General features: G+C 50.1%; 5 protein-coding genes across 6 annotated transcripts; 1 reads left to right on the forward strand and 4 right to left on the reverse strand.

The window, feature by feature from the left end:
* Window positions 1-10,473: 10,473 nt before the first annotated feature.
* On the reverse strand, window positions 10,474-16,429 carry LOC134550607 (prospero homeobox protein 2-like). The gene is made up of 3 exons (XM_063397346.1): window positions 16,056-16,429; window positions 15,447-15,641; window positions 10,474-15,347 (listed from the first exon to the last, which is right to left on the reverse strand). The coding sequence occupies exons 1-3, from the start codon at window positions 16,242-16,244 to the stop codon at window positions 15,162-15,164; spliced, it is 570 nt and encodes a 189-aa protein (XP_063253416.1). The 5' UTR covers window positions 16,245-16,429; the 3' UTR covers window positions 10,474-15,161.
* A 54-nt stretch (window positions 16,430-16,483) lies between these two features.
* LOC134551482 (prospero homeobox protein 2-like) lies at window positions 16,484-18,361 on the reverse strand. The gene is made up of 2 exons (XM_063399143.1): window positions 16,638-18,361; window positions 16,484-16,555 (listed from the first exon to the last, which is right to left on the reverse strand). The coding sequence occupies exons 1-2, from the start codon at window positions 18,339-18,341 to the stop codon at window positions 16,484-16,486; spliced, it is 1,776 nt and encodes a 591-aa protein (XP_063255213.1). The 5' UTR covers window positions 18,342-18,361.
* Window positions 18,362-22,173: 3,812 nt separating this feature from the next.
* DLST (dihydrolipoamide S-succinyltransferase) lies at window positions 22,174-38,556 on the forward strand. The gene is made up of 15 exons (XM_063399000.1): window positions 22,174-22,330; window positions 26,728-26,761; window positions 28,081-28,129; window positions 29,173-29,228; window positions 29,576-29,650; window positions 30,044-30,099; window positions 30,785-30,896; window positions 31,391-31,549; window positions 31,830-31,915; window positions 32,585-32,682; window positions 34,542-34,672; window positions 35,230-35,303; window positions 36,151-36,234; window positions 36,743-36,910; window positions 37,373-38,556. Exons 1-15 carry the CDS (start codon window positions 22,262-22,264, stop codon window positions 37,505-37,507), a joined length of 1,386 nt encoding a protein of 461 aa, XP_063255070.1. The 5' UTR covers window positions 22,174-22,261; the 3' UTR covers window positions 37,508-38,556.
* A 2,132-nt stretch (window positions 38,557-40,688) lies between these two features.
* On the reverse strand, window positions 40,689-48,745 carry RPS6KL1 (ribosomal protein S6 kinase like 1). Its single transcript, XM_063398999.1, has 10 exons — window positions 48,361-48,745; window positions 47,941-48,065; window positions 47,004-47,096; window positions 46,163-46,210; window positions 45,286-45,418; window positions 43,000-43,908; window positions 42,103-42,192; window positions 41,868-41,950; window positions 41,491-41,586; window positions 40,689-41,364 (listed from the first exon to the last, which is right to left on the reverse strand). The coding sequence occupies exons 1-10, from the start codon at window positions 48,596-48,598 to the stop codon at window positions 41,254-41,256; spliced, it is 1,926 nt and encodes a 641-aa protein (XP_063255069.1). The 5' UTR covers window positions 48,599-48,745; the 3' UTR covers window positions 40,689-41,253.
* A 3,627-nt stretch (window positions 48,746-52,372) lies between these two features.
* Window positions 52,373-59,943, reverse strand: PGF (placental growth factor). 2 transcript variants are annotated; one of them, XM_063399002.1, is made up of 7 exons: window positions 59,716-59,943; window positions 59,507-59,546; window positions 58,671-58,867; window positions 57,158-57,234; window positions 55,465-55,494; window positions 55,356-55,375; window positions 52,373-54,610 (listed from the first exon to the last, which is right to left on the reverse strand). In XM_063399002.1, exons 1-7 carry the CDS (start codon window positions 59,779-59,781, stop codon window positions 54,546-54,548), a joined length of 495 nt encoding a protein of 164 aa, XP_063255072.1. In that variant the 5' UTR covers window positions 59,782-59,943; the 3' UTR covers window positions 52,373-54,545. The 2 variants fall into 2 exon arrangements, with proteins under 2 accessions (XP_063255072.1, XP_063255071.1); XM_063399001.1 differs by having other exon boundaries at window positions 52,374-54,610; window positions 55,313-55,375; window positions 59,716-59,939.
* Between the last annotated feature and the right edge of the window lie 275 nt (window positions 59,944-60,218).

Raw genomic sequence — 60,218 nt, forward strand, 5'->3', positions numbered from 1 at the left:
CATAGAACTGTAAGTTGCAAGTCATATTAGAAAGTGTGATTCCTGCAGAAGAGTAGTCTGTAGGTAGTGTGCTTTTAAATGAAGAGGAGCATGACTTCAACAGCCAAAATCAGTTTGTCCCGATTTGAGATTTCAACATCATCAGAACACTTTGAAAACCCTTTTCAAAGGAATAAAGTAATTCTGCCTCTAGGACACCTCGCTGTCACCTAAACAAATTTATTGTTACCAGAAGAAAAAAAACCTTTGTTCATTTATATAAATGCGGCTGTCATGGTTAATCATTTTGCGCCCTTAGGACACAATCTCCCTTAGCGGGTTGTGCCATTTTATTATTCGTGTTGCTGCCACCCACACAATTCTGGACAGACCTTGGGACTTGAAGAAACATGACTGAGCTGGGTTTGGAAGCAAGATGTGCTTTTTTGCTATGAAGTTCATGCTGTCTCTGGCAGCATGCAGCAAGGTAACTGAGCTGACTGAACTGAAAGCCTGGAACTGTCCTGGGGTACTGTAATTCAGTATACAAGGACTGGAAAGGAGAAGTACTGCATTTTCTTTGATTGTGGAATGTTCACATGGCATGCATCCTCCAGAAGCTAAATAATGATGGATACACTGGTTCCTTTCTGTTATGTCTTTCTTCACTATTCAGTGTTTCTCAGATTACTTCTGGAAAATGAGTTCTAAATTCTGAGCTTGTGTCCACTGACAGCTTGGGATCAAACTGCAGCAGGACAATTTCCATACTATGAGATAAAATATTTGAGGAGCAGAGGTGGCCATCACAGGTGAGATCTGTACGCTTGCAAGATCAACTATTCCTAAACTGTGGTTATACTTGGTTTTCTTGTCATAGTAGAAATGAGAAGAGAAAGAACAAAAGTTTCATAGAATATAAAATATGAATGGCACATTTCGGGTTTCTGTAGGGCAATCATCTTTATTCTCTCATAAAACTTGAATCAAAATTGTTTTCTGCTCATCTGTTTCTACATGTGTGAGACGAATCAGAATCCTTCAGCCAACTAAGGAACTGTTTACTCCAAGGAACATTTTTAATTTCTGCTGAAGATTAATCACTTCTTCATGGTGAAACTGTTTTGTTTTATTCTTACCTATGTAGTGTTCAGCAATTGCGATGTCTCTTCCAAATTTGCATGGTACCAAATATACAACCTGGAGCCCTAAGTCTTCCTCATGCATGTAGATTAGAAAATAAATAATGACAATATTCCATTCAGGTGAATTACCACCTTCCATATGTTTAATACTCCTTGGAAGAAGAATGAATTTTTATTCATGATTTTGCTTAAATCAGGTAAGCTCAAGTACTGTCATCAAATAGAGGCACAGTAAGTTACTGCAAACGGAGAGGCAAAAGTGTTTCAAAGTTGCTTCTATTTTCTATTCTGTGTTAGGTTTCTAGACTGGAGTCTCTCGTCTCTTTGAATTGTAGGATTTAGTATTTCAATATGCAAAATCAAAGAACTAAGGCTGTCTTGGTGGAAATGGCACAGTTTCATTTTTCCTAAGAGTCTTCTGCCTCGTGGAACTCTCAGATTGAATCTTTTTGGGAGGGGAGACCTCTCCCTCTGGCTAGTGCTCTGGAGTGTCAGTCAAGTGTTTCTCCATACTGTTTATCTTGTTCATGTGTACAGGGGCAACTTTTGTTTCCATAACTGCTCAAGATACACCTGTATGAATGGATGTTCAGCTTTACTCAAGAAATGCCTAATGCTTTGCATTAGGATGGCATCTGAACTGTCTGCTGTGACCAGTATCTTCCTATATGAAGTTACTGCTTGAACAGTAACTGTTCAAACAGTGCCAGTACTCAGTACTCTCAGGAATATGTGAAGACTGCAAGGTTGTCATCATTTCACCAATTCCTGTGATGTTGCTGTCTTTGGAGAGAAATTGTAACTGCAGTGGTCCTTGGGGGGGAAAAAACAAACCCAAAAAAGGAGAAGGAGTTCAGTTACTTTTACTCTAACTATCAGAGCTGGAATCTGTCCTGTGTGGGTAGAATGTGCCAGCAGCTCCACTGTCTGAGATGTCTGATTTAGCTACTGGCTGCATATATGTTTATGGAGGAGAATCTTAAATTAATCCCTGCCATTTTTTGCCTGCAGTCAAGAGTATAGTTGAGCAAGTTGTTTAGAAAGCAGTTTTTCTGGAAGAAGTTTTTTAAGGGTTACATGTGAACTGAAACGTTACCAAAGGGGGGAAAAGTCTTTCAAATCTGAATTTTTTTTCTGTTTAAGTCTTGTAGGATGTTAACTCTCTGGGATTAGCACAGAAAGGGAACAGAGCTGCAAGTCTTCCTAGTGTCAGAGTGTAAATAGCCTTTAACTGCAGAAAATCTAAATAGTTGTATTGAAAATTACTTTAGTGGTGACATACACTGTATGTGGATGACAAGATATCTATCTTAAGCAGCAGTTAAAAATTTTTTCATTCTGTTTTGGTAAGTTTGATGCAAATAGTAAAAAAAGTTTTATTTGACTGCTGTTGCTGACCCAGATACAAGCCTTTGCAGATATATGTGGCTTCTGGTTTTTTTTTGAGAAGACCATATTACAGTTTGAAGGACAGAAAACCTTGCTGACAAACACCTGCATTGTTTCAATGTATTCATCTAGGAATGCTCAAAACTCTTGTGCAAGTGATGAGTCTTTACTGCTATGCTTTGAAGTGTTTGTTTCTCCATTTCCATTGAACTACAGTTGCCAAATTCTTTTCTTTGAGAGCATGGACAGAACAACTAGTCTGGTAGCACATCTCATTGTACTCCTCAATTAGCCACACAGAAATCAGGATTTTTCAAGTAATGACAACCAGATGGCACTAAAGCATTGAATTCATGTTAGGATTAAACTGGGGTAAAAAAATGTGATATTGATTCCACAGTAATTTGATTTTTGTGGTTTCATGTTGCCTGATATTGTTATAAACCAGTAGCTTCTACTTTGTGGAGGAAAGTGGCCACTTTTCTATGAAAAAAAATCAGTGATTAACATTGTGCTGTTGTGTGGAGTATCACTTGCAGTCCACAGTCAATATTTTGTGATCCATTGAACCTACAGGCTGTTTAAACATGGAACAAGATATTTCTTCTGCTTTAATGAGAGGCTTCAAAATTAAATGGTCATATACATCCTCCTAAAAACCTTGACAACTTCTGACTTATAATGGAAAATGGGATTTTCTAATGGGAAAACTTGCTAATAATTGCTGGTTTTGCAGTGTAAAGTCTTTAAATATATTGTAGTAAGAATTAATACTTCTGAAGCCTTCCAGAGTTTTTTGTTGCATCTTTTGTGAGGTTTGTTTTTTTTTCTTCTGTGAAGAAAAATCAGGATAAATACCCAAGCCAAAACACTAAGGATACTTCCTGTAGAAAAACCTGGTAACTTTACTGTGGCTAAGAAGTCTCAGAACTTCAGCTTGATACAGAGGCACTACCGAGGTCTGTCATAATGAAACAAACTTGCAGCTCTAATGAACTGTTCAAACAGGTTTCCACAATGTACAATATGATTGCTGCACAGTTTGCAGGGGCTACTTTATAGTTAGAGAGGAATGTGAATATTCTTTTCCAATAAGTTTACAACCTACATGTTGCTATATTAAGAACATAACTATTTGTCTCTCCTTTCCCTTTTCCCAATAGCCAGAGAAAGTCTGCTGTAAGGCTGAAGGGATGGCCCTGAGGTTAACTTGGGTATAAACTTCCTAATTTTTACTTCAAAGCCTGCTTATTATAGTCTCATTGCAGTGTATATGGTTCAGATGTAGCTTGAGAAGAATATTCAGGTGCCTTTTAAGCAATTCTTTTATGAATCTTTTGGAAGAGACACTAAATTGGTGAGTATGCTCCATTGCTAGCAGTATGCTAACTGTGCATGCCTGTTATATTCTTTTTGAAGACAGACTTGTAGCAAAATAAAAATCTAACTCAAAAGCTAGATTTCCCTGAGTAAAACCAGAAATGACTGTTTGACTTTGGTTCAGTTTTGGGGACCTGTTGACACCTGTGACCTTCAGTGATAAATCTTTCTTCATCACCTTCCTTTTTAGTTGTATCCAGTGCTGGCTCGTAGAGGTTATCTGAGTCCTGCAGACTTCCATCTTTCTCTTGTTCCTTGGCTAGACTTAACAATATGCTATGTTGAAGGAAAGGACTTTCTAGAAGTTAGAACTGGCACAATTTATGTTTTGCTTATGCAAAATTGCTGGCCCTATTATGTATCATGTCATATTGCACTCTGCTGGGATAGTTTTTTGCATTATACATATAAATAATTTCATTTAAAAAGCTGCAGTTGTCCAGAGAATTTCTCTCTCAAAGGCTGTTCTTTACTACATCCTCTGATGCAGTAGCAGCCATTGCAGAGTTTTGGAGACAAGTTCCTCAACAGTGTTTGTTACTGCTGAACAATCTCCTACAGATTGTCTTTCTCAAGGAATATTGCATCATTTCTCTCTTCATTCAGAAGTTTCTTCTTAGCATATGAAGTTCGTGGTGTTAAGTTTTGTGAACAGAAACTGTGGGTGCTATGTTCTTGTGCATGGGCAGCTGTTTATCATTCCTAGTGAAACTAAACTTCAGAAATACACACTACTTACAAATCTGCATGAGGTCCAGGGTTAATAATGAGATGACTACAATCTTGCAGGAGTGTAATATACATTGGTTTTTCTTTTCTGGATTGTTGTGACATTTCCTTTTATCTTAACTTGTCCTTGGCTATGTGCATCAAGATGAGGGACATCTTTTGTCAAGAGTGAAAGCCACTTGCTAGTCTTGAGGTACAGGAGAGACAAATAAAGAACTGTCTTGTGATAATTAACTTGGGCATAATTTTAGTGTATTTTCTAGCACAGGTCATGAACAAATATGTAATGCACCTGATATGTATATTATATAAAACTTAAATGTGTGATGATGAAATTGGTTTCCTTTACATTCAGTTCTCCAGCTGGATTACTCCTGTACAACAGATATTTAAGACCTGTACATGGCCTTCAGAGTCTTCTGCACTGCTATTTTTCAAGTTTCAGACTTTGCTGTATTTTTTTTTTCTCAGTGTCAAGTTGCATACACCTGCCAAGTAGAGTTCAGTGTAGCTGAATGTACATATGGCGTCTATATGTAGTAGAGACATTACTAACTTTCTGCAATATGCAGGTGCTTTTTTTTTTGTTTCATTGTTCCAAATCTTTGATACAACAAGCAATAATGGAAATAATGAGTTTAATATCATTAAAATATTTTACAGATATGCATATGGTTGGCATATTCCCTGGCAAAAAGAGTATAATTGGCAGCAAAATCAAGACTGGACAAAATTCTAGAGAATTTTGAAAAGTGTAAAAGTATAGGAATACGTTGTGAAAAAATAAGAATTGGAGTTCAGCATTCAGTGTCAGATTCCTCTTTTTGGTTTTTTTTGTGGTGTTTTGTTTGTTTGTTTGTGTTTTGGGGTGTTTTTTGTTTGGTTTTGGTTTGTTTGGTTTGTTGTTGTTTGTTTCGGGTGGGTTTTTTTGTGGGTTTTTGTGGGTTGGTGGGTTTTTTTGTTTTGTTTTTGTTTTTTGGTTTTTTGGGGGTTTTTTCTGATTTTCTAACTGTGATAAAAGCTGAAGGTTCTGGAGATAGGATAATATGTAAAATACCACTTTTGCAACTAGGCACCACATTTTTTTGACTTACACTGTTACCAACTGGGGTTGGTTTGTTTGGCTGTGGTTTTTTGCTGATGTAATTGTCACAGAGTTTGGTTTATTTTAAGAGCAGTTTTGCTTTTGGAAGCAGCAGCCTGTCTCTGGCAGTCACTGACATGTTGCCCTTGAACCCTGTGCACACAGAGATTCTCTCCTGTGCCCAGGATGTGCCTGAGCCAAGCTCTGAACAGGTAATGTGGAGCAGATAAGCCCCATTACCTGAACAGGAATGGCACAACGATGCATGTCTTCAGGGGTGCTTCTCAGAAATCACCTTGTAACTCCTCATAGACTAATTAAGTTGATTTTTATCCAGGAGTTTATCCTAATGAGTCTACCCTCTTCCATTTTGCATTTGGAGGGATGCTACATCTTCATGTGGGATAGTGGATGAATGGCCTGTAATTTGGAACTGTGTATGATGTGGATTCGTGTGCTGAGGCACACAGAATGTCTGAAGCCATCCTGGGGTGATACGTATTGATAACATAACTGTGTGCTCAATCTTATCAGTGCAGAAATGAGTTGTCATGGCAGGACACTTTCCCAGTGCTACAGTTCTGTTTAAATGTCCTACAGAGGAAAACAGACACTGGAGAGGCATCTGCATAAACCCTTCCTCCCTGTTAATTCTCAGTGCTCCTTTATTTGTACCAGGATTTAGAGCTATCATATGTAGATCTTTCCCATGTAGGACCTGATTTTTTGGAATGCCATATTTACCTTCTCATTACTCCATTACTTCTACAGGTTTCTGTTTTACACCTGCATGATATCTGAGTTACATCTACAGTACTTGCATTTCTCTATCCTCTCTACCTCCTCCGCAAGCATTCTTAGTTATTATTTTGTATGTCTGAGAATCCTTTCTCGACTTTGGCTTCCAGTGTGCTACAGATGTTGTGTTTTGGGTGTGGACTTTTAATTCTATGGTTTATTTCCTGTGGAAAAAGCCACTGGATGCTTGCAAATATATGACCATTCAATAACAGACTGAATAAAGACACTTGAACTGGCGTCAAAAGGCTTATAGGAGCAGCTTTGTGAGATGGTGAACTGAGTTTTGCAAACTGCTGAAGCAGCAACATCCTTGGATCATGACTGTGTCTCAGGGATGATGCAAGGGACAGTAAACTTTTCTGAAAAGGCCTTTGGGGCACTACACACTGCTTTCAGGTGATGTCAGTGCAGTGCTCCCAAGGAACACCTCCCACCCTGGTTCCAGCATCGTTTACAATGAGAAGCTGGTCTGCAAAGGACTGCCACTGCCACTGTTTGCAAGAGAACAGCCTCTGCAGAAAAAACAGTTGGATGGCCCTGAGGCTGGTGGTTGGTTGTGACTGACATAACAGGCCACACAGTAATATTAAGAGAGGTAAGATCTTGTGGTGGTCACTGTGGATATGCTGACTGACTGAGGCCTTCATATTCATTATTCGTCAAGTTAGAGTATTCACACATAAATGTTGACCTGTGATTCATGATACAGTGAAGAGCAAAACTTGCTTTTCATTGCCAATAAATTTGGAGGCAAATGGTCACAGATGGTGGTGTGGTGTTCAGATTATATCAATACCACCATACTTGTTACCAGGGAATGGGATAGTCATTGGTGGTGGTGAAGGGTGTAAAGGAAAGAAATTGCTTTTTTTTCACTTGAAATACCCAAAGCAGTTTTATAGGAACAGCCTTACAACAGCTCAGGAGAAAGATGATTCTGTAGTTTTGTCTTAGCTACTCAAGAGTTCACACAACAGCAGTCTATTCTGCACCAAACAAATGCTCTGTGCTGCTGCAATCCTCTCCACTGTAGCTTGTCAAGAAACACCGAAGGTCCAAACATAATTCCTCCTAGCATGACGTGGCCCCATCTAAAAAATGATGTGCAGTCATCTTTATGCGTAAGCCCAGGATCTGCAAGGATTTTGTTTCCCTGGTCAGCATGACACTTCAAATGCAGAAAACATTGCCAGCAGCATCCTGGTTACATTGCAGGTTGGAAAATGCTTACACAGGCAAGTCATACAGTGTTAATGGACATGTCCCCAGTTAAGTGCTGACATACAGGTGAGTATAGCATTGTCACTTCTTTACATTTCAATTAATAATCAAAGCTCCATGGATTTCTTGAAGTAGAACCTTCGTCACCAGATCAAACACTTCCACCTTGGCCTGGTCTGTTACAACTTTGTTACAGGCAAGAACCTGTGCCATGAATGCTTTCACTGGCAAGACTGTTACTGAGATGGTGTTTCTTACTTCCTGATGCTTCCAGTTCCTGCAAAAATTGCCCTGCTCGTTTGGATAACATTGCTTATTAAAAGTTTAATCAGAAATCAGTTTTGAAGCTGAGGGGTTAGCTGCAGAGTAAATGGTTTGTTTAAAGCCACAGAAAAAATGGATTGTTTGAAGTCACAGAGCAGTGAAGCTCTGACAGCAGTGGTGACTCCACGTGCTGCACTGGAGCTTGTGCTTTCCCAAGAGGTTACTTGAAGAGCACTGCCAACTAAAAAGCACCTGGTGTTCTGTGCTCAGAAGGAAATGCCATTGTATGGGCACAGCCTTCCTCAAAAGAAACAACAAACTGAAAAATCTATGGGCTCACAGCTGCAGCCGGGGACATTGCGAAACATGAACAGGTGATAGTTCTGCTTTATAGTGATTGTGCAAGAGAGGCCAGCACTCTGCCTTTTGAAAGCACCATTTTACAGCATTACCTTTCTGCAACTGTAGGTACTATTCCAAAAGTGTTTTATCTAAAACCAGCCTTTGTAATTGTTTTCATTTCAACACAGGTTGCATTGCCTGTCATAGGGACTCAGTACATGCAGAGATGGCCTCACTTTTCCCTTGAGCATGAATTCTTGGTGGCTTTTATTGTTCTTCTTATAGTTACTTTTTCAAAAAGACTGGAAACTAGAAATGAAAATCAATTGCTTAACTGTTGAACATTCTGTGCTTGCTCTCTGAGAACCAAATGAGCAGAGGTTTTATATTGAGATGTATAGATATGTTTATATGGGTGCATGTTAGGTATTTAGCTTATTTTTTTAAAAAGTGAAGTATTTTTTTATCATTGTTTTGTGTAAAGCTGTGGATGACACAAATGTGCCTTGGGAAATCCAGTAAAATATCTTCCTTGAAGTGTCACATTTTTTCCTCTATTTGTATTTTTCATATTCTCACCTTATCACTTCACTACTTAGTTCTAGCTGCTTATTTTCCATGATAGCAGTAAGACAAAAAGATTGATGCTGTTTGGTACAGACTAGCACTTTTAAAAATGATCCTTTTAAATCTAGTAGAACAATTAGTGAGAAAGCAATAAACACCAGGAGGGAAGCTGCCACTTCAGCTTACACCAGTTGGACTTTATGCTGTGTCATTAAGAGTTGCTTAGTAGGTAATCTGTAGTGCCTGTTTTATTGGATTAGCAAAAACAAGAACAGTGTTTAACCCTTGTACCTAAAGTGAAAATTACCCTATAAAGCTTTAATCAAAAGCCTAGTGCTAAATAACATTACTAAATTTGGAAAACCTGTAGAAATACTGCAGAAGATGATGACAGGTGGGATTGCTTGCTGTAAAAATGTTAAAAGCCATCTAAAAAGGAGAAAATTGGAAAATTTCTCAAATTTTAGATCTCTCTAATGTTTGCATGTTACCAGAAAAAAAAGGGAAACTCATGGGACTTAGTGACATGGGACTTCATCTGCCACTCAGCAGCTTGTACAGTTAGATGAGAAGGAATCAGTACAGGAACTGTATCCTCAGAAGTGTTGAGTGCTGACCTAAATCTGCTTTTTCTTGAGATCTGTGCACAGCCCTCCCTGGTTTTACTTGAATAGCTATTCTCAAGCCTTCTCTGTCAGGCTTGCTTTTGAAAATGGATTTATTGGTTTGGTGTTTATGTATGCATGGACATGTGTGCTGTTTCTCTAGCAGCCTGTCTGTTCCCTTCTCCCACCCCAGTCACCCCCCCTCCAAGACAAGCACCACCCTGTGAGGTTTGGGTGGTGGAGACAGCTTCCAGCAGAGGCTGATTGTGCTCTCACTCCTTTGTGTGCCCTTGATCAGAGTATCTCCCTCAAAAGCCCCTGGGCTGCATGATGGCCTCCCTGACATGGTGCACCATCCTGTGGTGTCTGGTCTGGGCAAAGCTCCCAATCTCCCTGTTCCACCATACTCATCTCTGCACCTGAGCTTTTGTGCTTGCACCTGAGCTGCTGCAGCAGGGTGGGGAGCCAGGGCAGCCCTGGCTGTGTGGCTCCTTTCCCAGTGTCCCATCAAAACAGGGCTTTTTATTGAGTAAGTCAAGCGAGACCAGCTCACCTGGCTGCTGCTGTGAAGCTGGCAGCTGGCAGAGCCCCAGTTCCCATCTCCTGGTTCATGGTTCAACTAATACATTATTCCTTGGTGTGCAAAAGGAACAAGCTTTTGCTATCAGCTAGACATACCAGTCTGTCCTGAGTGACCCCAGGGCCTGTTTCATCCTTAAGGCTGCTCTCCACAGTCTCTCTGTGCATCGCTTCACCTTCTCCCCAGGTGGTGCTGGGTCTGCAGCACAGCGCAGCTCTGTGCACAAGGGACAGAGGAAGGGCTGCCTTCTCCAGATGAAAGTCAGTTCTCTCAAAAGTGGTAATTGTACTGTAACCTGGATTAATCTGTCCTCCAATGCATATAGTGGGACAGCAAATACTGAGTTTTCATGAACAGGGGCCACTGCCTCACCAAGAGATACTTATGTGGAGAGCTGCCCTGATGTCAAATAAGCATCTGAGATGTGTATTTTAGGGAAGGACCCTTTCACGAACATTCGTGTGAGCTGGGAACTTCTAAGCTGGTTCAATTGCAGTAGACAGGTGCAAGTCATTAAATGGGAGAAAAGAAAAACCAGATATGTTTTATTGTCGGTTTCCCCCAAGCTATTTTGGCACACAGGGCAAACATTCACTAGGAACTTCTTCAAGCTCTAATTAGCTACACATGAGTAATAAGAGCTCTTACAGTAAGTATTAACATAGAGGAGTACATGACGGTTCTCAGGCCTTGCCAGCTTAGTCAGTGGGGTCACATCTCCCTCTTTCGGCAGCTGCAGCCTGGAGGCAGGAATCAGTCATTTTAAATATTTAGCAGCCTCTGCTGCTGTATAGCTGTGTGGATTTGGTGTGTTGTTGTGGATGGGCTAGCAGTGCATCTGGAAATGTAAAAGGATAGCCCCAAGGATTTGTTCCCAGAAGAAATAGTTACAGGTGCCTGTGGGCTTTTTGCATATACCACAATAATTTGGATAGAGGGAAGGAAAGAATTTTTATTTAAAGAGGAAGCTCAGCAGTAGTGACTGCACTACTCAAATTGCTTCCTTGGCTAATTAGTGGGAAATGGTGAAGCAAGAGCCCAGCCAAGCCAGGGAGTCATGATCATAGTCTCTCTGTGGGCAGCAGCTCTCCCTTCTCCCCTCAGCCCTCCAAGCAGATCCACTTTTCCAGTAGGAATTTGTCTGTGATGGGCACCCATTAGGCTTTATCTGAAAACTAGCTTCTATGTCGTGGGTACGACTAGAATGTAAATGACATTACACACCATACCCTGCACAGCACAAGTACTGAAACCTTAATTTCATAGAAGCATAGAATATGCTGAGTTGAAAAGGACTCATCAGGATCATCAACATTCAACTCCCCTCTCTGCACAGGCCTCAAGAGTTACACCATGTGCGTGAGAGCATTGTTCAAATAATTCTTAAACACTGTCAAGTTTAGTGCTGTGACCACTTCCCTGCGGAGCCTGTGTCTGTGCCCAACCACCCTCTGGGTGTAATCTTTTCTTCATATCTAAACTAAACCTCCTCTGACTCAACTTCAGGCCATTTCCTCAAGTCCTGTCACTGGTCACCAGAGAGAAGAGATCAGTGCCTGCCCTTCTTCTTCACCTTCTGAGGGTGTTGGAGACACACAACCAGGGTTGCCCCATCCCAGGTGCGGGGTCTGGCACTTGCCCTTGTTCAGCTTCATACAATTGGTGACTGCCCATCTGTCTGATTTGTTGGGGTCTCTCTGCAGGACCTCTCTGCCCTCACGGGAGTTGACACTGACAGACAGTATTCTTAGTATTCTTTTGAGTCCTGAGTCCAAGTCATTAATGAAGATGTTGAAGAGAACTGGAGACCTGCAGAACCCCACTGGTGACTGGACAGTGTGGAATTCACACCCTGTTTCCCTCTCACTTCAGGCTCCATTGCCCCTAGAGTAACTCCAGCTTTCCCTACCTCCCAGCAGATGTACTGCCTTCTCCATATCAGTACTTCTGTGACCTAGATAGGAGGGGAGGCAGTGTGAGCTCCTTTCCAAGGCTCTCACAGGAGCATAAGGCTTTTAGATTCAGCTCACTTCAGCAGCAGAGCTGTGCCTGTCTGAGTGCAACCCCCTTGCTTCCAAACAGACAAGTGGCCTTGGAGGAGGCAGCTGCACCCCAGGCTCCCCAGACAGGATCTCTGCTTGCAGGAGGACCATAGGGTGACAAAAAGGTGGGTAGATTCTACCTCTGTTGACACTTTGGTAGTCTCTGTCACATTTGGCTAAAGGTAGACAGGTGTTAAAAAGCTGCCAAAGATCACAAGTGACCTGTGATCTTGAGTCCTTTGTAGAGTCTCTCTAGCCATGCTGTGGGGATCTCTTTGCTTGTTTTGTTTTGTTTTCAAGGTTTTGTTTTGTTGTTGTTTGTTGAGGGAGGGGGGCTTTTTTGGGGGGGGGATGTTTTTGGGTTTGTTTTTTTGGGGGGGCTTTTTTTGTTTGTTGGTTTGGTTTTTTGTTTGATTGTTTTGGGGGTTTTTTTGGTGGTTTTTTTTTTTTGTCTATTTTGGGGTTTCTTTAGTTTGTATTTTTTTACTTCTTTGTTAGGTGGAAAATCTACATGGGCAAATTGAAACCATGGATACTAGTAGTGAGACATCATAACAGGTACAGGATAACTGATGCCAGATGCTGTTTGTTGTGGCCATACTGGCCCACATTTCACAAAAAACAGTGTAATACACAACTCTCTAGTTCCCACTTGTAATTATATGGCAACCACTGGTGCAAAAATACTGCTGCAAATAGTCCAGTCCTGTTAAATGTCTTTACTAATGATCAGGTTGTGGAGTCCCTCCTCACTTGGAGATACTTAAAACCCCTCTGACATGGTCCTGGGCAGCCATCTCTCAGTGGCCCTGCTAGACCAGGGGGTTTGACAAGATGACCTCCAGACATCTCCTACAGCCTCAGCCACTGCATGACTGTGATTTGGGGCACTATCTCGATCCCCCACCTGCTGTTTTACTGACATGCATGGACTTGCATGTTACCACAGGAAGCAAGAAACTGCTACCCCCACCAGGAACTCTGTGTAAAAAGGCTTTGTGTCAGCAGGATGCCTCCAGTAAACCTGTGCCATATGCTCCCTTACTATTTAGCCATGGACAGATGAATTTGCTGACTCTTCCCTGAGCCAGACTATTATATCCCTTTCCAGCAGCTTTGGTTTTGCCTGTCCAAAGCATTACTTAAGCTCTGAGGTCATTTTTGTCTGCAGAAATGGCACAGTCATGGTACCACCAGCAGCATCCATCCAATGTTGTACATTTGGGTCCAGCACCCTGAAGCTTTGGCATGTGTCTGCCTCTAGCCCCTCCCACTCCTGATTCTCACAAGTTGCACTTCAGAGCAGACTAACTGTGAGGCATTGGGGTGAGGGGCAGGTTTAAAGGAGCTGATGTTGGTTAGTGGGGCCTGCTTGACCACATAGAGATGCTGGCAGAAGGGCTGCCCTTTTGCTGCAGTGTTATTTTTCCCAATAAAAAGCAAGAAACTCCTAGGATAACTCTTTAGAACAGACATTATCAAATAGGTCATAAGGATGTAAAGGGGTAACTTAAACAATTTGTTTATTTAAAAAGGAATACAGTAAATTTGTTGTTGGAGTTGTAAAATATACAAACTTGGAGAAATAAACTTAAAAAAAGAAGCAGGAAATCTGGCCACAGTTGTGATGGGGGGAACCACTGTCAAACTTCCCCTATTTCAGAGCTCCCCATTGTGTCCTGATGTTACCACCTCTTTACTCCTATGGCTGCATTGCCTGTGGATCACCCCATGTGCTCCTCTGATGCTGGAGCTGTGATTCTCCTCTCAAGAGTCACCTGCTGCACTCTAGTATCAGCTGACACCTTACAGGACAACCAAAATTACCTTGGCCTTTTCCCAGTCATCTTCTCCCTGAGGGTTTTGTGTGGGTATTTTGTTGCTCAGCACTGCCCTCCCAGTGCCCTCATGCCGTGCCTCTGTCAGGACTCCCTCCTCCTCACAGCCTTTTCCTCTCCACTGCCACCTCTGTCAGGATTAGAGAGCCCTTAACACAAAACGTTTCACCGTGCTCCATCAGGTAGAAAAGCAATCACTAAATCTTGGCCACAGGGTAAAGATATCTCCTGGAGTTTACAACCCTTACAGCTATGGGGTTGTAGATGTCAAGGCCCAGCTCTTCCCCAGTTTGTGTTAAAGCCACAAATCCCAAATTTGGATGCCAAATAAAATTCTCTTCTTCCACCAAGGGCAGCGTGCAGAACAGAGATGCTTGGGGCAATTTTGCCAGCAGCAACACGGTGTGAGGGAACGTGTGGGTGTTTAACGTGGAGCTGTCCTCCCAGGTGATGGGCTGGTGGAGGCTCTTTGGAGTGCCAAGCTGTGCTGGCTGTGCACCCTGCTCTCCCCCAGCATCCCAAAGAACAGTGCTGGGGAGCACACCCCTGCTTGGCCACAGCACACAGCTGCATGGTGGGGGGTCTTGTCTAACAGCACAGGGGAGGTGGAGGAGTGTGTTATTCTTGCTGGCTACAACAAACATAGTCTTTACATATTCCAGACAGGAACAACTATCCCCATGGAGTGCTTGAAATGCTGGAATTCACCAGCTGTTTTCTTTGGACACTGGTGTGCTGTATCTGGACAGAAACTGAGTCATGCTTTTGGACTCACTACATCCGCTAGTCTGCTGTGCCAAGGAAACTTTGCCCACTACTAGGACCTCTTCCTGTTTTATAAACAGCAAGGCTGTTTGCCCTTGTTTGTGACCCTCTGGAAGAGAGAATGAAGGCGGCTCAGCCAGGGTCATGGGGAGAGCTGGGGCAGGGCAACTTCTCAGGCTCCAGCCTGATGGCCTCATCTCTGTCCCTCCCTTCTGGTAGTCCTCACCAGTTCTGAGCAGCAAAATAAAATACACAGCATAAAATCCCAGCACATGAGGCAAGTGATAAGCCTCACCAAAGGAGCTGTCTTACAGGGAGCCCATGGCCCTCAGAGAGAGAATACCCCAAAAAACTCATGCAGTACGGAGTGCCCATGAGGACATAGCACATGATGGCTCCACACGTGACCCAGGGCTGCTTTCACAGAGACTCAGCTGTGGAGCAGTTCCTGGGAGCAGCCGGCAGCTTTGAACCCTTCTGGGATGTCACTGTCCAGTTTGGAAATGATTTTGTAAATAGGTTTCTTCCAGGAGGGGTCGGCATCCTTGCCTGCCCTGACGGCACTGAAGAACTCCTGCAGTGTCAGGCTGGCCACCTCCAGGAAGCGCCCTGGCACCTGCAGCAAGACAGGCATCAGCCAGTGACAGTACCGTGTCACGGTTCCTCCTTACCCCTGCAAATGCCACCACCCCCTCCCCCAGATCCCACGGCTCACCTCAAAGTCATTCCCCTTGTTATAGTGCATGTTGAGGGCACGGAAGAGCTCTGAGTCCCGGGAGACCTGGAGAGTGCAAGCATCCACAACACCCTCCAGCAGGGCCTGCCGGGCAAACTTCTCCACCTGGATGTAGTAAAACTCACGGAAGTTGCTGAACCACTTGATGAGCTGGGAGGTGATGCAGCGGCTGAACTGGTGGGGACAGAGCCAGAGGATGGTGTTATACCAGCTTGGATCCTCCCTACCCTTGAGGCCCTGCAAATCCAGCCATGCACTGCTGGAGTGGCCCAAACCCAGCCCCGCCCCACGGCAATGACATCAGAGTGTCCAAGGCATTCTCCACACTGAGATTCGGATCCCAGCTGCCCTGCAGTGGGAAAGCACATTCATGGTGTGCTTTAATCTGAATACCTCAGTTGCACAGAGTGAAGAGCTGACAGCCCAGGTCTGCCACAGCCCTGTGCACCTGCTCCTGGGCAGCCCATGCTGAAACAGGTGCTGTCCCCCATCTCCTGCCAGCAAGGCAGGGGGACACAAGAGAAGCCCTTTCCTCGTGGTTCTCCATGGAGTCCTGCCCAGCACCAGCTCTGGCTGCTGCTCTTTTACCTGCACATCGAGGAAGTAGGTCTTCAGCAGAGTGGAGCTGGGGTAGCGGGTGAAGAAAAACATCAGCTTGGCCTTCTTCAGGTGCCCGGGGGTCAGCGCCTCCTGCATCTGCCTTGGGGTCAAGGAAAGCCTACACATAGCACACCCCAAGCTCAGCATGTCCCTGAGCACCCCCCCTGACACACACATGCCCCGTGCCCACGATAGCCCCTCATGGCCTGTCAGTGGGGCAGAGGGAGTTCATCCTTGGCTGGACAGCCACTGGATTTTCCCTTGAGAATTGCTGAGGATTCCCTAATGCTCTCCACAGCACTTCATGGTTTTGTGAGAACCAGAATTTCCATGAGACATCTGTTCATTGTTTAGGATGACAGGACCCCCAGTATGGCCCAAGAGCAGGCTTGGTAACTCCTGGCTTATACTCACGGCTATGCTACAGCATCTGACCAACCCTGAGGAGTGGCAGTGGCCCTCTTTTCCTGCCCACACCTTTTTAGCCCCTGTGGAGCAGCAGGGTCCTTGGACTTGCGGAGACCGACAGGGGCAGTGCCAAGCTGTGGCTCCAGAGGACAATGGGAGCACATTCCGCAGGGACCTCTGGCTGCCCCCAAAGGATATATGGGTCGAGGCAAAGGGTGCTCCGTCATTTGCAGCTGGCAGCTCACTGTGGCCATCCCTGCCAGCTGGCAGTAGTGCCAGGCTGTCCATGTTGGCAGGGCTCAGGGGCAGGGGGTGGTGCTGCTGCTGTCTCACGATCGATGATCTCAGTTTAACAGTTCCCCAGTGCAAGTTGAGGGGCTCTGGACAACCCCTCTCCAGAGCAGATGGGCTCTCATGAGAGTCACTGCCCCAGAGGCTGTGCTGCCTGTAGCCCAACAGCTGGCTCAGCAGCTGGCTGTGCTGGACAGGGGTGGCTGAGCCCAGTGAATAACCCATGCTGGGTACCCGAGAGGATTTTCTGACCCCCTTTGAACTGAAGGAGCCAGCATAAGAGCCCGGGCTCTTCCCTGGAGCTCCTGGCAGTGTCTCAGCCTGGGGTGAGCCCAGGGAGCCTGGTGCATTCATGGGAGATGGCTTAACAAGTAGCTTTCTGCATTTCCCACCAGCAGAATTCTCTCTCCTGGCATCTGGCCCCAGCATTGGAAGGCTGTGGTGCTGCTTCTGGATGTAGCTGTCTGCCTTTGGCCAGACAGTCTTCAGGACAGAGTCCACTACCTGGGATGTCACCACAGCCAGCTCATGCTTCAGTGCCTGTGAGAGCACCCTCACTGCCGAGGGCAGGCCACCCGCATCACCTCTGTCCTCAGCCTCCTCCAGCCCACACACCTCCAGGATGCTCCCCCTGAGAGGAACTTTGTGTGGGTTGGTGGTGTCAGTGGCACTGTCCTTGTTCAGTCTGTCTTCAGGCTTTCCAGGCAGTGGCTGCACTTTCTCAGAATCTTCCTGGGTTTGGGCAGCATCCTCAGAGTCACAGACTTGATAGAACTTCTCCTGAAGCCACCTCAACTGCTGCTGTAAAAAGCAAAGCTGCTCTTTCATCTGCTGGCAGCCCTTGGCATGGGAACTGCCCCCGGTGGGAGCCACTCGTCCAGCTGCCCCCACACCCTGCTGGGGCACCCTTGTCTTCCTCTTGTTCTCCTGGGTCATCTCACCAGTTCTCTCCCTCTCATGCCTGACAGCCACCTCTGGGCTCATGTCAAATGCTTGAGGGGTTGGTGGGAGGCTCATGCCCTGGATGATGCTCTCCACCCTGGCCCGCTTGGCCCGTAAGTGCTGGTCACAGAGCTGCTCCCGTGGGTGCTGGCTGGAGAGCTGGTCCCCATCACCAGCACGGGGCACAGGAGCCGGGGCACAGGTCCTGGGAGAAGCCAGGGCTTGCACTTCTCCAGGACATGCACCACATTTGTAGTCATGAGGCAAGGCCACTGCCTGAGAGGAAGCAAAAAGGATGGTGGGATCCAGGTTCCTGCCAACCACTGTGTGGCTGAGGAGCTGTGGTATCAGGGATGCACTGGGGGAAGGCAAGTGAGAGTCACTCTGGAAACAGGGCTCCAATTTCAGCCCCTGGCCATGCCCTGAAGTGACACAGTCTCTGTCCTGCTCAAAGCCAGTCCTGCTGTCCATTGTATCTTCTTCCTGCCTGGACAGACTGGCAGGCTTCCCAGATGTTTGATGTTTCAGCCTGCTAATGGTGTGGAACTGGAGAAAGAGCAAGAAACAGGATCTCATACAGCAGTTTTCCAAGCACAGGGCCAGAGATTTTTTCCTCCCAGATTTCCATGGCATCCCTGCTTCCCTGCAAAAACTATTTCACCAGAGAATGACCCAGGCAGAAACCTCCAGGCACTGCAAAAACTGTGAGCAGACTGTCAGATTTCACAGGACAGCAGCAACGCTCTGGGCACTGCCACACCTCCCACCTGCCAGCCAGGCATTCATCATGCCCAGAGTACATTTCACCTGCTTTGTGCCCGGCAGTGCCTGGCAGCACAAACTTCCCACATCACCAGCTCCGTCTGTACCAGAGGCACTTGGAGAAACTGGCCTCAGGGCTTGTGGACTCAAGTATGAGGGCAGGGAGCACCAGGCAGAGCCCTCTGCCACGTACACCTGGGCAAAGGGGTGGGCTTGGGTGCTCCTGGGTGCTGGCAGAGCCATGGGCGCTGCCGGCCCCAGCAGCTGCCAGCAGAGCCCCCAGGGCACCAGGATGGGTGGCAGCACTTGGTGGCTGGGCCAGCACGAACAGGGTGGTACAGTAGGGCACAGAGGGCTAAAACTGCCGTGTGACCTGCTGTGAGCACGATACACTGAGATGTTCAGGCTAACACAACATGGGGTTCCTAGGTGCTTGGCAAAACACTGAATAAAAGAAATGAGGATGGGGATTAACAGGGAAGAGAAAAAAATACTGAGACAGCAGCCCCGGGCTTAAAATTGTTATGCTGTCTCCAAGCAGGGATCCACCCCCTCCACTCATCCCTGCTTACACAGCTTTACAAAGGAAGGTGTAAAGCATTGTATCCTGGGCAATTACATAGTAACTGTCCCTGTGCTGTGTTTCTTCCTTATCCATATTAATTAGCAGTAGCTTTGCATCACTAAATTAGGACAGCTCTTGTCTTTTCCAGACTCCTTTAAAGTCTGAGATTCTTTTGCTATTCCCAGAAATGCCTGATCATTTTCAACACCATCAGTCTCCAGTCCCTGTAACTGCTCCACACCAAGTCCTCCAGGCAGTGTAGAAAATGGGTTTCTTCTCAGTGGTTTTTAGATGGTTGCCTTTCTTCAAACACCCATGAATTCCAGGCAGGTGTCTGGGAGAGCTCTACCTTTTGCAGAGCCGTAGTCTAGATAAACCAAGTATTTTCTGGTTTATCTGACACCACATGTTGCTCTGTGTTGTCTCCCCACCTGTCCCGACCATTAGGGTTTCATTTTCCTGAGAGTCTGCTGTAGGGTCTTTCAAACTGCTCAGTTTATCCACAGCCAGCACAAGGCCGGGGTGCCAGCAGCTCTCAACATCATGCCTTGCCCCTGTTACAAGCTTCACCATTGCCTGCAGCTGCCTCTCATCCTGTCGCCTGCACCCAACGAAGTCACACACCAAACATTGCAGTCATAGACTCCATCCACCCTTAATCCTTTCTTTCCTCAGTGCTGGGGTCCTGTAACCTCACTTGTTTTTCTACAGAAACACCTTCTGACGCTTGCTCACAATTTCTCTATCTGCTGCGCTCAACAGCGAGGTCAGGAGTCTCCCTGTAGGCCGTGCTGAGGCTTCCCAGCCCTGGAACCTGGGTGGTACACCCTTTATAAGCAGATAACTCAGGGCTGGCAAGGTGACCTCCACTTGCTTAAGGTTTCCAGCACCACCGTTTTTCTTTGGAGGTTTGGAGGGAGGGAGCAGAGCCTCCTGTCCCAGGCCGTGGCTGCTTGCTGTGGGTGGCCTTGGCTCCCCGCCACAGCATCGCCGGCACCGCAGGACCAGGAGATGCTGCCCTCAGCAAACTCCTGCTGATGCAGCTCTTTCCCCGCAAAGTTAACGTGTGTGCTTTGGTTCCTACTCTTACTGGCAGCTTTCACTAGTGCCACCCTCCAGAACACTAAAGAGCAGCCGAGACTCCTCTTACCTGGAGAAAAAGACAGGACCGAAATGAAGATGCTCAGAAGAGGAGGGCAGAGTGCCTTCGCCGAAACTGAAGCCAGCCCACCTGGGCTCCCCGGGTGCTCCTCGGTGGGAGAGCCGAGCACGGGAGCAGCGTGCAGTCCCTCCAGACGGCAATTCCCCCCAGAGCCTTCCCCGGCCGCATCCCTCTGGCCGCTGCGGGGAGCGCGGTGCCCGCGGCGGCCCCGGGAACGCGGGATGCCGCAGGGGCAGCGCCGCGCGTCCTCCCGCTGCGCTCAGGGCCTTTAAAGAGGGAGTGGGGAGGCCGGAGGCAGCCAACCAGCTGGGAACGACTTCTGAATATGCAGATGGACATCCAGGAGGTCAGGTCCAACACCAGCGTCCAGCCACCTTCCCTGCTGTCTCCCTCTCATAGCCTCTGGAGCCAGACAGGCAAGGGTTATCAGGTGCTGTGGCTGCCCAGGTGGGCAGAGGCCCAGAACAATTTTCCCCTGGAATTTGGCCAGAAACCCCATTCAGGACCCAGGATGATGAACTGTTGGTGAGACCACTCAAATAGGCTGACAAGCAGTGCCACAGGCAAGGAAGGAGCTGGCCCAGATCCCACCAACTACCCATCTTCCACGGAAAGTGGCCAGGCATTTCCGACATCCTGCACCATGGAGGCACAGAGGCATTTTGGCTGTTCTGGAGGTCTGCAGCACAGGGCATGGCCAAAAAATGGGACAACAGAGGAAACGCAGCAACACAGAGTCCCTCACTTGTTGCAGGGAGCTACAGATACAGCAGCAGCAGAGCTGGCATCACTCCCAGCTGAGCACATCCTGACCCCAGCCCCAGGACAAACCTACCTGCCCTGGCAGCACATGTGGCTGTCAAACACTTCTCATGAAGGAGCTGTGGGTGGGTGGGCAAAGTCTAGCCATGCATGCCACTCCTGGGGCTTTGCTTCCACATGCTTACTGAGCGTGGCAATGCCTAGTGTATTCATTGGGTGGGCAGGAGACTGTGGTTAAAAGCAGTCGACATCAGGTGATATCAGGTTCAAGGATATTAGCCTTCAAAAGACAAATCACAGAGAAATCCCTGGCAGAGAGCCTTTCTGGCTCAATTACCTCTTATTAGAGCAGTCAGCTCATCCTCAAAGCCTCAGAGACTATCCCCTGTTGATTTTTATTCAACATCTTTCCTTTGGAAATGATCTCATATTTTAAAGCTTGGAGTTTACCCTTCATATATTATTAAACAGTGGCTAAATTAAGTACATGAGCATAACCCATTCTTGGGTCCTTGAGAGATGCCTGGCTGCCAGACATCCCTTTACAACTATCCCAGGCTGATTCTCAGAATCTGTAAATAGCTTCCTTGAGTTTTCTTCCACCTGTGGTTCCCTGCCTGGAAGCAGGCAGAAAACAGAAGCTGGCTGGGGAATTCTCAAATGTTTTCAACATACAGAGCACACCTGAGGGCTTGTTTATGGAGTCACTCTCCTGTTTGCCACGGCGAGATGACCTCATTGCCCATTGAGCATCCCGCTGAGTGATGCTTGCAGCGATCCCATCCCACACAAATTCAGCCCCATGGCTTGCCAAGGTGAGCAGGAGAACCATGGATGCAGCAACCCAGGGCTGGTTCAAAGAAGAGCCTCAGGAAACGGGACTCTTCATAACGCACAGGGTTATTTATTACACACATACATATGCTATTACATATAATAACATCTCTAGATAGATATGCATGTGTTTATACAAACGTATGTAATACATAGATATTTTATATGTATGTGACCTGTAAATAATAATATTTAATGTAACATATGTTACATAGAAGGTATTAATACATATATTATTACATATTTGGTAATACATAGGAATATTATGAGTAGACCCTCGTCCCGGGCCTGGCCCTGCCCCGCAGCCCCACACCCCGCGGCCCCGCCCCGCTGGCGGTGGTCCCGCCCCCGGCTGCTCCCCCCGTTCTGGGCAGGTTGGTGCGGCCCCGCGCGCTTCCGCCTCGCGCCGGGCCTGGTTCCGGTGTCCGCCCTGCGGCCCCTCCCGCCGCCGCCGCCGCCGCCGCCGCGATGGTGCCGCTGTGGCGGTCCCGCTGCCTCGGCCGCGCGCTGGGCCGCTCGCTGCGCGCCCTCCGACAGGTACGGCCCGGGGCACCGGCCGCGGGGAGCGGGGCGGCGAGGGAGGGCGGCGGCTGGGCGGGCGAGGTCGGCGGCGCCAAGGGCACCGGGACGCGTCCCCTGCTGCCTGGCGCTCGGCGCCGCCGCCCCGGGACGCGGCAGGGCCGGGCGCAGGAAGGGGCGGCGAGGCCGCCCCCCAGCAGGGGCTGCGGTGAGCGCGGCGCTGCCCCTTCCCAGCCGGTGCCGCTGCCCCGCTGCCGCCCGGCCCGGCCCGGCCCGGCGGGAAGGGCGGCGGCGCAGCGGCCCCGGGCAGAGCTGACCGGCGGGAAGGGCTTCTGAGCGCCGCCGCTCCCGGGCGCCGCCGTGCCCGCCTGTCAGTGCTGTAGCGTTCGGGGCCCTCGCTGTCGGCAGCCGGTGCCGGTGGCCTGCGCTGACAGAGAGCCCCGGCCGGGGTGCGCCCGGCCACGAACGGCAGCACGGCGGTGTGCGGGTGGTTGTTCAAATTCCGTACTCGGTTTTCAGGGCAGTCATTGAACCGCCGCAGACGGCGGGAACCTCTGCTGGCTGCAGCGTGCGCTGACAGAGCCCGGGAGCTACTTAACCCTGGGGCTGCCCTTGGCCAGCTGGGCCCTGTCGTTCAGTGACCGCTGCACACATCTTCCGTTTAAATAGCAAACATGCACAGCTTCGTGTGCACGCACATGTATGTACATACCTACAGGACGAGAAAGATCACTTCCAGTGACCAGCTGGAGCCTAAGAACATGAGATCTGATTTTAGACGTCCTGTAAATGTAGGCGACCAAGTGTTCACAACTGATTGTAACGTAATGGCACGTTTATTTTTATAAATACATTTGTATAACTGTAAAACTGCATCATGAACAGCTTACTTGGAACTGTATGGTTACAGTTTCTTATACATATATGTGGAGACAAATTGGTTATAGTGCCGTTTAAACAAGCTTCTAAAATGGCATTTTAGCAATATTTACACTTCATCAGCTCTCAGTGATGCTGTGTAATTATAAGGAACAGAGAGAAGTCAGATGTAGTATTCAAACCTTTTACAAAACTAGTCTGAAAATCAGGAGGTTTTAGGCTGAATGCTAATTAACCTGTTAGGTGGACTGGAAAAGTTGTAGTGGTTTGATTTCCATTTGAGCAGCGATACGAAAGGTAAATTTTGATTATGACATAATACAGGCTTTTTGGAGAGATAGAAAGGAATTCCAGAACTTTGCAAACCTCTGATGGCAGAAGTGAGAACAGTAGATGTACAAAATTCAGAAGTGGAGGATTGAACGGGAGAAGAGTGGAGTAGATGAGGGTGAGGAAGGGTCTACTGGATTTTGACTGCCTGTAAAAGAAGAAAAGGTCCTGAACTGATATTGAGTAGAAACCATGAATGTGCATCAATAGCATGTGGCACATAAGAGTCTGGGCAGGGGCAGGCAGTCATTGAAGGATATGTGAAAAAGTCCAGAGAAGAGCTAGTCTGGAAAAGATTGGTTTGATCAGGAGCCGCATCAAATGCTTTGACAATCAAATCCTTCAGTTATCTGGGCAGCAGTTTGTAAAAAACTTTCTCTTCCCTGTTTGATCCTCCCCTCATGCTGGAGGAGTTCTGAGCCTGTTGTCCTAGTAACAGTATCCCTCACCACTCAGCACTGTTATCTCCATCCCATCTTGGCGTCTGTCTTCCCATGCTGTATATAATTGTTTTGATACCCGTGAAAGCCGTGCAATGGGGTTTTCACCTCTAGCAGTGGTTTGTGCTCATCATTGGTGAAGCAGCAGCTGCTTTGCTCTCAAAGAAGCCATGGCTGGAGAACCAACTGCTGCTTTGCCTGTTGTTGGAGCTGCAGAGCACTGCCTTCTGGTTTGCCTCCACTGACATGAGCTGCACAGTCAAGTTCATCAGATTCCCTGGCTGAACTGGTCCCTCACTGTCGGTGCACAGGCTGTTGCCTTAGCTGCTGTATTCCATCATTTATTTCAGTGTGTAGTGACCTTCTGGAAGGTGATGGGTTCTTGAAAGGTGCGGCTTGGGACGGTACATGCCAGGGTCACTTTGACGTAACAACAGTTATAAAAACAACTCTTAGAAGTCATGTGAAACGAGAGGGAAGTATTAATCACTTGGCACATGAATCACTGGCTAATTAGACCAAGACTTCTTTCCCGAAGTGAAGACTCTTTATGAAGTGACCCAAAATGCTAACGCCAGGTAGCAAAACTGAAATATTCCCATTCTCACTGAAAAAGCTCCAACAGAAGGCAGAGGACAAATTTAGCCAAGTGATCCAGGAACAAATGCAATCAAAATGATTCCTTCAGGAAAAAAAGGGAACAGGAGGCAGCCCTGTCCAATGTCTCCTGAAGCTGTATGTTCGTCTCTGAGTTGCTGTGTTAAGAGATAGACACACAGCAGTTCTGCAGAATGTAATCTGCAGAAAATCACAGTATCTTTTATTAGTGACTTCCTCCTCTCGTTAAGCTTTTTGCCTAACTTGTTAATCTTAAAGACAAAGGGTGAAGTGATAGCAATTTTTCCTTAATTTTGCTGCAGTTGTAGAACACAGACCTGACACCAGTGATGGAAGAGAGCTGCAGATGTGTTTTTTTACAACAGTTTATTTTAGGATAGGCCTTCTAAACATTCCTTTTTGTTTTGACTTCACATAATAGTGGTCCTGAGCAAATAAAATTGTCTGGTTTTGCTTCAGTCTGAGGCTGTTCCTTTCTTAACAATTTATTGTCTGGCATGCTAGGAATGCCTTTAAATGCTTTTTTAAATAAAACACCCAGGGAAACATTAGTGGGTAGAGGGAAACTTAGGTTGCTTGGTACTCAGTTTGTGGTTGATTCCATGCTATCTGGGACACTACAGAAAGTGGGGAAAATGTGATCAATACAGAGTGCTGAGGATTGTGGTGCTCTAGACAGCTGACCCAGTGGAGTGAAGTTGGAGTTAGTCTTACTGACCCTGGTTTAGAGCTGGCTCTACACAAACCAGATCTGAATTAGCAGGGGCCCGTGCTGCACCAAGATTAGGCATTGTAGCATTCAAGATAACTCTACAAAGTCTGCACAGTGCTTCCTGCTTTCCCTTACCCAACCAGACCTGGGGCAGGGGCTCCAGCAGGCCCTGCCAGCAGCCGGTTTTGCAGGACTCTTGGTTCAGGATCATTGATCCCTGCAGTGAACTGGCAAGTGGGGTAGCTGCATGGTGTTGTGCTGGAGCTTAGCAGTAAGTCATATTGACTGCCTGCATCCTTGGCACAGCTAATCTTAACCCTGTTGAATTGCCCATTGATCACTGAGCTCACTCTGTGTTAATATGCAACAAGTCAAATCCATTTATAAGCTTGGATAATTAAACCACCAAGGGCTTGATTCCAGGCCTGTTAGTAGTTTTGATATGAAGTGTTCATTGAATATGCTTTTGTATGCTGCAGTTGTCCTGTAGATGGTGAGCCAAGCTGAAGTATATTGTTGGTCCTTGGTGTCTGTATTGTCTTGCCACATAGCTCCTAAAATTATTTTGATATTTAAGGTCAGTTATATCCCATCCAGCTTGTATGCAAACTTCACTTCAGATCCTGAAAGTGTGAAGGAAATCTAACTTTTACCTTAGCTGCTGGATAAGAGTGCTTTGAGCTCTTAAATTGCTGCTGTTCTAAGCCAGTCAAGTGCATTTCAGTTGTCGTTACAGTGCTATTTTCATATTGCTTTTAAAGAGCTCTTAGCTTCTCCAATCCTGCAGGTTTGATGTGAGAGAAATGTGTAATAACATAGGGGAAGTAACTGGAATATTTTGAAATGTCTTCTACTTTTGAGCGCCGTTATGCTGAGCTAGGAGTGCAGTCAATGATTACACAGGTATGAAGTGAAACATCAAAGAAGGTGGAATTCCTGGTTAACTGACAGCAGTAAAAATTTTGGCACTGAGAGGAATTCTGGCCTTCTGGAGTTCAAAGGCTCCATAGCTTTAGAAAAAAATAATTTAAAACCCTAGATGCTGCATTCGTGACTGTAGGAGTAAACATCATGGGATGTTTTTTCATTATATCCAGTACCTACCTGTCATTCAAAACAAATTTTATTGGAAATCTGTTCCTTCTTAAAGAGCAAAGTGTACATGAGAAGGTCAAAACTTCTGGATCCAGAACTGGGAAATGAAAGCATCAAATTTAACATCACTGCATCATAAAGCACCCTGGGAGGAAACAAAGGGTAGAGAAGGGCATAGGTGCTCTCCTGCTCTAGCACACTGTGGGAAAGTGGCATGCCTGCAGACTGGAGCATGGGAATGCTGGGTCCTGTGTCTGATTTAGGTCTCAGGGAAAAACGTAAGTCCCTCTGGGATGGGTTTGTCTTCCTGCAATACTGATACATCCTCTTCTCTCTGACAGGGGAACTGTACTCTGGCAAGATGCCCTCTGTCTGGTAAGTCTTACACTTTTACTTCACTTCAGGCTACCTAGAAAAGAGCAGAGCTGATGATGGAGGTTGGTAACAGGTCTGATTGGAGTTTATTTCTACCAGTCATGTAGTGAAGAAGCAGTGGAATGAGCTAAGTTTCCATGGGAGTGCCTCTTTGCCTGAGGTACATGCTGCCTGATTCATTTGCCTCTGGTGAAGATTTCACAGCAGCAGCACAGTGTATTTAAGCATTGCAGTGCTTGAAGCACATGCTGTTGCAGAGCCTTAACTCTCCAAGAAACTTATTTGAAAACAATGGGTGAATATTAAGTGACATGCCAAATCTAGTGTGCCTGTGAACTCCATTTCGGTGCTTAAACTGTTTTTCCTTAGAGCTCTGTTTTTTTCTAGCTGTACAGTGTTTGTGTAGCATTACTTTACTCACTTCTGATTCCACTTTGAAAAACCAGTTAAATCTGCTTATCTTTTTTGGTCTCTAGAGTTCCAATATCAACTATTTAGCAGGGGATGGTGTAGAAATTGTGTTGCTTTTTTAAAAAATAAAGTGGGGAAATGGTTCTTCCCTCTGGCATTGTGTAATTGAGATAATTATGTTCTCCGGTTACTACGCTGACTCTCTTTAAGATCAGTCTGGAAAATTGCCCAGTGGCCTATAAGAGGCAAAGGACAGGAGTTCAGTTCGTAATAAAAATTGCAGTGTCAGGGCATCTGAGCAGTGTGGGAAGGGAACCGTGAGCTTTGTGAAACTGGGAAGCTGTGCAAGTATTTCCCTGTTACGAGTTTTAGAAAATAATTTCTCTGGACAGGCAGTGGGCAGAGAAGAGGGATGATGGTGGCTCGTTACTGTGCCCTGCACCCTCTTTTCAGTCCTTTTTTTTCCTCCTTAGCTGTCTGTGCAACTGTGAGGCTTCCTGGGTGTGCCTCTTACAGGGCTAATACCTTGCTCCTACTCTTCATATGGGTGTGGATAACTCAGCAGTCCTGGAGGTGGTTTCCTCATAGCTCTTTCCTGGTTTTGCTCTGAGCAGGGTAGCTGCTGCTTTGTTTGCCCTTTTCAAAGTTATCCTTATTAGCTTTGTTGCCCAGCTATAATCGTTTTCCCCATCCCTGTAAATCTAGATGAAGACAAGACCACTGTTCTGGTCAGCTCTGGGCAGGTTTGATGGCACTGAGGTGTCTCTGCATGGTTATATTCCCCACTTGGTCCCAAACATCTTTCAGGGTGGGCAGCAGTGTCCTCTGCCACCTTTTATCTGACAGGGATACTTAAGGGCTGGACAGCTGGATAGTGTTGCTGTGGGTAACTCCTTTCTCATTCACAGGTGTGTCTGGGAGCCAAGGACTGGCTTACCCAAACAGCAGGAAGCTTGTGTAAGTATCCACAGGAAAAGTGTCACATGGGAGGACTGGGGCTGCTCTAGCCATAAGATGTGAGATCTGAGAAACAGAATATGGTTGGCTGTCATGAAATCCTGTGCACATCGTAGGAACATGTAGCTAGCCCTAAGGAAATCTAGATTCTGCAGGTTGGAAACCAAGAATAGGCTTTGTCTGCAACTGGATGCTGAGACAGGGAAGGGACGGGAGTGAGGAAAACAGCAATAAATGGATTTCTACCCTTTGATTATATGACTAGAGGTTTGTTTGCTCTATCATGGTCTCCTGGTAGGTTTTCTGTCAGGAGAAGTGGGGTCATTGACAGAGCTGTTGTTCATATGTCAGGGTTTACATTACTGAGGAGGTCTTATAAAAATGTATTTGGGGAAATAACTGTAAGAGTACATGCATAAAAGCCTGAAATACCGGTCTGTTTTACAAAGTAGCCTGCACTAGAGGAAATGCTAAAGCACATTTGTTTCCAAGTGTTTTCCGAATGTGATGTCAGTAGATATAAAAATCATCCTTTGGAATGATTGGGATTGCCAGCTCCCTGTGGAGAAACATGGTGGAGGGAAATAGCTGGATTTTGGATGCGTTGCCATAGGCAGTTTATGGTGCTTTTCTCTTTTTTGGAGCAATCTAACAACTTCTACAGAGATGACAGTCCTAATCTGGAGGTAAAAAAATTGTTGCTGCACTAGTCTTGGGCATTGCATGGGCTGGCCAGGTCACCCTTTAATCAGTATTTAAACCACAAGGGTTCTGTTGGGTTGTCTGTCTAAATTAAAATTCCATACTTGAAAAATTCTCATTGAGTTTCTGAGAGCACTAATAATGGTAGGATGTAATGTTTCATTTCTTACTGGATTGTTGCAGCTTGAACAGTAAGTAGGAGTCCTTTGGAACAAATACATCAGAACAGCCAAGCAGCCTTTCACATCAGTTAAGCAAATGTAAATTCTGTACCTGAGCTTGGTGCCGGCAGCCTGCAGAGGAATGTTCTTGTGTGTTTATGCTTTTCTCTCTTTCTGCAGAGTAAATAGCTCCAGTGTCTTCACTGTCCGCTACTTCAGAACCACTGCGGTACATAGTAAGTAAAAAGTCAGGAATTAGTGTGATGCTTCTTTTGCGACCTCCTGCTGTCCTGCCAACAGCTGCCTTCCATCCTTGGTCAAGGCTCACTGCCTGCAGGGATGACTCAGGGTTTATATCCCCAGGGCCCTGAAGATTTTGTCTGGCATTCATGTCACAATGTGGCTTTCAGTCAAAAGTGAATTTCTCTGGTGTTTAAATGTTGACCAGTGTTGAAGCAAGGGGACGGATAGCAATTGATGTCTGATGGCCTACCCCCTTTAGCAGAGTTGTGATGACAAGAATGAAGCAATGCCATAATTTTTTAGCTCTGGATGCAGTCAAGTCTGTTTGTCTCTCTCACAGGGGATGACGTGGTTACAGTGAACACACCAGCCTTTGCAGAGTCAGTCACAGAAGGAGATGTCAGGTGGGAGAAAGGTAAGCAATTGCCTCTTGCCTCTTCCCTGAAATTTTTATTGCTGTTACTGCTGTGTTGGACACTTTGGGGATGCATTACAGTTCACTGACTGACATCCTGCTCTGTGCCTTTCAGTCTGTGACAAATGAGGCATTTAATTGCAGCTCTGCTAAGGGGTAAGGATTGCAGTTACTGCCTCATCACCTCTCTGTCAAGGGTAGTGTTGGATGAAGGGAGATATCTAAGATGGAGTTGTAACTGTGCAGTAATTGCTTGAGCTAGTGTTGTCTTTAGAAGTTGTGGAGAATTGGGATGAAAAACTTATGGGTTAGTGTGGGGAAACTGCTGTGGGTAAAGGGGGGAGGCTGGAGCACACCTCCCTCCTCACAGTGGTCTTCATATCTGTCATTCAGCTGTTGGAGACACAGTGGCAGAAGATGAAGTGGTGTGTGAGATTGAAACAGACAAGGTAGGAGTTTCTGGACCAAAACCTTTTCTAGTTCTGTAGCAGGTACCCTGTATGGCTTCTCTCCTGCTAAGAGCTCCTAGAGCCTGCAGGGCCCTGACTGTGTCTCCTGCTCTCTTCATGGAGAAAAGCTTTTCTCATCTAGTGTGAAAACTTGCTGTGCCTTAAGTGAGAATTATTGATAACCCTTACTCATCCATTTGATTAATCATCACTGGTGTTGATGTTTATTGGAGCTGTAATTCTACTCCTTCCAGTCTGAGTGCTCTGAGTTTTGAAACCTGTTTGTGTTTCAACAAAGGAGAAATCTGCAAGCCACAGGTTGTTTTAAATTTAGGCTTTAAGTTTATCCACTCCTGAAAGGAGTGTTAAGGCTTGGAGTTCTTGCTGAATTCTCTGCCATGTTCTGTTTTCAGCTTTGCTGTCAGGAAGATGCTGGCAGTGGGTCAGTTCTTGATACACCCTGGAGATCAGGCTATACATCACACTGCCATCATCTCCTAAAGCCTCTAACTATTGGCACAAAGTCCTGGTGGAGGGTGTGAAAAACTGGTGCAAATAGTGTGAGACATGGCTGCTGTCTGTGCCAAATTACAATGTGTATCTCTGTACATATTGGCAACTTCTCTTGGACACTTGTTCTCCAACCAGTGTTTGGGAGAATTTCACTGATTTTCTTTTTTTTCAGACATCAGTGCAAGTTCCAGCCCCAGCAGCTGGTGTGATTGAAGCCCTTCTGGTACCCGATGGTGGCAAAGTGGAAGGGGGGACACCTCTATTCAAACTCAGGAAAACTGGAGGTAAGTTAGGCATGTAGAACTTGCATAGGCCTTTGTGTTTCCACCAGTTTTTTCTGAAGATGAAACCAAAGCATTTAGAGGGATCCTGAGAGAGGTTAAATAATTCCTCCATCTGCCTCTGTAACTGGAAGAAAATACTCCTATTCTGTTGTCCATTAGAAAAGCATCATTTTAGTCCTTCTGAGGGGGATCTTCCATTTTGTTCCCTTGGGAGGAGACTGAGCTCTTAGCTGTAACTAGTTAAGAATTCCCCTAATTCCCTTCTGTGCCCTGTTCTCTGTAGCACCCAGCCTCCTCCAGTGAGGAGGTTAAGAGGGTTGATGAGTAAAACACTTTCACAATGGCTTTCTCTTGTGGTGGCTTCTGTCAGCTCAGTAGTGCTGAGAACATAAAGGTACTCTGCCTGAGGGTTTACTTTTGTTAGCTTGGTTGGACTCACAGATCTCTGCCACTGGAAGCTAGTGCCCTCACCATGGTTCTTCCTTGTCTTTCAGCTGCTCCTGCCAAGGCTAAACCTGCAGCAGCCCCTCCTCCTCCTCCTGCAGCCCCTGAACCTGTAGCTGCACCTGCTCCTCCCCCTGCTGCAGCACCAATTCCCACTACAATGCCGCCAGTGCCGCCTGTGTCAGCTCAGCCCATTGACAGCAAACCAGGTGAGGCAAAGCCCTTTGTTCCTGTTCTTGAGTCTCTCTTATTTGGGGCAGAGTGTGTAAGGTTAAAGACAGCAAACAGAGGCATTTATGGTGAAGGCCTCCTCCAGTATTGCCCTGCATGCTCCAGACTGGATTGCTCAGCTATGCCTGGAACCTTCCCAGCCTAATTCAGGGCTGCTTCCATACTGTGTTGCTTAAGCAAGGAGCTCAAATGTGCTTTCTACCTCAGGGCTTTCTCTACCTGGCTTCTGGTTTTGACTGATGTGTTTTTTACCTTCAGTGTCTGCTGTGAAGCCGGCTGCAGCCCCAGCAGCAGCTCCTCCTGGGGAGGCAGTGCCCACCAAAGGTGCCAGATCAGAGCATAGGGTAAGCTGTGGGAACAGGGGCCTTGCCTGCTCTTCTGTTGCTAGGTGATAATCTCTGGCATAAGCCTTCAACTTTCCAGATGTGTCCATATCCACCTGTACACACCCAGCTCAGTAGAGCTGTGACAAGTGGGAAAATTCTCTACATGAGGGAACCGCTTTTGAGTGCTGTGGAGGAGGAGCTTGGACCAATCCGGCACAGGTCTTTTCTTGGCAAAAGTTTTGTCTTGAGCTCTGCTGACTCAGGACAGAAGGGCTCAGTGTGATCTGCTTGGTTTGTCCACAAGCCCTCAGCAAAGGGTTGAGGTTGCTGAAGCTGTCTTGTGCATTCTTAAGAGAGCATGGTTGAGCAGCCTGCTTTCTTAGCAGTCTTGCTCATCTCACATTAGCCACATGGAAAGCTATGCATGCTTGGAGGTCTTGAGGAATGCAGAGGTCAGAAGTAGCTATACTGGTGATGCATTTCAGCACTGCTTTTCAAGTGGACTGTGTGTTGAGCTGAGCAGTGAAATAAACTCCTCAGCCCATTGTGGTCCTGACCTAGAATGAAAACCTTGGCCCTAGGCATGTAGTCAACCAGATGGCAAGAGAAGGGCCTTTTGGGTTTCTTGTGCATCTTACCCTTGGATAAGCTTGAGGCAGCTTCTGCTTATACCTTTTCAATTTGCAGGTGAAAATGAATAGGATGCGTCAGCGTATTGCGCAGCGGCTGAAAGAGGCTCAGAATACTTGTGCCATGCTGACCACTTTCAATGAGATCGATATGAGGTGAGGAGCAAACCTCTTTTTCCCTCCTTGAGTAGAAACAGATGAAGGCAGTCATCTTTAAGTAGCAGTCAAAACCTTGCAAGTTTTTCTCTGAGAGATTGGCACCATGTCTTTTGGGACCTCTTAGGTGTGTACCACAGCCTGCACAGCTTCTTCAGGACCATGTTGGTGTTGTGGTATGAGGGGTACATGGCTTCCTAATGGCCTGTCGTTCCTTGGGAGCCATCTGCTGCTTGTAACAGGGGTAGTCTCTGGTTGCTGTTCTGTGGGCGTTTTGGTGGAAGACTGGTAAATGTTGAGCAGAAGACCAGAAGGAGCTGGTATCACTTGTATATAATGGCTGTTAGAAGGCAGCAAGATGTAGCATCTGCTTTCTGCCACTCCACCAGGTTACTGCTTTTGGTGGTATTTAACTTCAGGTGAGTTAGTTCTCCAGGACTCATCAGCCCTTCAGGTGAGCATTGCTTAGGCCTAAGGCCTTTGCTGTCAGATGGTACAGCTTTCCAGAGACAAACCAGCACCCTTCCCCATCCTCACAAGCAGGTGGGGGGCTCCTGACTCAAGTGCTTGTGTGGACTGAGCACACTAATGTCTTTGGAGGGTGGGCAGCTTATGTTACAATGCATTAAGGGGAAATTGTGCTCAAATCAAATTGCCTTGTGAAATCCTATGCTACTCCTTAAGACAAAACATGTAAATATTTGGGTCTCAGAACAATAAGGCTGGCAAAATAGTCTTTATTGGAGGGAAGTGCTGCTGCTTTATCTCCTCTCAGAGGCTCACTGAGGTGTCGCTTTACGCCAGCCTGGGGCTCTCATTGCATCTGGTAATGTGGTTTGGATTGATTACTGTGAAGTTGATTCGTGAAGACCTGTGCTGGGGCCTCCTGCTTCCCACGGGGGTCAGTGTCTGAAAGGAGGAGGCCTTAATGAGCCAGGACCACAGCAAGCTGCATCCTCATTGCTGCAGTGCTTGTGTCTTGGGAGGCACTAATGTCTTTGGGCGGTAATCCTAACCCTAAACAAGGTTAGGCGCAGGAAAACAAACACTCTAAACCATGGAAAATCCTGCTCCTTGGTGAAACTGTCTCTTCAAAGACTCAAGGTCTCTGAAGGGGGAAGGGATGAATGCAATTCCTCAGCATCTGGTATTAGCCTGGAATAGGTAGAGCTTGTAAACACAGCTTAGTTGATGTTTTGTAAATGACCTCAATTTTGATTAATAGAAACAATGGGAAACAGTGGGAAAATGTGATTAGTCTGGTCAAGAGCTGTGGTTGGACTGGCACCCACTATCATAGCACCTGGGAAAATTCCTTTCATATTCACTGAACTCCCAAAGCCAGAGAGTTGGGTACAAAGGTGGTGTTGTGCTGTCTGGTGCTGGATTTGCAGAGTGGCTGAGGTCTTTTCCTTTGACTACTTCGATTTAATTCCTGCCTGTTTACTGCTTCTTGCATTTCTTGCTTTTTCATCCTTCTGTGTCAGCCCAGCCACACCTGCATTTGGTGTCTGTGGTGCCACACCGGTATGAGCACTGGTGTGTCCAGGGAATAGGTGGCAACATCAGGCCTAAGCAGGAAATATGCCATGCCCCATCTTGCTTGTATGCCTGGCAGTGTGGGCCTTGCAGGTTTACCCTGGCTGTGGAGTGCGTGGTCCAGGACCAGTTTCCATTTGATTCTTAGAGCCGTGTTCAGTACCTATGATATGTGAAGGGTTTTGCAGCAGGCTGGAGGAGGTTTTCCACTTGGTGCCGTGGATTTGCATCCTTGGGGCTGGCACTGAAATCTGTTACAGTGTGAGGGAACGACGTTTTCTTGGATTCCCCATTTACCAGTGCTGTCGTGTCTTTTGCAGCAACATCCGGGAGATGAGAACTGTACACAAGGACACCTTTCTGAAAAAGCACAACCTGAAGCTAGGTTTCATGTCAGCGTTTGTGAAAGCTGCAGCCTTTGCTCTGCAGGACCAGCCTGTTGTGAATGCAGGTGAGTGGTGACCCTTGCTGGTGACTTGCGTGTCTAGGCAACACGGCAGAACAGGGGAAGGCAAGTGGCCAAGTCCATGGCAAGAGCAGTAGCTTGGAGCAGCAAGTGCAATACACAGGAAAAGGGGGGACTGTCCTGCACACTGCAGCTGATTTGCTAAAGCCACCTATGTAGGTAGAGGACAGCTTGCCAAAAGGGACTCAATTAGGAAGGGGTGACAAGAGTGGGGCTGGAGCCATGCGTATGCAGCCTGCAGAGGGCAGAGCCTGCTGGTTGGTGTACAGGTGGCTGCACAGCGCAGTTCCTGGGGGTGTCAGGTGCTTGCTGAAACACAGAAGAGCAGAATAACCAAGGGGAGAATAACTGAGGAGGACTGAGCTGTGTGGACTGTTTTCTTTCCATCTATCCTGGTGCCTCTCCCACAGGTGCAGTGAGGGCTCATTCTACTCTGGAGTTATGTTTAAGCTAGACATGAGCAAGTTGTTATGATTTTGTAGCCTGTCAGACCCTTGATCTTAGGTTCTGCATATGTAACACAAGTTTTTTTCTCTTTCTAGTGATTGATGACACGACCAAAGAGATTGTGTACAGGGACTATGTGGACATCAGTGTCGCTGTAGCAACTCCCCGAGTAGGTACCTTGGATGCTTTGTCCATGCTTCCCACAGCCTTTTCTGTGGGATGATCATGTACTTTGAGCCAGTTCAGCTTTGTGCTCTGTTGCAGCAGAAATTAACTTATAAGACTGATTGTATAAATGAGACACCTGGTAGATTATGGACTGCTGAGATAGGTTTTTAGAGAAGTTGGGGGACCAAGAATATTCTGCCACTATATTCATCTTAATAAGAGATCTGGTAACAGGGTCAATATAAATCTCAGTTGTTAATGACTAGGGGCCAGATTAGGGAAACCCTTTCTTGTCATGAATCCATGACATAGGCAGGAAAAGCTTTGAAGATTCTCTGGCTAACTTTGCTGTGCTGTTCCACAGAGATGTTTCTGTCCGGGGAGAGTATGGGGTGGAGTTACAGATGTTGAATTAGTGAATTACCTTCTCGATTAGAAGGTTATGAGACAGAGGTTTGATGGGGGCTGAAGTTCTGTCACTGTCTTCTCCCAAAGTCTAGGGGAGGCCCAGCATAAAGAGGTGAGAGAAGGAGATGCCAGCTGAAACCTCTGAGTGCCTCAGCTGGGAATTTATCAGTGTGGAGCCGGCTCCAGACAAACCTGATTTTATGAGATAGGCTAACAAAGGCGAAGATGATGGCTCAATTTAAGGTGTCAACCCTTGGTGTGTGTCATGCCAGGTTTCCTGTCAGACTGCCAGGGTGTGAGGCAGCTCTGCCAACCAGCTGCTCTGTGGGCTGAGGTGGAGGTGGGAACTCTCTGGGGCTGTATCCAGGTTCCTGCCCCATGACAGCTATCTGTGTGTCACTGCACTGAATTTGCTATTCATGGACTTTGCTTCTCCTCAGGGTCTGGTGGTCCCTGTGGTTAGGAATGTAGAAAACATGAACTTTGCTGACATAGAGCGTGCTATCTACGAGTTGGGAGAGAAGGTAAGGAAAGTTTTCTAGAGAGGGTTGGGAGGAATGGAAAGAATTGGAAGTGCTGGATTGGCATGTATTGATTTGGTCTCTCTCTAACACACTGCATTGTGCTGTTGAGAGGGATCCAGTTACATGTCTGGCTGTGCCTCTGCCTTCTAGGACAGCTCTACTTGTTACCCTTCCAGAAGACTGCAATCTGTGCATTAGGGACATGGTGCATCTTCATCTTTGTCTTTAGAGGCCAAGGCTGAACTGCCCTGGGGTGGAAGTCCCTGTGTCTGTCTCCTGCAAAAGCAGGAGTTGGAAGCAAAGGCGAGAGAATCCTTCCCCAAAGCCACTAGATGTTCACATCTAAGGATGCATTTTTTGAGCAATTTGTGCTGGTTTTCAGCTGAACAAATCAATAAGCAAAGCTCTTGAAATCATTATTTATTCCTGGAGAGAGTGAATGTCCAAACCCTTGTTCTTTGCACTCTGTGATCTGCATGGCTTTCTAAGACCTTACTGTTACTTCCAGGCACGGAAGAATGAACTGGCCATTGAAGACATGGATGGTGGCACTTTCACAATCAGCAATGGTGGGGTTTTTGGGTCACTCTTTGGAACACCTATCATTAACCCACCCCAGTCTGCCATCTTAGGCATGCATGCCATCTTTGACAGGCCTGTGGCTGTGGGAGGCAAGGTAGGTGGACCTGCACAGGGGGTTATTGTGAACTGAGGATGGGGCTCAGCAGACTGAGGACCTTTCTCTAAAGGATTGGTGTCACTTCTGAAACACAGTAGTGTGAAGGAGGAGCAGAGACTAATGGGTATAGGGCACCATTCCTGGCCCTGGTACTTGCCCAAGCTGTGCAGGGGACTTTGTCCTATCTGTGAGTGGGCAAACTGGTTATAATCTGCTTAGGTGCGGGAAAGAGGAGGTTGTAGCCTTTGTGATAGGGAACAGTTCCAGGAGGGGACCTGATCTTGTATGTGGCATGGACCCAGCCTGGGTGGGTGGGTAGGTAATTTTGCCAGGCAGGACACATCCAGGAGGGCCTGAACCCAGGATCGGGGGTGGTGAGAAGCCAGGTCTCCCCTGAATTCGTAGGGGGGACCATGCAGGCAGGAGCAGTGAGCTCACTGATGCCGTGTCACTCCCCAGATCGAGGTGCGGCCTATGATGTACGTGGCGCTGACCTACGATCACCGGCTCATCGACGGCAGAGAGGCCGTGACCTTCCTGCGCAAGATTAAGGCAGCGGTGGAGGATCCCCGCGTGCTGCTGCTCGACCTGTAGGGCAGCCACACCCCCACACCACCACCCAGGACAGGGCGCAGCACCAGCAGGGACAATGCAGGGCATTCAGGAACTGGCAGGGGTCATTCCAGTCTTTCTCCCTCCGCTGTGACTGGAGCTATCCCAGAGGGAATTACGGGGATAGCTCCTACCTCCTTTCCTATTTTGTTTAATGAAGGTTTAGTATCTCACAAGAACTGCCATGCAGTGGGCCAACCACTGATGGCACTGCCTTTCCAGAGTCATCTGTGTGGCATCCTCTCCCTCACAGCACCAAACTCTCACCTCTAGCTTGTCCTATACCACTGGAAACTGCTTGCTGCTGCTGTGCTAGGGTACCCTTCCCTGCCCCTCCGTGGCAGGTTCAGCTTTATTGCCTAGCACTAAGGTTCCTGGGAGGGAGAGGAGAGGCTACTGTCCTGTCCATGTTTTGCTTGAAAATATTTCACACTCATCTGCCTTGCAAGGGTGGTCTGGCCCCGAGGCCACTTGCAGGAAAAGTTTTGGTCAGAGCAGGGCTTGAGGTAGGTGTTATGCTTCTGGCAGTGCCCTAGTTACACTCCCTCCACAGACAGTAACACGGGGTAGCAGCTCCCCTACTTTCCCTTGGAGATTGTCTTTCACCAGCCCAGTCACTGTGGCGTGAATGTTCTTGTCGGGGTGGGCAGAGCCCGTGACCTCTGTGGAGGCCTCACTGTTCCTGGGACAACCCTTTCACCATTACATGCCCGGCTGGGGGTGAGGACCGGCCCCCAGCAGCTCTCGGTGACTCACAGCTCACTGGCAGTGGATCTGACTGCTGGCTTCCTGCGTGCAGGGCTTGGCCTGCTCCAGACACAGCTGGGGGCCAGGCCTCTCACTGCAATGTATATCCCAGCCCGCGGGTGCTGGTTTTGGGGGAGGGGGGCAGTTCTTAATCTGATAGCGCACACATGAATTGAGGGGTGAGGGGGTTGCTAGTGCCTGCAGAGTCTATTACTCTTACCCCCTACACAGAACTTGTAACAAAAATATTTAACACAGCGGATTTTAAATGAAATAAAACCGTGCAACGACTGCAAGGTGGAGTGTGTTTGAGGGGACGAGGACTATGGCAGCAGCAGCATCCTGAGTGTAGTGCAAGAGTCCTGTTACCTGCTGGTGAAAGAAAAGAGGCAATGGGAACTGAACCCATCGCTGGTGCTACTAAATTGAGTCTTCCCTGCCTGTGAACACTGCTGTCCTCAAACTCTCTCCCAAAGAATTGGCTTTTCCCAGCGAAGAGGAGGTTTTTAGGGCTGGAAATCATCCTTTTCTAGCAACAGGACTGTTACAGATGGTGAGGAATTCTCAGCATTAGCTAAAGGACATGAGGGAGACCTGGGACAGGCTCATCAAGTTTTTCAGAAGTTGGGTTTTTACTGCTGCAACGGGGGATAGTTGTAATTCATGCAAGTGTGGAAAAGGCTGTTGCAGAAGGATAAAGGAAGCAAGAACAAGGAACACCAGAAGCTGTCTGTGGTGCTGGGTGTTTCCCCAAGAAGCTGTTCTCATTGAGACTGTATAAAATCATTCCTGATCATGGCAGGGTTTTCCCACCTCTGACATCCAATTCAGAGATGGTTTACCCTTCCCAGCTACAGGTGAAGAGGACAGCCCCTTCCAAAAGAAAACAATTGCACTCACAGCTGCCATGTGGATGAAAGGGAGAGCAGTTCCTAGTACTGGTGCCTGCATTTTCCTGGCACCTAGGGACAAAAACAGAGTGCAGAGTCAGCTTTTTTGCCTGGCCCTGGCTAAGATAGGTTAGCAGAAGAGGAAAAAACTGTTCTGGGAAGGGTAGAATCTAATTCTTGCACAAATAAATCAAGTGAAAGAGAAGGTTTTGAATTAAAAATGCTGCTTGCACTCAGCCTCTGAGTTCGGGATTCAGAGGGTCCACCTTGACATTGTACATGAGCCTGGGGAAGGGTTTATTCTGTCTGGAGCTGCAATAAATGAGACCTTTGAACCAATCGGGAAGGGAATATACAGTCAAGCCCTTAAAATAATGCAGCCTAGCAAACTGCTTTATTTAATCTGCCCTGTCAAGGTCTGCTGTGAGAGAGTGCTTGAAACTTCCTTTTGACTCTCTTGGGTGTCACCCATGACACTGAGTTGCGTGATGCTGGGGTGTGGCTTTGGACACAGGGTCCTTCCTCCTGAACCTCCCCCGAATCACAGCACTAGAGGCTGGTGGGCAGGGGTGCCAGGCTGCAGCTGCAGGGTTCAGTCAGTGCGGGCTGCCGTGGAGAGAAGTCCCAGGCTCAGCAGCACCTGTTCTCTGGCCTTCTGTGGCGTTAGTGGTCAACCCCCTGCTCAGTCCTCCAGTTCTGCACAGCGACTGAGGTCTCCATACCTTTGCCGGTGTAGGAGATGACTTTTCCAGAGCTCTGCTTCCCTCTGGTGGACGAGCGCTCCTGCTGCTGCCTGGGAGGGTGTCTTTACTGCTGCGGGCAAGCAGGAGCTGGAACCAGCTGGCCACAGAGAAATGTCGCTGGTGCCAGTAGAATTACTACTACTACTACTTACTATGGGACATAAGTGACCAATGTGAGGGGGGTGCTGGGAGAGGAGGGCAGAACTGCACCGCTGCCATTGCGAGCTCATTCTTCAGCCTGGGGCTTTGGCTTGCACAGCTGGGCACAGCAGCCTCCACCTTGGGCTGTCAGCAGATGTGTTTGTGCTGCATTTTCTTTAGTCCAGAAGGTACACTTGGCCTCCTTCCCTTCGTGCTGGCTCTCAGAGTTCACCCCCTTAAACCCTCACTGTGCGGTCTACCAGGGATGACCGTGCTCAAAGCACAGTTCGAGGGCTGCTGTCCTGCCAGTGGGAAGGAGCGCCCAGGCATGGAAGGCTGGAGCCACAACGTAACAATGACAAGAGACTGGAAGAAAACCCAGGCATTTCTCCCAAATCTGAGCTGCAGCCCTACAGCTGTGCAGACCTGAGAAGCTGTGAGGCAGGCAGGAACACAAGGGCAGAAGGCCAGGTACTCAGTGTCACCTTCTGGGGTTTGGCCACAGGCTGGTGATGGCTGGGGGTGACTCCAACCCAGGGCTCCCAGGCAGGTTTCAGAAACAGATTTGGGGCTCTCTGTCACTCAGCAAGCTTGGCATACACCTGGCTGATGCAGCTCATAAACAAAGGGACATTTCTCTGAGTGATACTGAGTAGTTTATTTTTTCAGAGGGCAAGGGGGAGAAGATCAGAGGGTGCCTTGTCTCACCCCTGCAGTAGGGATGACCCACATACACACATGCAGTCAGGGAGGGGCAGAGACCACGGGCTTGGGCTCCAGCCAGCAGGGCCCAGAGGGGCTGCACTTGAAAGCCACAAAAAGTAACAGCAGGGAAGTCACGATGGTAGCAGCAGAGATAAAAAACACAGGGAGGGAGTTCCAGGGCACCATGCGGAGCTGAGGAAAGGATGCCCCAAGAAGGGGAACACCACCTCTTCCTGGAGGTGGGCACCCAGGTTCCTTTTCCCACCAGGGAGGACCTGGAGAAGACAGCCTGGCCCAGCCTGACGCCTCCTCTTTGGAGATGCCAACGAAACAGAAGCAGAGACAGAAGGACACAAAGGCTGCAAAACCTCATGTGTACCGCACCTCAGGGCAGCCCTTGAGGCAAGCCTTCCCCAGCAGGCAGTGCTGCCTGTGCCACCTGGGGTCACAGGTGCCAGGGAAGCAGCCCAGGGCCCAGCTCCCTGCGGGAAGGACAGCCTGCCTAGCCCACCAGCTTGCTCCATGGGACTGTGCTGAAGAAAGAGTGAGACTTCAGCTTTGTTATGCCACCTCCTCCAGAGCCCAAGCGCCGTTTTGGATTGTACTGCAGGAGCTGCAGAGAAAAGCAATGGGACAGGGGGATGGGGAGATGGGGACATGGGAAAAGGCACCCAGGCTGGACCCTGCCTTTCCCCAGCCTCTAGTCCCATTCTCCCTCCCATCTATCCAAGCCCCTCACCTCGGTGAGCAGTGAAGTAGCAGCCAGGCTGAGGCCCTCTGGCAGATGCAGCTGGGTGTGAGGCTGAATCCCTGATGGATGGTTTTGGGAGAGTGGCTGCAGGAGGCAGAGGGTGATGGTGAGCAGAGGCACCAAGGAGGGTAGGAGCACCCTGTTGAGTCTTCATTGCCACATAACCCCAGCCCTACACAGCAGCATTTAAAAGCCAGGGCCCTTAACAACCAGAGAGCATGCACAGGTACTGGGAATCCTATGTCTAAAGGAACCTGGCCAAGAACTGAGGTGCCAGCAGGGTAAGGCACCCTTCCAGCCCCACATAGCAGGCAGCCCTTGAACCTCCTCCTCCCCTGCCCTTGCACAGCTCCTCAGACTCTTACCACTCCTGTCAGCAACTCGTACAAGAGAGAGCCAAAGCTCCAGCAGTCAGCTGCTTCAGTGGGCTCCACGATCCCCCCCACTTCTGCAGAAAGAGACAGAGAGGGCTTAGAGCTGGAGGCAGGGAGCACCAGTGGACACACTGTGCTGGGCACACCTCACTGTCCGTGGGATATTGGAGAGAAGCTCCCTCTCTCCAATTGGTGCCACTGGGCAAAGGGCTGGAGAAGCCCTTACCTGGAGCACTGTACAGCTCTTCCCGTGCCTGGCTGCTGTAGTGGGGCTCCACCTCTGTCCACTGGCCAAAGAAGGTGAGACGGACATGACCTGCAGAGCAGCACCAGAGTCAAAAGTAGGAAGGTTAGGACAAGACTGGGGACTTTGGTCCTAGCATGAAGCCAAGCCATATCCCTGCCACTGGGAACAGCCAGGGCACTGGGCCCTGTCATGCCCTGAACAGAGAGGCACTGAGCATCCCCTGGCACCACAAACACCCCCGCTGGCCTCCCAGGGCTTGCCCAAGGTGCCCTACAGGTGAGACTGCTTAGGTGGGCTCCAAGCTCACAGACCTCAGTGCAGGCTGTGGTGAGGAAAGAAGCAGATTTTAAAGGGAAAGAGGGGAGAAGGTTAGCTTTCTCCTTGTGAAACTCTCTGCATTTTTCTTTTCGTAACAAATTTGTAGCTCTCCAGTTTGTCCCAGATGAGCAGGGACTTGCACTGACAGCAATACCCATGGCTCAGACAGCTCCAGAACACCCAGCAGGCAGTTACTCCAGGCAGGGGAAAACTAACCCACTGGTCCCACTAACCTCAGGCACAGTTCAGCTGGTCTCAGCATCCCCAGGCTGGGATTTCCCAGGCTGCCAACCCCCACGTGGGAGCAGGCACAATGCATTTCTGTGGCTATGGCCCTTGACTCTCCTGCTGCAGAGCTATCTCTTGTAATAATTACTTGGAAAACCTAAGTAAAATCACACTTCCAATTTCGGAAATACCAAACCTTCCCAGACTCCCACCCTCCTCCAAAGCAAACACAAGAAGGTCCACATCTTCTGGAAATGGGGCAAGCAATAGTCTCCCAGATGAGAGACCAATTTCCTCCTCCTTGGGGCAGCAGCATGGGGCATTACCTACCTGCTGTATCAAGCAGCAGGTTCCTGGGGTTGAGGTCCCGGCACAATACACCCTGTTGGTGAAGTCCCTCCAAGGCCAGCAGGATTTCGGCTGCCCACAGCTGCACCTGCTCTTCATTTACAGCCCACGCTCTCCGGTTGTGCCCGTGGGAAGCCAAAGCCCTGCACTGTCCTGAGGGGGGCTCTTTGCTGAGCCAGCCACAGGTCGGGCTTGCTCCCCACGAGGGCTCCCTCATGGCTGGGTCAGGCACACTGGGTTTTCCAGAGCTGGACAGGGTAACTCCTGCAGAAAGCTGCCTCTCACCCAAGGTCAGAAGGGGCTGAGCCTGGGAAGCCTCAGGCACTTTCTGAGCTGGCAGTTGCCCTGCTCCTGGCTGGCCCCCTCTCACAGTCTTTGGTCCAGGGACAAGCCCCTGGGGAAGCCTGGGGCCTTGTTGGGAGGCTGTTCTCTCAGATGTACAGCCTGTGCTGCTGGTAAGATCATTCCATGGGTAGACAACCAGGCCCTGGCTGGCAGGGTGGCCAGGGCATTTGGCTGACACTGCTGGAAAATGGTCCACAACACCAGGCACAGTCTGTGTCACACTCAGATCCTGTCCTGCAGGTGCAGCTCCCCTGCCCCCAGCAGGAGCCAGGAGAAGCTGGCAGTGGGTCCCTGCACCAGAGTCTGTGGGACCAGGGGACTGCTCGTGAGGTAGTGAGGCATCAGTGTTTCCCAATACTCCACAATTCATAGAGCCCAGGAGGCCACTGCCTATCCAAACAGGGGGGATGGGTACTTGGCTGCCATCCTGGGAGTTTCCCACACCATCCTCTGTGCCGTGGTCCCTCAGAGCTTGCGTGGTGTTTGAATCGGCACAGTCCTGCTGTACACAGTACTTGGAGCGGAGGTGAGACCACAGTGTCTCCCCTGGAAAGCAGAAAGGAGAACAAGTGATGAGGCAGAAAGTATCCATGGTTCCCCCACAGTCAGCTTGGCCCATTCAGGCCAGGCCAAGGCCCACACAGTGGGGTCATCATTGAACATCATTAATCTCCCCAGCAGCAAAGCTCAAGTCCATGCAGAATACAGCCCTGCCCTACAAGCACACCATGCCCAATGCCACACCTTCCCTAAGACCTGGCACACCTAAGTTCCATTCCCTCCTCCTTTAGCAGCCCTCTCCCCACTCTGCACAGTCTCCTTGATCCCCCCTCTGCCACTTCCATGTCACAGACAAGCCAAATATTCACAAATGCTCCTGATCCCACTGCCATCCCCACTTTCCCCTGAAAGCCTTTCCTTCCAGCGTGACAGAAATGCCTGAGAGCTCCTGCAGCATGCCATGAGGCCATGGGGCAGCAGTGAGCCAGAGCAGCAAACCCTGGAGCCCACAGCATGCTGCCAGGGCTTCCCAGCCTCACCACACTCAGTGCTAGCTTCTTTCTGTAAACTCATCCTATAGCAATGCACAAGGAGTTGAGCCTGTTCTCCAACACACGTCAGCCTCCATTTGTCCTTACTGGACTCCAGATGCTGCTCCCTACACATCCATTCAACCAGCAGAGGGTAAATAAGCTCCATGGGACAAGCCACCACCTTGTCATACCTCTTCACCAGGATCTGGGACAACCTCAAGTATGTTCCAGTACTCCTTCATGTACCCAAACCACAGTATGCTCACTGCCCCTTATGCCCTAATTTTCCATCTCCTCTCTTTGGTATGATCTCAAAATCCAGTGTCACCTTTTGTAAACAAACAAACAAAAAGTTTTATAAAAGTCTTGTCAAAAGATTGTTTTGATCTACAACATTCAGGTGAACTACCTCACTTTGTTTTCATTCTCCATTGCCTTCCCCTTATGGGCAGACAATGCCAGTGAAATGAAGAGGTTTTTCTTTTTGAGATGCTGGATCACATCAGCTTTATTACCTAAAGGCATGGCCACTGCCTCCCATGAGGCCCAGTGGCTCACATCTCTGAAGACTAAGGCTGGTTTCCATATAACACACCCACACCCACACACAACCTCTTTCTCCTAGTCTCCTAGGTCTCCATAGGCCCATTTCTAGGTTACATCCCCAGCCAGTTCATGTCAAACCTCTGCAATTCACAGCTGAGCAGCTGTTTGCTAAGTCTCCAAGCCCTGGTAACCACCACCCTTCTATGAAGAAGAGAATTTACACTATCACTATAAGAAACAGTCCCAAAACAGGTGGAGAAACACATTTTGGATTTCAAAGAAAGGACAGTTAGGGATAAACCAGGATGCTTCACAGAAGGGAAGCAAGGCTGTCCTCACTCACCCTGCACGTGCTCCAGATGGAGAAAGATGGAGTCCTCACTCACATAGTAGCACAACAGCTTGACCATGAAGGGGACCCCATGAGGGATGATGGTCTGTCGCTCACGTGTCTCAACGTGGGATTTGGGGAGGCTCTGAGGAGGCACAGATAGATGGGTGGTACAGCACGGTAGGGACTTGGACTCTGTGCAGCCTAGCACCTGGCAGGGCTGGAGGCCAGCCAGAAGGGAGTGTGCCTTCACCAAGCCCCGTGGCTGCTCCCATGTCACCCACGGTGGGGCTCCCCCACCTGCGCAGACCTGCAGCTCATACAGAGCTGTCAGTCCCCAGCACCCAGCTGGGATAAGGCAGCGTTCTGCAAAGCTCTGCCAAGGCAGGGCACTCCCCATCTGCGCTGTGGGACCCAGGGGGCACAGCTGCTCCAGAGCAGTGACTCCTCTGCAACCACCCTGCTCCCTTCAGGGAGGAACTTGCCATCCCAACCCTTTCTCCTCTTCCCCTGGAAATGATGCTTCTCCCTCTCATGCCAGGCCTCCCTTGTCCAGTTATTGAAGTACTTCATTGTTAGTTCCAAGGGCACTGAAAGATACTCTAGGGCTTGTACTGAGCACACCCCACAACCTGTTTTGGGGGTTGACACAGTTTAACACAGGCTTGAAGTGTTAAAAGTCAGAGAAACAGATGACCAAGGAGAACCACTTCTCTGCTGATCACAGAGAATGGCTGAGGCAGCCAAAAGAAGATTTTTGAACCATGAACTTTGTCCAGCCTCTGAGAGCTGCTATTTTTTATCCTCTCACCTGCCCCAGCCATCAGCTTGGACAAGGTGGCCCCAGCCTGAGAGGGAGAAGCAGGCAGATGAAACTGAAAACACCCACCTTAAGTATAAAGGTCTCACCAGTGGCTGGATCCTGGACAATCTGCACCTGGGGCAGTATACACAGAACTGGTCAGAAGTGGTGACACAACACACAGCCTACAGGAATGACCCAAGGGTCTCAGCTCTGGAACTGAAACAAACTCCCACCCAAATGGAAGAGTTTTGTGAGGCTGAGACCCCTACTCTTGAAAGACAAAACACAGGTTATTGGCAAGGAGATAGCCATGTAGCCAAGAAGCAGGAAATTAATGTAACCAAAAGGTGGTGCCCATGCCAGTTTTACTTCCTTCAGTTTGAAGGGTTTCACAGTGCTCTTTTCTGGGCTCAAACCTGGGCCTCAGCAAGACGGGAGGATCGCATCAATCCTGACAAACTGAGATGTGTGAACAGCAGTGGAGAGCAATGTGCCATGTGTGTGGATACAGTAACTCTGGCATCCTCACTCCAAGATAATAAACTTTTAATTAGATTGACCATCCAGATAGTTCAGCTTCTGCTGAAGTCTAGATTATCCACAAGAGTCCACCATCGTGGCACCTGGGCATCAAACATAATTTCATATGTGGGAAAGAACGAGTTGCATAAACCTCCCTGGTATGGGAGGTATGGTAAACAAAAGTAATGAGGACATTAACAGATTTCCCAATTAACTCCTTAAGGGGTCTTGAGTCCTCTCCTACAAAATTTTCTGGATGGGAATGGTGTGGATGGTTACCCCAACATTGCTTGATGGATGTGCTGAGGGCCGGCACCCCCATTCCAGCTGCTAGGACCCTCCAGTTTATGCTCCCCTTGGTCCAGACCCAGCCTCAGCCCCCATCTGCAGGTGAAGTCATTACCTTATCAATCACTCCCACAACCTTACACCGTCTCAGGTTCTCCACTGCTGAGCTCAATGTCCTGATCGGCCGGAAGCGCAGGCTGCTGTAGCCCTGCAAGGTGATAAAAGAAGAGCATGTAGGACCTAGAAATGGTGTTATCCATTACAGCAGGTGAAAAAAGTCCCTGCATTTTCCAGAGGAGGCAGCAATACTGCCCAGCTGGTCAACATGCAGAGACAACACTCCAACAGCCATGACTCATTTTTAAAATCAGCTGGACCATTTTCTTCACCAGCCCCTGGATTTCTAAATTTTTTAGGAAAAGCTTGCACTTGCAGCAGAGGTAAAAATCACACCAAAATTTGAAGCTAGACCTGGACTGTTTCAGCATTAAGGGGATGTGTGTGGAAGGTAGTTGTCTTCCTCCCTGCATTCTTCCCACTAGGCTCTGACCATGCCCAGCCTCACTCCCTTCTCCCTTCTTTAATCACCTCCTGCTCACGATGCAAAAAGTAGTCATTGTCTTTGGTTTCCACACAGATGGAAACGATGACAGATGGGAAGAGGACATTTTTAACATTTGACAGGGTGGTTCCCTGCAATGGCTTCAGTCTCCACAAAAATGTCCATACCCACTATGGTGGCAGCGAGCTAAGCAAGCACACTTTGGAGGGTGGGGTCCTGGAAGCACCCTGGGCAGCCTGGGCCCACCTCAGCTCCTTGGTCCGGGCAGGGTGAATAGCTGCCAGCTCCCTTGCAGGCACTGGCAGGTCAGGACCCTCGGCAGCTTGATGCGCCTGCCATTTTCTCTACACCATCCTAGTGTGGCATCTGGCAGGGGCAGACAAGGAGGACGACTGGGGCTACTTTATCTGCGTGTCCACAGCCCCAGCCCCGTTTCCCGGTGTCACAGGACCGCTGCCATCCCACCCACGCGGCCCACGCCAGCCCTCACCGAGCCGATGGAGCTGCCGCCCCCCGCCGCCCGCTGCAGGTGGCAGATGAAGATTTCCTCGGCGCGCCGCAGGTACTGGGTGATCTTCCTCTTCACGGCCTCCCGACGCTCCTTGTTGGGGTCAACTGCGGCCGGTGCAAAGGGTGGGTGTGAGGGGCCCGGTTCTGCCCCGCAGGACTGGCCACAGCCCCCAGGGGGATGCCCCAGCCTTCTCACCCTTCTCCCGGTAGGGATGCACTCCCTGGACAGATGCCCCAGTGCCACCAACACACTCTCTAGAGGGATTTTCCCGTCCCCTCACCATTCTCCCTGCAGGGACACCTTGGCCCCTCACGGGACTCCCGATATGAATGCCCCGGTCCCCTGGCTGGTGTCCCCGGAGGGATGCCCCGGCCCGCTCCCCCGGGAGGCCGCACACACCCTGCACGCCGCGGAGCAGCACGTCCACGCCGTTCTGGTAGTGGTTGAAGGCCTCCTCGTAGTCCTCGCTGACGTCCCGCTCCAGCGCCAGGCGCAGCTGCCGCGCCGCCTCCACCAGGTAATCGCGGCGCCCGCCGCCCTCGGGCCCCGCCGGCCCCACGCGGGCCCGCAGCTGCCCCAGGTAGACGCGGGCCTGCGCCAGCGCCCGGGAGCAGGGCTCGGCCTCGGCCCGGCTCATGGCCCGCGCTGCCGGCACACCGCGAGCGGGGCTGCGGGCTCGGCCCGGCGCCTTCCCTCGCCGGCACGGCCCCCGCGGTGCCGCACCTGGGCAGCGCGGCCGCCAGCATCCCCCGGCGGCGCCGGGCGGAGCGGCAGGGGCGCGGCAGGGGCGGGCCGTGCTGATTGGACGCGGATGAGATCATCATCATCATCATCAATCATCATCATCATCATCATCATCATCATCATCAATCATCATCATCATCACCGCCCCCCACGGGATCCCTGCCCGGGTCCCCCCGCCAGGGTCCTCCCCCCCGCCCGAGGCAGGCTCTCCCCTCTCCGTTAACGCGATAAGCGCCGTCGCTCCACTTGCATCATTGTCATCCTTATTCACCATTAATTGCCCATAATTAACCAAGCTCCCGTTCATTAAATGCCTTTGCCGCCGCATTTCCTTCGTCCCATAACGCGTAATTAGCTGTATTTTAATTAGTCCTTGTCTCTGCCTCCCGCCCGACAGCTGCACCCATCCCAGCAGCTCCCCAGTGCCACAGTTAAGGTGGTGGGTGTCTTGCCACTTCATCATGGCCAGCCCAGGGTACCCCTGGCTCTTCCCGATCTCCTCTTTCACGTGGGGGCCGTTTTCCCTGACACTGGGCTCTCTGTCATCCCTTCTCCCAGCTCTTGCAGACTCATTGGGTTTTACAAACTTATTCCAAATGTACAGCACAGGGAACATCAGCACAAATGCATGAAGGTGCATCAAAGTGACAGCATAATCGAGATGCCAGCTAGTGGTTAACAAATGCTTTGTATGTGGAAAATATCAGTCTTTGGTTTATTCTAGAAACATGTATTCCTGCCCTCCCAGCCTGGCTTTTTCTTGGGAGGCCAGGAGGCCTTGCAGGGCCTGCCAGATCACTGCAGTTATTAGCAAAGGAGATTTTCTGAACCAGGAGTGCCCAAGTGGTTACTACCAGCTGGCCAGCTGGTTTGCTGAATCTGTGGGTTGGTTGGTCCCAGGTTAAATAATTGCCCTAACACAGGCATGGCAGGGACCTGCAAAAGGAGGAGGACTGGAATGAAATCTAAGGGATACCCTTAGAAAACCTGTGCTAAGATTGTTTGGGAAGAGGGAGGCCCCTGCATTCTTGTCCATCCCTTGCTAACCTATGCACATGTCCCTCTGCAAGAGGAAATGATCCTAAGATGAGAGTTTTCATTTCATCAGGAGCTGGCCCTGTGCTGTGCCATCACAGCCACACCAGCCTGGTCAGTCACTGTGTTCAGCCCCTGCTTGGCCTGGTACTTCCTGCGGGGCTGGCAGAGGGGGCACCCCTTTGTGGCTGACCTGGGATTCCTTCATCCCCTGCACACACTTGGAGGGGATCTCCCCGGGCTCAGGTTCCTGGGCAGCTCTTTTGCACAGCCCAGCCTGTTAACAACAGAACAGGACAGTAAAGCCTGTGCCCAGAGTTCAGCTCAGCATCCAGCAACCCAACACTGTCTCTCTTACAAAGACCATTCATTTCTTTGGGAGTATGGAAGTATTAATGGTGCCTCAGAGGGCAGGTCTAGGAGGATGCAAAGCCATCTGCTTTGTAAGACAACTCACTGCCCACACACAGAGTGCTTGGTTCTTTGGTTTCTCCTCAAAATGCTTCCAGTTCCTTTTCCAACCTCTGCCTAACAGAAACCAATTTTTTCTGCCCAGCCTATTTATACCCCTCAGTCTCTGGGGTGTTTTAATTCCCACCAGAGACTGGAGGCTTCTCCTTGAAGTGAAAAGTCTAAGCAGGCAAGAAGTAAAGGAGACCCAGGGGTGAGAGCAGGGATGCTGCTGGTACAACTCACCTACCTGGCTTCAGCAGATCTGTGTGGGCCTGGAGAGGACAGAGAGCACAGGGAAACCACAAAATCCAGCACAATGTATCTGTAGAGTGGTTTGGATATTGAGGTGACGGTGGCAGGGAGATGTATGAAGAGGAGTTGCCAGGAGGGCACAGAACTCAGTTAAGTTCTTCATCAAACACCTCTGAAGTGGCCAGAAGAGACTGAGCTGAAGGCATCAGCAGGAAGTGCCTCAAGGGTGTTCCTGTGAGGAAAAGCCTTGCAAGGGAAGAAGAGTTGTACCAGCCCTGAGGCACAATTGCCTTTACATGTGGCCAGCCAGGTTTGCATGTCAGTGCTGTACAGAGGATATTAAATTTAGGGAATTACTTTTAGATTAACCTGTTTAACAGCTTGTGGTCCATGTTGGAAACTGGGAACTGCCAAAGCAAAACGAGCACAGATGAACAACAGGGAGAGGAGTGAGAGCTGCTTTTTTTCTCACAGGCTAAAATTGACACATGAGAGCTTGCAAAAGCTTAAAATATGCTGAGACTGCAAGCATCACTGGCTTCATCTGGCAGGATTATGCCAAACTTTGAGGATGCAAAAGACCTGTAAGTCACAATCAAGAAGTTAGGGCCTCAGTGTTTCTTTGTTTGCATGGAGATGTGGGAGCCCTGCACAGCACGGCCGGAGGCGCTGCTGGGTGGCAGCGCTTTGATGGCATCCTGTGCTCAGGGAGACCAGAGGTAACCAGTCCAGTTCTAACATCAGGGCTTCATCAGCTACCATGCTACATCTCTGGGCCAATCCCCACATCACCTTTACAGTTACTTAAAAAAAAACATAGAATTTTGTTCCTGGCACATAAGGCTGCTTTCTGTTTTGTCTCCCTATAACTGTCCTCCTAAACCATCTTACTGCAGCTCTGGCTCCTAAAGCCTTAACAAACAAACCTTTGCCCTGTAAGGCTGGAAGACACAGGGAGCCCAGGGATGCTGATAACCCAGTGGTTTGTTGCTCCTGGGCTCTGTGGGACAGCTGTCTGTCTGCAAGGAGTACACAGACAGGGAAAGGATGAGGGATTTGGGAGCATTTGGGCCAGAACATGTTTTCTGTCTGTCCATGGTGGATGCTGCTGGCTTTGGGGCTGGGGTATGTTAGGGTCCCTTTACAAGGGCACCAGTCTCCCCCTACAGCGCCACACTGCAGTGCCTGGGGGACATGGGGTTCTGCAGATGCAGCTGACCTTGTCAGAGTGTTCACACATCTGCTGTGGCCAAGGAGGGCTGCCAGAAGCTAGAGGTATAAAAAAGCTACAACTGGGACCATACAGAGAGGGACAGGCAGACAGTGGTTGGTCCCTGTGAGAGGAAACGCGAGTGTTGGACACAAGCCCTGAAGCCAGGAACCCCTCTCTCCCCCTCAGAGCAGCAGTCCCCCACCCTGATCCTCATATCTCCACTGGGTGTGAGGGCCTGCTGGAAGTCTGTGCCACCTTGGGATCAGTGGGGTCGTAGTACTCTCCTGTCTGGCAGGGATAGGGAAAGGAGCTAGCATTTCTCTGGACATGTGATGGCTGCAACAGTCACAGGAACTTCATGAGCTAGGGCTCACTGGGCTCCTGTTACCTCCATGGAGCCCTGACAGCTAGAGATGCAGCTCCCAAACCTCTTGCGTAAGTGATGTTTCCCCTGCTCATCACGGCTGCAGTGGGACAGTCACATCCCTCCCAGAACCCACATTCTTGCTGTCCAACACCTCATGCCACAGGAGGAGCAGGGGACAAGGCCCAGGCAGCTGATGGAGGTGATGGAGGGAGAGAAGCAGCACAGGGGTCTGTGCAAGGCAGGTGTCTGGCCCTGCCACATCTGATGGGCAGAGCTGCCTGGAATATCTCAGTGGCAGGCAGCGGCCAAGGAGGTGACACCAGACACCAGAAACTCCTTGGAAAAGCCACTGTGTGTTAGTGTGTTTGAATTTGTTTTAATCCTAATCATCAGTCACAACCCCCTCACGTTACATTGATAAACTTATTTTTATTAATTAACATACTTGCATCTATGTAACTTCCTTTTTTAAACATTTAATACTACCAGGGTATTAAAAACAATACAGAAATCCTCACATACATCCTCAAGTGCTGCACATGGTTGTCCTTGGCCTCAGAGCAAAAAGCAGCCAGGCAGAAATGACACACAGTGACAGGGAAAGCCTGCGTGGAGCCGGCCACCACACGGTCCACACAGACTGAGTGATACAGGACGGGGAGCAGCGAGTTCCCCTCATCCATGAGGTAGTGAAGGAGGAACTTCATGGGCTGTTCTTGAGGCAAAGCCCATGTAGGGGGTGCTCCAGGATACTGTGCATGCCTGGAAATGGGATCCAAAAGGGATCCAGCAAGCTCCTGAAGGATATGCCCAGCTGCACAGGTACAACTCACACAATCCATTCCCTGCTACATGGTGGCAGTTGCAGGTTCACATCACCTCAACACTACCTCCAGCTTTCCCTGACAGGGATCTGCCCTGTCCCCATGTCCTTGTGCCAGCCTCAGGCAACACCAGAATTATGGCTTAGAGAGTCATAAGGTAAAACCTCATTCCAGGCAGCCCTGTCAGATGTGGGAAGGAGCCACCCTGGACCCCAATCCTTGCTATGTTGTGCTCCACCCTTGTTCCTCAGAGCAAGATAAACCACAGGTCCCATCATTTAAGGGTAACCTTGAAGCCTTTGCAGATCTTGCCCTCCAGTCTTTTATCTGAAGCTTTCAAGAATGACCCTTGATTTTGTTTTAACCCAGTGCCAGGAGTGCCCCACGAATACACAGGTGCCAACTCACCCCTAGAGTTTCCAGCTTTATGCACTGCTCCAGGATGAGGCTTGCATAGATCAGCATGGGATGTACTTGGCAGACAGCCCCAGACCCCCTGCAGCAGGGGTGGAAATGGGGACAGGAAGAGCCTCAGGAGAACTGCTTAAAGCATGGAAAACCAGGGGCTGTGGCTTCCCCCTAGACCTGGGCAGAGAGCTGGCTGAGCAGAGAAAGCAGCAAACAGCAGTCCCCAGAGCCAGCTCGATGAGGGTACCCTGAGGGTGTTCCCAGTAAGGAAAGGGGGCCCCAAGCCAGCCTGTCCCCATGTCAGGTGAATGACCCTTGGTGGGGTATTTCCTGAGTGGGCAGCCTGCCCCCCAGCGACCTAAACTTTGCATCAGCCAGGGAGGACAGGGCACTGAGCCAGACATTTGGACTGGGGTGAGAACAGGATGGGCATGGTGAACAGGGAGAGGTACCAGTCCCACAGTGAGGTGTGGAGAAGGGCAGCTGGCCCAAGGGTCTCCCAGTACCCAGCGGAACCCCAGCACATGGATAACCCCCAGCCCAGGGAGCAACCTGCTGGTTTCCCATCTCCAGCACCACACCAAGGGCAGTCCCTTGGTGCTGCAGGATTGGTGATGGGGACAAACCCTGGGTCACTGCCCTCCTCCCACCTGAGTAGGTGCCCATGGGGAAGTTCCTTGCTTTGCTGGAAAGCAGACAGGAGCTGCCAGCTCCCATGTCTGACCAGCTTTTATTAAGCGGGGCAAAGCTGGGATGTAGCTGTGAACACAAGAGGAGCCTGGTTCCCTTCTGTTCCCAACCAGAACAGCTTCCAAGCAAGCTCCCTGGCACGTGCCTGGGCTGCCCTGGCCAAAACTGGGACGGATGCAGCCCTACAGCCTTGCCTGCCCCAGATTTCCTTCCTCCCCAGCTGCAGAGCACTGGCAGGACAGAGAAGTTTTGCAGGTGCAGCCCTGTGAGCCATCTCCACTCACTCCCACATCACGCTGTCCTCCCCAGCCACTTCCAGCAGCACATGCACCAGCTCGGCTCCTCCTTGCCCCTAGAATGTCCTCAAACACCAACACACTGCTTGAGCTCCTCATCTTCAGCCCCAGGCTTGGTCACGAGTCCTTTTTTCCTTGCTGCCAACGGGGCAGATGGGGCAAGGGAGTCCTTGGTTCCAGGCTGTGTTCCACCAGGGCCAGCCAAGAGTACAGCCAGCTCTTCCGTGCTGGAGTCCTGCTCCCCACTGCGGCTTGGAGGGACACGACTCCACAAGTGCCCCGAGGGGACAAAGGCAGCTGGCTCAGACCCAGGTGGTGGGAGCGAGGCTGGGGGCAGGGCAGAGGCTACCTGCGCAGTGTGCCACATCTGCAAAGAGAGCAGGGCACAGGGTGAGCACTGCCAGCCTGGGAGGCCCCCCTGCTCTGCCCTGGAGCCCCTTCTTTGTGCCTGCCCCTCTGACACAGAACTGCAGGGGCAGGGACTGCAGGCAGCCTCTTCGTGGGGAGGAGTGAGGGGGGCTGGTGCTGGCTGAGCCCCCAACAGCAGGCTCCAGACAAAAGGGGGAAATGCTAGAGGAAAGTGCTAGCCACAGGTGTCACACCTCAAAAGTGCCCACAATGAGTCCAGCCTGTGCTGCTACAGCAAGGAGTGTGAGAACGTGAGATAAAGGACGGAAAGAGTAACCCAAACAACAATCAGTCAAGGACAGCAGTAAGGACACAGCTGGCAGCAAGATGAGGCTGAAGCTGGAAATTCATGGATCCATGGATCCACAGCATGGTCTGTGATGGCAACAGAGCTAAGCACTACCAAGTCACCCAGCCCATTCATCCTCGTTCTGCCCAACTTGGAGCTGCTGAGCCTGGAGACTACCAAGTACCTATGGAGTTTTCAGTAGAAGGCCTGTTTCCCCACAGCCACTGTTCCCTCCTGCTTTCTCCTATGTCTGCTCTGCACAAACCTTTCATTACTCATAGTGTCAGTAAAGATCTAAATGCTTAAAGAAGACACTCATTCCAAGATAATTAACCCAGAAGACACCACCCATACCTGTCCCTGCTCACTTACAGTTCACAGTCTTTCCGTCCCTTCTTGTCTTGTCTTCTCTTACCTCGGCCCTTGGACCTTCTCCTTCAAAAGGAAAGTACCACAAGAAGGGCTGATGTGTGGGAGATGAGACCCACAACCCCAGCCAGTAACAATGCCCCGATGTCACTTACCTTCCCAACCGCACCAGGTCCTGCCGGGGCCTGCAGAGTGGGAAAAATGACAGAGAGAAGCGATTATTGGGCAGTGCTGCGTGTTGAGCTGCAGGAGCTGCTCCACTGACATGCCCCAGAGCACAGCCCCATCTACCTGTTATCATTCACATTTAAAACAAACACAATATCTCTTCTCTTGACCTTGCCAACCCCTCAGTCAGGAGCTGATTGCCGTAGGCAGAGAAAAGACAGAGACAGTAAAGGAGCTGGTCAGCTTGGGTGACTACCCTGGGGATGTGACATTTGCCAGTGAGGCTGGGGAGGGCAAGCTGAGTCCTAGCTGCTCTCAGTGATGGCTTTCACACCTTGTTAAACAAGGTGCAACACCCTGAGTAACAAACGAGGAGGATTTGCTGCAAAGTCTCAGTAGTGTGTTCTCAGCCATGACATACCACCCCCACAGGGGCCATAGCCAGGACACCTGCCACACCTACATTACCTACAAAAGGGAGTGATGTACAGGTGTGGAAAGCGGATTAGGAAGAAGCCAAAAACTGCTGCAGAAGGCAGCCTGCACAAGTGCTCATAGGAGATCCCCTGGGAGTTCCCTAGGTAGGAAAACCACAAAAGGCTTAGGAAACTCCCTGCATGGGAAATAGCTGGAAGCAGGGAAGGAGGCAAGTAACACATCTGCTTCTTCCCACACCCCCTTCTGCATCTACTGACAGACATTCCAGGCAGAGACTGTGTGGAGCTGGGCCTTCTCCAGTACAGCTGCTCATAAAGCTGCAGGGGAATACCAAGTCGGGGATCCTCAGGAACTTCTTCCAGGCAAGGATCATGTCCAATGGCTGCTCAGCAGGACATTCATCCCCAATTTCTGCAATTCTAAATCACCCCTGGATCATGATGAAGAGTGATTACCAGGACCCCCATTCCCCCAGGGAATTCTGGACTCTCTATGGCATGGACCAGCTGCAGGACTAGCACTGGAGCTGCTCCCACAGCACTGCAGTCCTCAGACAGAGGGCCCATCCTGCCCAGGCTTTCACCACTTTTGGGACACAGTGAGCACCCCAAGGGGTTGATTAGGTGCCAGGAGTCTGTGGCAGGCTGGTGCTGCACATCCATTCCACGTTAGCACTGCGTATTCAGGCCAGGTTGGCACTGCACCTTTTAAACTTTCATTTGTTGGCTTGGATGTAAAACTCTGCTGTATCCCCAGGTCTGTATGGGGCAGCCTCCCTTAAATGGTGGCCCAAGACTCAGCTGTTGAGCTTTCTCTTTGTGCCACAGTCACACTCAGGCATGCCAATCCACGGAGCTCCCTGCTGAACCAGCACCTTGGACGCGCTGTCACCTACCAAACACCTGCCACAGAGCCACCAGCCTTGCTCCATTATCCACAGGCAGATCCTCTGGCTAAAGGAGCATATACCAGGTATGCCAAGCAGGGATGGGGAGTACAGCCCTGCAGGTGGTGCATGGTGCCTGACCTGTCTTCACAATGGCACACACCCCTCGTCTGGGAGGAGCAGTGCAGAGATGCGGTGCAGCCTGCAGCTGAACAAGGGCCACAAGCACCAGCAAACCCTAGTGCAAAGACAGCAAGAAGGGGTCCCAGCACAGCCAGGGTGCCCACAGGGCATCCCTGTTGCACACACAGGGTGAGCTGGCAGGGCTGCTCTTGCTGGAACTCAGGGGTCCCTACCTGCACTCGCACTGCTTGTGCTCGGTGAACACCATCTCCACATAGGGTGCCTCCCCGTTTGGCTTTATCTTCAGGAGCTGAAAGAAGAGCAAAGGTTACTTCTCAGGCAGTAGCAGGAGGGGGCTGGAAGGGCTCCTGCACCACTGCCTTGCCACCTCAGGCTCTTGGGAAGATGCATGTCTAACCTGTTCCTCGGGACCTCCAACAACAGAGACTCCACCTCCACACGTAGGCAGTACTGGCCAGGCCCAGCTGCCCCGGCAGCTGGGGAGGCTCTGCTAGTGCCACCCCATGTCTTCAGAGCTTTAATTTGTCCCATGGTCTTGGGATGTCCCAGCCTTAGAAAATATTTTTCAGTCTCTGCCTTTCTGGAGAGCTTTCATGTATATGATCCCTCTGCACACGTCCCTTATCTGACAGAAATATCCCATCCCAGTCATGTTTTTCAGACCTATCACATTGCTGCCGCCTCCTCCTGGATCAATTTCCTACAGCACTGGGCCAGAATTGACTGGAGTCAGTACCACAGTGCCTCCCCAGTCCAGGGGTACAGGATTCACCCTGTCACAGGTCACAGCCCAGCCTGAAGCTCAGGTTGAACATCCAAAGGCCTTACAGGGTGTGTTCATCATTGGTGTGATCCACACCAGCCCCTGCAGAAGTGTCTGGCATTTCCACCCTGGACACAGCAGCAAGATCCCTCCCATAGAGGGAGACCTGTGCTTGGGGAGCTGCCTCCTGTTCGCGCCAGGCTTTTGATCCGCCTCAGCCAAGAGCTTTTGGAAACTGCCATCCTGCCTTCCAACACACTTTCAACCTCAGAGAGACCAAAATCACTGGTGATTTATTGCAGGCATTCCCTAGTCCATCATCCACAGCAAAGCACAGCTTTTCCCTGGCCCCTGCAGCATCTGCAGGTTGATCTCTGTCAGCTCAGTGCAAGGACAACTGCTGCCTGGTTCGTGAGAAGAGTCGAGCAGCTCAGGATCTCCCACCCCACAGCTCACAGCTCACACAGAGGTGACTGAAAACACGGCTGGCTCAGCCCTACATGCCCACCATGCCCCGGCGTGGGGGCATTCGCTGTCAGCACCATCCCAAGCATCACCTGATACAGGAGAGCCTCACTCCTCCCTTCGACTCAAGGGCAGTACCTACTTTGTCCCAGCAGGCAGTCACGGGCAACTGGAACACCCCCAGCCCCACCACAGGACAGGAAAGGTCTGGAAAAATAACAGCAACGAGCAAGACAGACCACACAGAGAGAAGTCGGAGAGGGAGGGAGTGAGGCCAGTACCACCAGGGATGACACCTGACCTCAGGGGCAAGCCCAAAGAGCAGGCAGGGGAACCCTACTGGCTCGGCATGCATTTGAGCTGTTGTAAGTCCTCTCCCTTGCTAGCCACACTGCTACAGTTCTAGAGAACGCAAAGCTGCAAGTTCACCTTCCCGGCGCTTGGTGAGCTGCCCTCAGCTCTCGGGCACAGCCGCGGCCCCCAGCAGCAGCACGTACCTGCATGGTGACCGTGCTCGTCTCCACGGGGACGCAGCGGAGACCCTCGTCCCCACAACAGCCTCCACAGCGCTGCAGGGAGACGCAGGAGGGTCTGAAAATGTACTCCACCTCGTTGGGGAATTCGCTAATGACGTCCACCAGCTGCTCCAGAGGCCGGCAGAAACTACGATTCCAGATCTCCCGAAAAGTCAGGACTGCAAGAGACAGGGGCTGTAAGGAGGCGCCCAGAGAGGCAGAGCCCAGCCGTGCCGCTGCCGGGGCAGGTGCAGAAGCCGCGGGGGGGTGGTCCTGCAGCCAACACAGAGCACAGAGAAGCAAAGGACCACCTTGTGCCCCCAGTCAGTCCGTCACCATGCTGTGCACATCGCTGTGCAGGGGCTCACACAGCCACCCCACCAGGCTCTTTCTCCCTCTATCCGCCGGCTCCGTCTCCTGCCCGGGCACTCTGCTCACCCCCGACCTCCGCCGAAGGGGGTCCCCCGCCCCTGGCACCTCGCTCGGCCGGACACCGTGCCCCGCGGCTTTCCAGCAGGGAGAGCTGAAGCGGAGCGCTCTTACCGAGACCCCGCGTCCCGGCACCGGAGGGGCGGCAGTCCGGGGACTGCGCTGCGCTCCGGCCCGCGGCGGTGCCTGCTGCCCGAGGCGGGCCGGGGAAATCGGGTTGCTCCGAGCGTCCGCACAGCTCCCCGCTGCCTCCCCGGTTGTCACCAAGGGACTCCGGAGGTAGCACAGCCCCGGGTGGGACCCAGCGCGCCCCGGCCCTGCGCGAAGCCCTCCCTGGATTGCTGCCCCCTCCCAGCCGGGGCACCGGCGGCCGCCCACGACCAACTCACCGGGCGGCTCCGTGCTAGGGGTCCCCCGTTCCTCCGGGGCCTGCAGGGAGGGAAAAGAGAGCTCTGGAGGGGCAGCACGGGGCGACCCGCCGCCGCCCCCCGCCCAGCGTCGGGAGGAGCTGTCCCGGCCGTCGCGGCCACCCCGAGCAGCGGCACCGGGGACCTGGGCTGCCCCTGCTCCGACCCCCCTCCCGCCGCTCGGCTCTCACCGGGGCTGGCGGTGCCCCCAGCGTCCCGGCCACCAGCAACCGCAGGAAGGCGCCGAGCAGCAGCATCGCCGCTCCCGCCGCCCCGGTACAGGCTCGGCGCCGCAGCTACCGCCGTGCCGCCGCCGGCATGCCGCCCCGCCGCCGGGCCACCGGCCCCGCCGTGCCGCCTCCGCCGCCGCCGGGCCATGGGAGAGCGCCCCGCTCCGCCGCCGTATTTCACCGCCACCGCCCCGCCGCCGCCCCGCCCCGGCCCCGCCGCGGGGCGGGAGCAGGTGCCCGGCCCCGGGGACGGCCGGTGCTCCCGGGAGCGGCAGAGCCCCCTCCTCCAGCGCCCCCGCACCGCCTCCGGCCATTACTCCATCGGGCTGCCCCGGCGCTTCTATTCCCCTTCCCGTGCCCGGTGAATCCCCGGCCGGCGGGAACCACCGGGGCTGTGTTGGGCTTCTTGGCTCGCTGTTCTATCTGCCCCATGCCCATCCACCCATTCTGTGCCCATCTGACTC

The sequence above is a fragment of the Prinia subflava genome, chromosome 5 (assembly GCF_021018805.1).
Source record: "Prinia subflava isolate CZ2003 ecotype Zambia chromosome 5, Cam_Psub_1.2, whole genome shotgun sequence".
NCBI lineage: Eukaryota > Metazoa > Chordata > Aves > Passeriformes > Cisticolidae > Prinia > Prinia subflava.

What these genes read in the sequence shown, in the direction of transcription:
- DLST (XM_063399000.1), top strand. Translation starts at nt 22,262, where the DNA reads ATGGTGCCGCTGTGGCGGTCCCGCTGCCTCGGCCGCGCGCTGGGCCGC. An exon ending in GCCCATTGACAGCAAACCAG is followed by an intron (nt 31,550 to 31,829) that starts GTGAGGCAAAGC and finishes TTTTACCTTCAG; the next exon opens with TGTCTGCTGTGAAGCCGGCT. An exon ending in CTGTGGCTGTGGGAGGCAAG is followed by an intron (nt 36,911 to 37,372) that starts GTAGGTGGACCT and finishes GTCACTCCCCAG; the next exon opens with ATCGAGGTGCGGCCTATGAT.
- PGF (XM_063399002.1), bottom strand. Translation starts at nt 59,781, where the DNA reads ATGCTGCTGCTCGGCGCCTTCCTGCGGTTGCTGGTGGCCGGGACGCTG. An exon ending in TGGGGGCACCGCCAGCCCCG is followed by an intron (nt 59,547 to 59,715) that starts GTGAGAGCCGAG and finishes CCCTCCCTGCAG; the next exon opens with GCCCCGGAGGAACGGGGGAC. An exon ending in CCCTAGCACGGAGCCGCCCG is followed by an intron (nt 58,868 to 59,506) that starts GTGAGTTGGTCG and finishes TGTCTCTTGCAG; the next exon opens with TCCTGACTTTTCGGGAGATC.
- RPS6KL1 (XM_063398999.1), bottom strand. Translation starts at nt 48,598, where the DNA reads ATGAGCCGGGCCGAGGCCGAGCCCTGCTCCCGGGCGCTGGCGCAGGCC. An exon ending in GCGGCAGCTCCATCGGCTCG is followed by an intron (nt 47,097 to 47,940) that starts GTGAGGGCTGGC and finishes ATCACCTTGCAG; the next exon opens with GGCTACAGCAGCCTGCGCTT. An exon ending in AGAGCTGTACAGTGCTCCAG is followed by an intron (nt 41,951 to 42,102) that starts GTAAGGGCTTCT and finishes CTCTTTCTGCAG; the next exon opens with AAGTGGGGGGGATCGTGGAG.
- LOC134550607 (XM_063397346.1), bottom strand. Translation starts at nt 16,244, where the DNA reads ATGTGTGTGTCAGGGGGGGTGCTCAGGGACATGCTGAGCTTGGGGTGT. An exon ending in CCTACTTCCTCGATGTGCAG is followed by an intron (nt 15,642 to 16,055) that starts GTAAAAGAGCAG and finishes TGTCCCCACCAG; the next exon opens with TTCAGCCGCTGCATCACCTC. An exon ending in ACAAGGGGAATGACTTTGAG is followed by an intron (nt 15,348 to 15,446) that starts GTGAGCCGTGGG and finishes GTCTTGCTGCAG; the next exon opens with GTGCCAGGGCGCTTCCTGGA.
- LOC134551482 (XM_063399143.1), bottom strand. Translation starts at nt 18,341, where the DNA reads ATGCCATGGAAATCTGGGAGGAAAAAATCTCTGGCCCTGTGCTTGGAA. An exon ending in GCCAGAGGTCCCTGCGGAAT is followed by an intron (nt 16,556 to 16,637) that starts GTGCTCCCATTG and finishes GCTGCTCCACAG; the next exon opens with GGGCTAAAAAGGTGTGGGCA.